This window comes from Ixodes scapularis, unplaced genomic scaffold, assembly GCF_016920785.2.
Source record: "Ixodes scapularis isolate PalLabHiFi unplaced genomic scaffold, ASM1692078v2 PGA_scaffold4__175_contigs__length_147842914, whole genome shotgun sequence".
In the NCBI taxonomy this organism is placed as follows: Eukaryota; Metazoa; Arthropoda; class Arachnida; order Ixodida; family Ixodidae; genus Ixodes; species Ixodes scapularis.
The window spans coordinates 75097172-75168927 of NW_024609879.1; the positions used below are offsets into that span (position 1 = coordinate 75097172).

General features: G+C 46.4%; 2 protein-coding genes and 1 long non-coding RNA gene across 3 annotated transcripts; 2 read left to right on the forward strand and 1 right to left on the reverse strand.

Annotated features, from left to right (window-relative positions):
• Positions 1-8398: 8398 nt before the first annotated feature.
• On the reverse strand, positions 8399-53985 carry LOC115314840. Its single transcript, XM_040210277.1, has 9 exons — positions 53771-53985; positions 45839-45939; positions 45049-45240; positions 44691-44775; positions 18539-18703; positions 18232-18447; positions 17970-18144; positions 13321-13397; positions 8399-8677 (listed from the first exon to the last, which is right to left on the reverse strand). The coding sequence occupies exons 1-9, from the start codon at positions 53915-53917 to the stop codon at positions 8399-8401; spliced, it is 1437 nt and encodes a 478-aa protein (XP_040066211.1). The 5' UTR covers positions 53918-53985.
• Positions 28349-35828, forward strand: LOC120839886. The gene is made up of 4 exons (XR_005715423.3): positions 28349-28383; positions 28664-28706; positions 28797-28954; positions 35452-35828. It is a non-coding gene; the product is annotated as an uncharacterized LOC120839886 (long non-coding RNA).
• A 1380-nt stretch (positions 53986-55365) lies between the features above and the next one.
• LOC115329352 lies at positions 55366-57486 on the forward strand. The gene has a single exon (XM_029990916.2). It carries the CDS (start codon positions 55366-55368, stop codon positions 57484-57486), a length of 2121 nt encoding a protein of 706 aa, XP_029846776.2.
• The last annotated feature ends 14270 nt before the right edge of the window (positions 57487-71756 follow it).

Below are 71756 nucleotides of genomic sequence, written 5' to 3' on the forward strand. Positions count from 1 at the left end.
CAGGATACCTGATCCGTGCCCTTCTCTTCTACGGCCTTTTTTTTTTCTCATAGCTTGGGTTGAAGGACCTTGAATGGGATTACTTCGTGCATTGAAGACCGGTGGTCTGGGTTGCGGGGATGCGGCATTGAGAATTCCGCTACTGCGAGTAACCTGAAAAACATTATGCAGGACGTTGGCCCGCATAATTCCTGTTGAGAACGTTAAGGGTGCGCCTCACACAGACGAAAGGGGTATGTACTTACACACCTTGCCTTCCACACCAACATTTCAGTTAGACGTACAGCGCCCTGCCGTTAAACCAGCGGCACCAACTTTCACAAGCGGCCTGATAGCGAAGTTGTACAACTTATTTAAGTAGGTAATGTAAAGCCTTTTTCAAAACTTCAGAGCCCACCGCGCGCGTGGCCGGAGCGGGCTCGCTCGCTTGCAGCGGCGCTCGCTGGCTGCGAGATATTTGAGAGCGAGGGGGAACTTCGCTTTCGCTGTTTTGCGCCACTTCGTTATCAAGGCGAGAGCGACGTTCCCCTCGCTCTCAAAAATCTCGCAGCCAGCGAGAGCCGACGGTGAGAGCGCCGCTGCACGGGAGCCAGCCCGCTCCGGCCACGCACGCGGTGAGCTAAAAACTTTCGAAAAAAAAAAAAAAACGTGTGACTGACTGAAAAAAAAAAAAAAATATATATATATGTATATATGTATATATATATATATATATGGGCAAAAGTGATGTGCGCAGACACAGCAGCCGTAGGATGAAAAGAATAAAATTCTAATTTAATGGCGAAAAAAGTTACGCAAGAAAAAAGGGTGAAGTGCCGAAAAAAAGTTGTATTAGTTTACGGGAATAATGAAGACTAGGCACAAGAGCGCTAATTACGCGGGAAAGAAACTTCTAAACAGGACGGAGTAAAAGTCAAAGTTAACACACAAGAACTTACAAAAATAAATTGTTAAATGAAAAATAAAATAAAGAATTGAAAATAAAAAATGTATAAAAAATAAGGAAAGGGCCTGACGTCCGTCGACGTTTCGGCAGTGGCACTGCCTTCTTCAGGACGGGAGCCCACATGGCGTGGTAGGCTAGTTTTATAAAATATCTAGGGAGAGGGTTAGTTAACGCGAAAGTTCGAAGGGATTTGTAGGGTAAGGGAAGCACGGGGGGGACGAGTCCAATTTTGTCGCGATGAGGGAGGCGGTTCTGGGTTTTTTTCACAGGTGCGCTGGTCGTATGGAGGAGGTCGTAGGGAAGGGGAACACAGAGGGCAAAGTCCAATCTTGACGCGATGAGGCATGACAATTGTAGGTTCTGTTCGCCGGTGCATTGGTAGCAGAAGGAGCTTGCCGGGAGAGGAAGCGCCAGGGGGTATGAGTCCACTTTTGTCGCGGTGAGGGATTAAGGTTGTGGATTTTGTTCGGAAACTGCCCTCCCGGGTAATTACGGTGCAGTGAGTGAGTCGTAGCGTCCTTGAGTGACCGAGTCGTCTGGGGCCCTCTTTCTCCTTGTCCCCGAGGGCTGGTACGTCCAGACCCAAGAAGGAAGAAAAAGGAGAGAAAAAAAGGAATTAAGTAGGGCGGGTATGTCGCGGCAGGTGGTCGTTTAAGCTGTGTATGGTTGACAGAGTGCCCAAATGTTTGTTAATTTTGCACTGGAATTTATGAATTAGGAATGACTCGCGAATTTCTCTATTTGTTTGACTTTTGAAGCCACTCTGTATGATGACTAATTTTGCCTCCGTTATTACATGTCCATTCTGGCTAAAGTGTTTGGATACTGGAAGGTCGGGTTTGCACCTAACGTCGGACTTATGGCCGTTGTATCTTTGACGAAACGTGGATTTGGTTTGTCCAATGTACTGCTCTTTACATTTGTGACATTCAATAAGGTAAATTACATTGTCCGAGTCACAGTCGACATCGCTGCTAATCGTTTGACGGAAGTGCGAATTGGTGCTAGATACAATGTTAGTGGAAAGCATTTGACGGCATATCTTGCAAGGAGATTTTCCGCATGGTTTACATCCCGTTGGTTTTGAATGACTTTGTTTATTTAGTTTTGCATGCACGAGATTGTCACGAATGTTTCGAGGTCGTCTAAAAACCGCTCTGGGCGCGTCGGGGAATATTTCTTTAAGTTTAGTCGATTGCTCTATCAAGTACTGATGTTTCTTTAAGATCGAGCGGATGGCAGGGAGGTTATTACTGTAGGTAAGTGTGAGGTTCACAGGATTTTTGGGGGCATTTCGCGTGGTGTCCGGAGAAAGTATTAAATTTCGATCTTTTGCACGTGCCTTGTCTATCGCGTTATCCACTAAGGCCGTTGGGTATTCACGTCCCCGGAACGCGTCCCTGAGTTGTTCCAAATTTCTGTCTAGATCGTCATCGTTTGAGCAGATTCGGCGGCATCGGAGGGCCTGGCTATAAGGGATGGCTGTTTTGGAATGTCGGGGGTGCGAGCTTTTGAACGAGAGATATTGCTGTGATTCGGTTGGTTTTCGGAAGAGTGTGGTGCTTAATACACCATCTACGAGTTTCACAGAGACATCCAAGAAGTTGATATTTGTGAGGGAATAAGAGCTTGTGAATTTTATAGTAGGATGAAACTGGTTAAAATTTTTAATGAAACAAAGTAGATCGCTAAGGCCGTGCTGCCAAATTATAAATATGTCGTCAATATATCGTTTGTACAAGAGAGGAGTTAACGCGCATTGTCCTAAGAAACTGTCCTCCAAAACTCCCATGAATACGTTCGCGTAGTTTGGCGCCATTTTTGTACCCATTGCTGTGCCATTAGTTTGGAGATAATGGTTGTCGTCAAATTCGAAATGATTAAAGTTTAGTATTAAATCCAAAAGTTTTGAGAGAGTCTCGGAGCTGACAAGCTTGTCTTTTTTGCGGTTGTATGCGGAAGCGGTGGCCTGAATGCCGTCGGCATGTGGTATGTTGGTGTAGAGTGAGGATACATCCAAGGTTACCAATAGCGCGTTTGGGGGAAAGTCGACATTAGAAATGAGATTTAGAAAGTGTGTCGTGTCTTTGATGTATGAGTTAAAAGTTTCGGGGAGATCTTTAATGAGGTAATCTACAAAATTTGATAAGTTTTCAGTCACAGTGCTATTCGACGAGACAATAGGTCGGCCTGGATTTCCTGGTTTGTGAATTTTGGGTAAAAGATAAAAGCGTCCTGGTTGCAGTCGGTGGGAGTGAGGAAGCTTAAGAGGTGGTCGTCTATTTTGTTCTCTTTGTGCAAGCGCCTTAGGACCCGGGCGATGGTAGCTGCATAGTTAGCAGTCGGATCAGAAGTTAGGGCGGTATAAAAGTTTTGGTCACTGAGTTGACGCAGGGCTTCTGTTTTATACATGGCGGAATCCATTACGACTGTGGCCCCTCCCTTGTCCGCCGGCTTGATCACAATGTCGTTCCTTTGTTGAAGGTTGTCCAGACTTTTTTTCTCGTCGGGTTTTAGGTTACTTTTTTTACCATTCGAGTCTTTGCGTCTACAATGCATTAAAACATCTTTTTGAATTCCCCTTACGTATAGGTCTAGATTCGGATCTTTGCTGGCGAATGGTGTAAAGTCGCTGGATTGTCTGAAGGGATGGATAGGGGGAGAGGAGACATTTCCATGAAAGTGCTCCCGAAGGCGGAGATTTCGAGCAAAATTATGTAGGTCGAGGTGCATTTGATATTCATTTACATGACTATTGTCTGGGCAGAAGGAAAGTCCCTTTCTTAATAGATTTATATCCGAGTGAGAGAGCTCAACTGATGATAAATTTACCACGGTGTTATCAATGATGCCGGATGCATTAAGCATACCGGCAGGTTCGCTCTGGCTTAGGGTAGGGGGCTCTGTGTCGGGTGACCGTCGTCGGATATCGGTTATCCCTTCCTCTCCGCGGGCTTGACAAGACTCTTGCAGGGTGTCTGGATCGGGTGATTCTAGATCGATATGGTCGCGGGAAAACTTTTTGGATACTCTTACATGTAATGAATGGGACTTTTTGGTGATGAAGCTAGCTAATTCATGCTTGTGCTTTTCCGAAAGTGGCATGGTTTTGGACAGTTCCTCCTCCTCTTGGCGTAAGGAGGTTATATTAGATTTACATTGGGCGATTAGGATTTTGACTAAATCATTGGAAGTCCTCGAGAGCGACGCGCTCCATTGCGATGCACGTGCGGGATCAAGTGGAAAGTTTGGAAGAGCGGATATTTTAAGGCCCCTAGGGTAACTCTCGTTCTGGGAGTATCGTGATAATGACATGAGATGGTTTTCATAACTAATGCGTTTTCCAATTATTCTGCGGAGGCGAAAGAAATGCTGATTAGGAGCGTTTAGGTTAGGTTTAGCGGGCGGAGAGTATGAAAAGGGTTCACCGGATGGCAGTCAGTTCGGCCGCTGGTTGCCGTGGGGCCGGATTCGGCGTGGCTGGGTGCGACGTGGCTGGGTGTATGAAAAGGGTTCACCGGATGGCAGTCAGTTCGGCCGCTGGTTGCCGTGGGGCCGGATTCGGCGTGGCTGGGTGCGACGTGGCTGGGTGTGAAAAGGGTTCACCGGATGGCAGTCATATATATATATATATATATATATATATATATATATATATATATATATATATATATATATATATATATATATATATATATGTGAATCCGGGTTTCCTTGGCCCTACTGCAAAACCTCAGTGTTTTTCTTTTTTCTGTAGTTTTTGATAATACTTCAGCTGTTTATTATGTTATAACGCACCGTCACCAAGCCTCTCGTAAAAGTTGGGGCCGTCAGCTCGACATCAGTGCGTTGTACGTCGAACTGTAGTTTTGGGATGTATTATATGTGACAAGGAGTGCAATGGCTACACCCTTTTTTGAGAGTGCTCACCGTCGCGCTGCCACTAGCTCGTCATGCTAGTAGGGCTTGTTCGTAGATCGTTCGACGTCATGGGTTACGGGCGAGTGCTCAATCCGGGCTTCGTGTGACGAACCGAGATTCCGCTAGCAACATAAAGCTTTACTGTGCAGCCACCGGCAATATGAGCTGGTACACTAATGATGCCATACCGGGCGCCCGCGGTACGTAAGGCTGCTAAAGGGGAGCTGGAATGAACTGCCACGTTACTTATAATTCGGCAAGAGGTTCTATGCGTAGCATTCTGGAAACACCCCATGCAGAATTTTACCTCTTTGACTAGCACTCGGCTGTCTCCGCCCATATTCTTGCCGACTTTGCGATCTAAAAAAAAAAATGACTTAATTGTCCCCTGTTTGTGAGAAACAATGTTTTTGATAATTGGCACTCCAAATCCACCTGTTTCCAAATCATGGTTTCACAATTTCTGGAATGAAAACACACGTTCACGGTGCGTGAACTCACAAGCCAACTTGTCAGCTTAGAGCGACAAGCTCGTGCCAGCGGTTCTGGTGTCCCTGCGAGTCCTCTGCAGTAAACCCGCAAATTCGGGAAGAAATATTTAGTCTTAAAAATACCTAAAATGATGCAATCCCCTGCAATCAACAGGAAATTAGCTGATTATGTGATTTTCGATGATGATGGCTAACTTTCTAATTGATGCTTTCTTTTTAATAAAAAAAGTATTTACAAAAAATAATTATTTTTAAACACACTATGTGCTTAATAGGATGACTCCTGCTCAGTGACTAATTAACAATGTATTTCATACAAATCACTTTTGTAGTGTAACATATTTTTCACAAAAAAAACGTTCGGCTGCAGCATTCGGTGAAACAAGTGTATATCAACCCTCATAACGCGCTTTACTTCTTGATTAAGGTTTCTATAAATATAAAAAAGTAGATCACCGCTGCAACGGTCGTCGCGTGTTAGAATGTCATTGTCACCCCCTAAGCGTACCCCGTAAATGCGGATTGCATTTAATTGACCTAACTTCGACAAATACGTTTTAGTCATCAAGGATAGTGTAGCATGTTGCACATGTTTTTTTTCCAGATGCATGGGATACGGTTCTTTCAATGCCACAAGTGAGAGAGAATTCACACTAAGGTCATTGTTTCGACATTTTCATGCAAAGCATGGGCATGAACAATACTGGATGTGTGGGATTCAGGGGTGCTTAAGGAAATATGCATCCTATGGAGCTCACCGTAAGCATGTCTCGAGAAAACATTCGGAAACACTTGATGAGGTCCACTCAGTGCTCGGCGCAGAGAGAAGTCAGGAGTCCATTCAAACATGCTAAGCAGTGATGAAGATCAACCGGACAGCCACGCAGATGTGCCATTTGTTATAAACGCCGACGGTGTAGGCGTTGTGCAAAACAATGCATGCAGCCCTTCAGGTGAACGGCAAGGCTTGTTCAAGCAGTTTGCTTTGTTGCTGTTCAAGTGGAAGGAGAGAAAATGACTTCCAAGGGCAATACTTCAAGAGATTTCTTCTGATGTTGTCTTGTACATACAGTCATTCGCTGAACATTCCTTGCACCTCCAGCTTCAGGTAACGACCAAGAGAAGCAGAAGTTGTTTCTTGAGCTTGACCTACAAAAGCTTGTAAATGAAAGGGAACGTGAAAAATACTGGAAAAGTTGTTTGTCATTCGTCCAGCCGGAGAACGTTTGTCTTGGCAGAGACATGGGTGGAAAGGTAGAGGCATTCACCTATGTTCCCGTCTTAAAGGTCCTAGAACATTCACTCAACAAGTTGTCTGCTGAAACGTTGTAGCTCCAGGCGTTCCGGAATGTCAGGAGAGTTTTTTGTTGATGTTTTTGATGGCACAGCCTTTCAGGAGCACGACTATTTTCAAGGAGATGCGAAAAAAATTTGCATTCAACTTTACACTGATGAGTTCGAGGTCTGTGATCCTCTTGGAAGCAAACGTGGGAGACATAAGATAATGGCAGTGTATTATACAGTTCTGAATGCTCTGGTCGACACACGTTCAAAACTTTCAACAATTTACTTAGCGGTGCTTGCAAAAGAAAAGCTTGTGATAAAACACACTGTAAGAAAAAAGGGAGCGTGACTTGTTCCCTTAGGGGAGCAAATACGCTGACACAACCATCGCTCCCCTTGGGGAGCAACTGTAGCGGGAGCAACTGTTGCACCCCGCCCGTTAGTCCCTCACACCAGCACCCCCAGGACCAACTGTTAGGCCCTTGCACTTGGACCCCTGGGACCAACTGTTAGGCCCTTGCACTTGGACCCCTGGGACTAACTGTTAGACCCTTGCACTTGGACCCCTGGGACTAACTGTTACACCCTTTCAAATGAACCCCGAGGACCAACTGTTAAGCCCTTGCACTTGGACCCCTGGGACTAACTGTTAGGCCCTTGCACTTGGACCCCTGAGACTAACTGTTGCACCATTTCAATTGAACCCCGAGGACCAACTGTTGAGCCCTTGCACTGGGACCCGTGGGAGTAAATGTTAATCCAAGACATTTGGTCCCCGGGGACTAAATTTTAATCCTTTACATATGATCCCAAGGGACCAAATGCTTAGTCTCCTGGGACTAAATGTTCCCCTAATGTTTCGAACCGTGGTTAAAAGCGCTAAAAAGACGAACACAAGAGAGAATACAAACAAAGGAGCTTCTCTCTTGTGTTAATGCTTTTAGCACTTTTAGCCATGGTTCAAAACGTTCATCACCACCTAGCACAAGTACTTTTAGTTCCCCTAGTGATAGACTCGATATTGCAGTGTTGGGAATGACATTGTGTGGTTCAAGACAAGCGTAGCTTTATTTTTGCATAAACATGTGTTCGACATTTTAAACAATTAGTACATGGCGCAGCACTTCCCTTTAAACTAAGGCGAAAAAAATTGAGTATTACTTTTCCAGGAAACTGGACTTCATATATACCTTGAATCCTCATTCCCTTCTTCTGCCACATGGCATACAGACGTTTAAAAAAAAAGTCTAATTTCACATTTGGCAAAACAATAAAAGCATAAACTTGATAAAATGAGCGTGCTCGTCGAGTTATGGGATATTGAGGAAAGCAAGAAAATGGGACAGAAACGGGACGAGATATCTTTGCTGGCTTGTCCACAACTACTGCTTAGAAAGCTTAGAGAAGCCTCCCCCTTCATCCCACCTCGAGGTTAGTTCCTTCATTCCCTTCCCTCCCCCCCTCCCCCCCTCCCCCGCACCCCGCCTATCATTACCTATCTTTCTGAAGCAGGCTGTCGCCACGGCTACCGCGGTAGCTGTGGGTCAAACATGTTCCTTCCTCCTCATCCTCCCCTCCTTTCCCCTATCTCCTTGGGTATCCGCTGCGATGGTTGTCGTAGATGGACCAGCAATAAATGTGTTTGCTGCCAGTTGGAAAGATGTCTCGTCCCATTTTTGTACCACATTTTGTTGCTTTATTCAATATCCCAGGAAAAGCATGTGGAAGGTATTCTTGAAATAAACTGAGCACCAGCTTAGCCATTGGTTATGCCAATTGCCATCAGCACAAGGGGGCTGGCCACGAGCCCAGTGTCAACTCCTATCATATGGGAGAAGAGTTGAAACGTTCTGGTCGCCTTTGGAGGAAATTCTATATTCAACGCCCAATACAGCGCAGTCATTGTGCTCACTGCAGCCAGATGAGTTGGTTCTGCGATTTGCAGCTCATCAACAGACACAAGAAGTGAGGTGGCATCATAGATGCTGCTGCCTTCGTAGCTCACAGCTGGATATGTTGGAAGTTCTGCAGGGTCCTAAAAAAAGTGTAGAAACAAGACAAAATTATGTTAAGAGGCGCTGAAGTTCATAAACCTCTTGAGATTGCAGTTTTCTTTTTAACTACAGCCCTTAGACTGATTTTATAAAATTAACACGCAGATTGCATCCCCACATGCCTTACATGAGATGGCATTCTGGCCATGACACCAAAACACAAAACATCCCACAGTGAAATGTGTGCTGTTGCATATCTTCATTACCATCCTACTACATTTAATTATTGCTCTAGAAGGTCAGCTGTCATTATAAGTCGAAAGGACGAGGATGAGAGAGAAAGAAGTACACAAAAGAAGCGCTTGTGGTCACTCTCCCTCGTTTTTGCTCTTGGCGCTTGTGTTTATAATGAATAAACATATAAGCAACTAGCCTAACAGAGAATTTTTGGGCAGGTGCCGCATACCAAGGACATCCATTTGCATCACTACAACCTTGTAGATTTCCACTTCCTCAGAACAAACATTTTTCTCCCCATGACAACATATGCTTGTTTAACAAAGATATTAAATTCCAAAAAGCAACAAATAAAGCATACAACATTACGTGAATACATTCTTAAGAGGGTGCTCCACCAATTTTTCGAGTTACCCAGACTAATAACTTATTCTAAATACCCAGGCTTTGCTCTTCCAGGCCCGCTACTCAGTTTCTTTAAACTCAGCATAGCTATTGAGAAAATGCATAATCAGTTGATGCCAAAATCAACATTCAAGGTTCTGCGTGCTTACCAGTGGCGTGACGTCACGGGCGATAAGACTTAGATTGAGCCAGCACATTAGGAAACAGGCTGTGCCGCAACTTTTTAGTGATGGCTGGAGTAAGCTTCCCTAGCCTTCATTTCACGCCATAAAAGGTCTTGTAACCAGTAAGAAACCAGTTTTACTGCCTTCCCCTCTTTTACACACACACATACACAGCATCAAGTTTTAAACTTCAATAAGAAGATTAAGCGCAAAAAGAGAAAACTATTTAAAGCTTGTGAAATCCTGCCCCACCTTTTTTACTCAAACAGTGATTGTATGCAGAGGGCGAAGTGAAGAGGTTGCTCAGAAGAGCTTTTTCAGAATATAAGGTAAACTTGACGTTGGTTCAAGTCCCAAGTGATTCAATGCACTAGAGGGGCATTCGCGGCGAGAAGTGACCAAGAAGGGTAGCCAGCGCGTCGACCGGCCTGATACTAGCTAATTCATCACAACCAAACTCAGGGGAAGCAATTTTCGAACCCTCCCTTGGCTGCAACTCCCTTGATCCCTTCCGCAAAATAATTTAGAGTTAAGCTAGAGATGTGGTGTCAGTCCATCACTTTACTAACTTTCTTATATACAAATTATTTATCAACTAGCAAGTAGTCTTTATTTTAAAAGCACGACAAGGTGCACAAGCCCTTTTAACTCTTATTTACCAGATTCTTGCCCCACAAACCCAAAGCCGGGGATGGCTTGTTGTCGTGAGAGCGCTTAGGAAACTTTGGCTTTTCTGGAGAAATGATTGGAGGATACAATCTGTTTTGACTCCACCGCACTGGTAAGTACTGTGAAACTGCTAGTAAACATTGAGGTACAAACTAAAAATCTCTGGACTCCTGTCGATCCATTTTGTTTGCTACCGCACCGGCAATATCCAGCCACGAAAGTCACCCAACAGGAGAGCCACGGAGTGCTTGGCGGCATCCGTTTTGCTGGAATCGCGAATGTAACGCAATATCCCGAGATAGCCCACTCAAAACCGAGGGCACATTAGGTGAAAATAGGGGGTGAGCTAACCTTCAGTGTGCAAAATTTAGCCCACCTTAAGAAATGGAGATTCATGTAGAAAATAAGGATGGGCTATATTTCAGGGGATGGGTCTTCTCTCGGGATATTAGGCTTCAAAGCTATGAAGGAGTATTAATGTCCTGTTCCAATTACATTGCTAATTGTTAAAAAGCAACTCCATTCCATTTTTACGATTACTGGGTTACAATTAATTTAACTAAGTCGGTGACCCCGAAACACGAGATATAATTTTTCCGGTGGTGTGTATAGTATTGTAAATATCAGATGTCAAAGTTTCGTGTGGGCGACTTGGCGAAGCCGAAACTAGCAGCGTAGCACGTTGCCAACACTTATAATGAGATGCCGTCGACGCTGTGACGCAATTGTCATCCAGCGGTCCCGCTGTACGCATGACCGGCTCAGTCGCACAAGGATTTCCAAGACAAAGAGTAAGCTGCTCATTTCTTTTTCTCTTCCTGCTCCGCTTCGTAAATGAACATCAAATGCAGTAAGTGTTAGTATGTATTTATAAAGTTTCCGCTTGTAAAGCGACTGCTATGAATAATAGGACACGTGCAGTGCAGGTGCAGCGCGGCTGTATCGGTATAATTGTGTGTTGCTCGCAAACAAAAAGAAGGAAGAATGGGAGACAGGTGCTGTTCACAAGCAGACACATGAAGGCTGGGTGCCTTCATGTGTGCTCATGAAGGCACCCTAGTGCAGGGGTGGAACTTATGAAATGTACTTGGGAGCAGCTGAAACAGCTGTTTTGGAGGAGGTTGGGGAGCAGCTAAAACTATGTTCTAGAGCAGGCTCGGAGCTACTCAGATCAGTTTTCACTGCACTTCAGCTTGTGCCTTAGACAAGCACAAGAGCAATTTCAATTGTGCTTAGCAGCATAAATGAACATGAGTAGTTAGGGACCTGGGTAAATTGGATAACAGTGTAACAGATGCGAAAACTTGAAACTTTGTGAGCCTTAATGAGAACCAAAAAGCAAGTACAATATGTTTCTGAAGATAGTGTCCTTGGTAATTTCTGAGTGGCTTTCAGCTGCTCAAAATGCAAACCAGCGCTGCTTATCGCACAACCCACAAGTGCTCTACAAAATAATTATGTGTGCGAACCACGTGACGTGCGTAAGCAACGGACGTGCAGTTGCACGGAGGAACAGGGCAACGAATTTTGAGTTTATCCTATTGTGCAACTCAATATCGAAGCAGCAGGCTACGATTAACGGAGTTATCGTATTTGAAGCGATAAGCAGGAGCAAGGTTAAAGTATGCCGAGCAGATCTACCGCTCGCGTGAGGGCTGCTGGCCCGCAAGGTTTCGGATCGGACCGCATTTCAATTCTATCAAATCATGATTTATCTTGCGGGAATGCAGGTTCCAAGTTCTAACAATGAAGTACTAAAAGGTATTGTTTGCTCATTTGTTTTCGACTGGCTGACGTCCGGATCCCGGGCCGCAGAGCCTCCGGCATTCTGACGCTCAACGACTCGACCTCACCTCGGCCGACTTGCTTAACCACTTATGGTTCAACAATAACAATCCAGTCGCAGGTTGTGTAGCGCTAAGAATGCGAGTTTTTTCACGCGCTTCCGACTCGGGATACACAGGAAGAATAAATAGTATAAAAGATTGCAAGGCCGACCAAGCTAAACACGCTCATTGTTGCCAATCGAGTCGATAAAAACCGAAACCAAGACAAAATACTATTTTTTTGGCGCATGTTTTGTGATTTACCGCATAATGGCGCAAGGTATTGGTTGTGGCACAATTTCTGCAACATGGCGCAGGATGGCGCAAACAAATGCGTCTGGCGCAAAATGGCACAAATGGCGCAGTTATGCCACCCCAGTAGTGTACGTTTGTTAGAGTTGCTGCGGCCGACAGTCGAACGGCGCTTGTTTATATCGGTGAAATTGTGCGAGTCTCACATACACACAACACTGTTAGCGCGAACACGACATCGGCACATTTTTGCATTTTACTTCGAAAGAGTATTGGCGACTACGAAATTTTATCACTTATATTATAGACCTAAATAAGCTATTTCCGTAGCAATAAAAAGTTTTGATGATATCACTTGGTTTCTAAGACAAAAACTGGAATAACCGGCGATCACTTGTTCGCGCTAACAGTGTCGTGCTCTACTTCAACTTTGTCATAATTGTTTCGGACTTACGTACTATGCATACTATGTAACTCCAAAACACCTAGGAAAATTCTTAAAGTATGTAATAAGTGTAGGACGCCTATGGAAACATCTTGAAATACGTAAAATTTGTGGCACCTAAACAGTCGCTGATTGATGGCAGGTAGCCAGCTAACCTGCTTGTGAGCAGCATCTGTCTCCTATTCTTTTTCTTTGCTGTGCGCAAGCAACTAACAAATAATAGAGCCATGCTGCACACGCTGCGCTGGCACTGAACACGTCCTATTATTCATAACAGTCGAATTCGCTCTTAGACCAGCAGGTTTATAAATACACACTAACACTTATTGTATTTGGTGCACATATACGAAGCAGAGCGGTAAAAGAAAAAAGAAATGTGCCGCTTACTTAGTCTTCAAATTTCTCGTGTGACGGAGCTAGTCAGTCGTGGGTACCACGGGATCACAATTACGTCACGGCGTAAACGCGCAGTTCATTATCAGTGATGTCAATGTGCTACGCCGCTAGTTTTGGCTTTGCCATGTCGCCGACATAAACCTTTGACATCTGATATCTTCAAAGCTATAAACACTACCGAAAAACAAATCATATCTCGTGTATCATGATCACCAACTCCATCATATCCCCAAAATTGAAAAATGAAGTAAGGTTGCTGTTGAAGGGGCAAGCAGGCCTCCAAAACTTACACTTGGCCGGAGGAATGCCACACTCCTTTCCTTGACCAGAGCTGGCAGTGCACACAGTGCGGCCTTGGTCAACATTTCTGCAATAACAAAAGCCACAAAGACAATTAGTACAAAATCAAACAAGAAATGAGGCTGCAGAAATTTCGAAAGTCGAACAGTGTAAAAACGTTCCCTTGTTAAAATCAAATTACAAAATCCTGGCTGTTTCCTGTGCACACATCAATCAAATTGAAATGTGGAAATGCAAAACTGTTCAGTCATATTAGCTTAGACACCAAAGATACTATTCGCTTCTTTGTGCGACACAATAAACCCTCATGTCAGGACATTGCATATCAAAGTTTTCACTGCAGTTACATATATATTTTTATAACAAAAAGATGAAATCGAAACCAAGGCACTCATGCAGTATGGTGGGATGTCGCACCTTTCCAAAAGATGATAACCAGAAGTGCAATCACTAGCACTCTGCAAATGTCTACACCAAAAAAAAAAAAGATTTTGTGGTTAGAACGCTGGAAGTCACGTGAATTGCTGCACTCCTCATGGTCCCATGCTCCCCACAACGACAAGTAAGCCTTTCCATGTGCCATCCTAAGAGACAAAATGTTGTTCCATTTGCTTTGCGGCACGGGAAGCTTTTTTGTGCTTTTTCGTAAAAGTTAAGATGTACTGGATGTTGTCAGTAGCTGCCGTAAGAAACCTACTTTTAAAGGCCATCAATATGACAAAAATATGTTGAATAAAAAATGTAACACGAATCACCGGAGGAAAGTGAATGCCATTTTCATAATGCTGGACGATGTGGTGGCAAGATAAATGTATTGCCAGTGTGAGAAGTGTACATGAGTGACTGCATTAAATCTGATAGTACAGCATTGATTTAGATGCTGAACTGACCAACCAAGAGCTTTCAGAACAAAGTTTTAGAATGCTCGCAGAGGTAAGATTGTAGCATGAAAAATTCAGACAGGTAGGTCGCGTAGTCGTTGCCCAGTCTCCAAACTGAAAATGTTTGCTGGCTTGCAAATCCAACAGATATGGCATATTTACAACTTGTTGATTAGGTCCGTTAAGGCGGGTGCGTTGGACTACTTGAATTGGAGCCTGGCCAGTTCGGCTGCTGCCGGGAGACGGGCAGAAAACTTAAAAGACTCGGGACGGCTGGTACCTGTCACTCGACACTTGATTTTGAATGGCTCTGCAGCACGCTCCAGAGAAATTTCAGGGAGCGGTATAAAACCAGTGTTGTTGCATTTGCATCCATCCTGTCACAATATGGCACAGACTCAAATATGACAGTGATTGAATGGTTGCATAAGCTGGCTGTAGCTTGAGGGGATTTTTATCACAAGATACGGGTGACTTAATGAAAAATCTAAGGCCAAGTAGATCGGCTTAACTGAAATTCCAATAAGAGCAGAGGCTGGATTCACAAAACGATCTCACAATGAAAAAAGTCTCTACAACGAAACTTGAGAACAAATCCGTATTCACCAAACAAAATTGTTGTAAAATTTGTGTGATGTGCGATGAAGTCCTACGACAACCTCCAAGGTGTCTTACTAACTTTTTAGTCAACATGGCTGCACGTCAATTGGATACCTTGCCGTGATCCCGTGACAACCGAAGAGTTTAAGGTACAAGCGAGGGCCATTTGTTTTGCATGTTATCGTGCGTTCCGGTTTCAAGCAGTAAGAGAAGAGAAAGGAGGATGCAAAAATACACTCTCAGGACACAGCTCAGGATTCGGCCTAGCAACCAAATTTGTCCTACAAGGCCTAGAAGGGTGAGACGGCTAGACTCACCATAGTGAATCACCGGAAGGGGCCGGCCGTATGACTCTTGAGCGGACCTGGTGGACCGTTCTCGTATGGATAGCGTGATATTCATTTGGTGATTAGAATTGTCCCCTCCATTGCTCGGTCGTGATTTTCTAAAAAGGTGGACTGCAGTGGCGTCCCGGGAAATGTGTGTTGGTAGTGGACGCATTTGCAAAGTGGTATTAGGGTCCAGCACATTGGATGCGTCGTTTCATTCGACATAGAGCTCAAATAAATGCCGTACAGATTTCTTTTGAAGCATGTAGTATGTAGAAACGGGCAGGCAGGTCGAGCATTCATCCTTGCGTTACGACTCCACAATCCATGTTATGTCTGGTGGGCAGATTTGTGAGCATTTTGCGCGACTCCCTTTTTCAAATCGTTGAATTAACAGCGCAAATACGACAGGAAGGAGAGATAAGGGAGACAGGATAGAGCGCTGAACTAACAACTGACGTTTAATAATAAGAGAAAGAGGAAGAAGAACCGAAGAATGCTTTTAAAACTTGCATAATGAAAACCCGCAAAAACATATGCTATAGCTTGAGTTGCCTGAAAATGAATTGCTAAGAATACCAAGCTTTAAGCTGGTCGCTTAAATGACGTGTTGAAATCGATTGAGTCCTGGGACGACGTGAATAGAAATTCCGGTAGAAAAAAGAAAGAGGAAGTTTACGTTTAAAATATTCACCGAATCTAAGGACCGTTAAAGGGATACTGAACCGAAATTTGGATTTCGCAAAGTAAGGCTGCAGAAGTGTTGAACGGGACGCTATGAACTCCAAAACATCACTCGTACATCGATATCTCAAACGGATGGCCGTACTTTTGGAAAACAAGGGCGCGATCAAGCGAGTTCTTTGACGTAACTGTCCTCCGGGAGAATGTGAGAATGAGGAGAAGCGGCCTCGCTTCTCTCCTCCTCGCTTCGGTTCACCAGCTTGACGGGACGTAGCGAGGAGGAGAGAGAACGGGAATCGTGACGTGCCTTGTCGCGTCGGCCTCGTCGGCCGGATTCAATCGCGCACTTCTTTTCCAAAAAATACGGCGATCCGTTAGATATATCGCCGTATGAATGATATTTCTTGGTTTTGCAGCTTCCCGCTTATCCGCCCGGCCTTGTTTTGTGAACTCGAATTTTCGGTTCAGTATCCCTTTAAAGATCGCGACTTAAAAAGTAAAGTTCTTTTTGTGACAAGGCCACGGACGGCGCGCTTACGCAGGCATCCCCACAGGACAGAATAACCTGTGCCTCTTAGAGCTCGCGAGTTCGTCGTTCCCCTAAACGTTTCAGGATTTTTGTTTCCTGAACAAGACGGAGCACTGGCAGTCCCTGACATGTATGGCAAAGTGGCCTGATGGCGACGACTTTATTGACACGGCATGTTCTCTTAGACGATCGTTGACACACCTCGCGAGTTCAACATCGACAAAGATACGTCGAATGCCAATGTGCGGTCGTTTACGAAATACCGTTTACTTGTGGGAAAGTGTATGTGGGTCAGACAGGAAGGTGTGTCAACGATCGTCTAAGAGAACATGCCGTGTCACTAAAGTCGTCGCCATCAGGCCACTTTGCCATACATGTCAGGGACTGCCAGTGCTCCGTCTTGTTCAGGAAAACAAAAATCCTGAAACGTTTAGGGGAACGACGAACTCTACGAGGCACAGGTTATTCTGTCCTGTGGGGATGCCTGCGTAAGCGCGGCGTCCGTGGCCTTGTCACAAAAAGAACTTTACTTTTTAAGTCGCGATCTTTAACGGTCCTTAGATTCGGTGAATATTTTAAACGTAAACTTCCTCTTTCTTTTTTCTACCGGAATTTCTATTCCCGTCGTCCCAGGACTCAATCGATTTCAACAAGTCATTTAAGCGACCAGCTTAAAGCTTGGTATTCTTAGCAATTCATTTTCAGGCAACTCAAGCTATAGCATATTTTTTTGCGGGTTTTCATTATGCATGTTTTAAAAGCGTTCTTCGGTTCTTCATCCTCTTTCTCTTTTTATTAAACGTCAGTTGTTAGTTCAGCGCTCTATCCTGTCTCCCTTATCTCTCCTTCCTGTCGTATTTGCGCTGTTAATTCAACAATATGATCAACCAACTAGCCCACCAGATGATCGTGATGCAGTCCCTTTTGCAATATCGCCTACGTCCTTCCAGATCCACGAGTTCTTGAAAAACTATGTGAAAATTTGTTTCCTTGCGCATGACTAAGTAAGCAAATGCGGCCCGTCTCCTTTTGCTTTAATGTCATTTGATGGCACCAGTGACAAATCTTTTCTTGGCCTCGATAAAACTGAACATTCGAGACCGTTTCCCCTTCGGTAGGTATCGGCATCATACTGCATGAGCACAGTAAACAAACAAGCATAATGAGACGAGCATGCCGCGACTGGCGCCGCCTCTGTTTTTCTCGAAATGCCTGTCTGCACCAGCACGGTGAGCCTCCTGATTGGCTGTTTGGGACGCTCAAGATGCCATCACCATAGCAACAGTCTGCTCTTGCGGTGTTCAGAGACTGGCGAGACGCCGGAAGTTATAGTTTTTCTGAACGAAAACGGCGCCTTCCTCCTCTCCCCTAAGAATGCGTCTGTGAATACCGATTTCGCCTCTTCTTACAATGATCGTAACTTACAAATTTCTTAGCTAAGATGTCGTAATATAAGACATTTTTTTGTAAATCTGGCCTCAGGTAGCAGAATTGTGTAGACCAATCAGTATTCCTCTTCTTCGTTCTTAAAACTCGCACGTAGCGACATTGAGCACTGCAGTTTCCTGCAATCCATATCCATTCTGTCCACCTTGACTACTTTGATCAATTCCTACCATCATATGGACCGTCGTCGTCCATGGCAATCCTGCGGTCCAGGTCTTCAAAAAATTCGCCGAGATGGCGTTTCCCTCTAGCAGCCTCCAGGATCCGGAGGCTGCTCCTTGCCAGGGCCGCTGTGAGGCTGTCCTGGATTGATTTTCCTGTAGCAGCAGTGAACTCCTGCTGCAGCTAGAGGACCAAAGCAAACCAAATACAGTCAACACAATGGCACTCTTCCTCTCTGGCACCCAAGTTTTCAATCTCAATAGTAGTCACGATGGTACCAAGCTGATACGCTGGGTACATAGAGAGGACAGCGGCGACAGTCGGGTGCTCCGTCGTCACCCAGAGTCGCCGTGAGGCGAACGTTCTCGCCATGGCGTCGGCCACATAAACCATGTTGGGCCTGGTTTTGCAGAGTTCTCTCTGCATTTCTAGCACATGGCCGTCCACGCTTTCTCTGTCCTCTCCATCAGCTGGGAGCATTACATTCTGCAATATAATTGATGGAAGTACAGAATTTGTGTCAAACTTCACTTGATAATATAATTTAAAATAATATTTCTCAAACAATTCTTCATACCGTGCCAGGCCTGATCACGCGTTTTGGGCAAGGAGTCCTCGGCACCCTCTGCTGCTTCGGTCGCGCTGGTGCCTCTTCCTCGCCCTCTTCCGCAGCTCGCTCCTGATCCCGGAGCTTCTTGCGCTCCCGTTTTGCTTTGAAACGCAAGGCAACGTGCCAAGAGTCCTGCGTGCCCAAGCAAAAAAAGAATCTCAAACAGCTGCAGAAATAATAGTGCTGAAAAAACAATAATAAAATAAACTTAAAATATACAGCACACATGGTTCACGCTAAAACTTGAAACCGAAACTGTATAACAGGCCTCCTTTCGTCTGCCATTTTCGCCGACTACCGCGCCCTCCATTCGGGACTCCAACTATAGACCATTCCATTTAGCACTCTCTGGGCAGCACCATTTTGTTCCACAGGAGCGCCCTCTCCATACATCCGGGAAATTCAGCAGGTTCGGCGGGGTAAAACGAGAGAGAGGGCACGTGCCCGACTCCGCTAGCAGATGACAAACCGGGAGGTTGCCATTCTCCATCTTTGGGCTGTAACAGCGCTCGTGGCTGCTGTTGTGAAGTGGTTCGCATTCTTAGAATAGTTATGGCTACTACAAAATCAGCCTATGGCTCTATGTGGTTCTATTTCGGTAAATGATCAACTAGCATATCTTTTTTCTGTCACTTAAATAGCAGTTGAGTAAGCCGGCAGTACTACTTTCAACTACTGCGTGTATTGCGGCAGGAAAGCATGTTTTTATTTATCATTTCGGACTTCCACTCATGGCCGTTAAAGGCCTACACCAGTACGAACTTTGTATAGTAAAAAAGGTACAGTAACCGGATTTACTTTTCGCCAGAGACCGGCTAATCTGACACAGTTTTCCCTTTTTTTTTTATTTGCACATAGGTAACAGCGCAGTTTGACCCTGTTAGTCTTTTTATCTAGCATAGTATTACACGATAACTGGCAAACCAAAATCTGCGCATCTGCACTTTAAATTTCCAAAATGACGCTATTTTAAACAGAGTTTGCATGCCAGCCGGATGATAGGTACAGCCCACTCGGCGGAGCAGACGTTATGCGGGGTGAGAGGGGGAGGGCATTTTCCTCTCTCTATTACCGTCTCTGCTATGACCCTAATTGAACGGTCTATAGGTGGCGCCACCGATTTCCAAAATGGTGGACGTAGGGAGGGTTGGAGATGCTAGGTGGGTGCAGTGGCCGAGATTTGCTGGTATTCTGGGTTTATTAGGCGACACAAAGTAATACCGCTTCTAGGAGGTAGAACTAGACAAACAAGGGCACATGTTCCCGTGTGGGAAAAAATCAGCGATCGGCCCTTACGTTGCTATATTTGCCTTATTGCCCACGAGCGCAGAGTGATCCTGTTGACGGCTTCTAAGATCCTATACTGCTTCTGGTATTTTGTGATCTGGATCCCTCTCTTTTTGAAACATGCGACAACACAGTGGTGCCACGTTAAGGCTCCTTGCTCAGCCAACTGATGTGGCCATGTGGTGGAGCGCGGTGGACGAGGCGAGATTCTATGCAAGGGGTGGCCAAGCTGCGGCTCTTCGCGTGTTAAAATGTGGCTCGCGGCTCCCCCCCCCCCCTGCCACTTTCCTGCCTCCCTTTCGGTCACACGAGCACTTCTCCCCAAAAAGATATTGAACGCGTTTTAAATCGAAAGACAGGTTGCAGTTTGGTAGTATTGTGCTACTCCTACCTTACGTACAGCTAGACTGCTTTTGACTCGGATAGATTGAAAGTAGTTTGAGTTTAGTTTATTGCTCTAAACAAAATATAGCCTCTCCCCTCCCCCGCGGTTCTTGGAAGTTTCGAGGTTTTGTTTGCGGCTCTTAGGCCGCCAACCTGGCCACCCCTGCTCTATGCCATCGTGTACGCAAGGAGCGAAATGGCGAAGCTTCGAATTGTTGAAAAACAAACTTTTGCACTGTTACCTGCATTATAATTGTCCGCAAGGAACAAAATTTTTCCGTTTCTCATCACGCCTATGCCTCCAAGACCACCAATACAGTCAAACCCGTGTATAACGAACAGCAGGAAACGATACGATAAGTTTGATATTGCAAGTAGTTCAATATAGCAAAAACCATTTACAACGAACTTCCACGATGCGTTCGTTATAAGGCGAGAGCTTCTCTTTCTTTCTCATCTTTTCGCTTCTGCCTTCTAACGACGCGTTGAATTTTTTCTTTTTTCTTTGCATGCGATTAGATTTTTTTTTACCTTATCTTTTCTTCTGAATCGCTTCTCTTCGTGGGCAACCGCTTTGGGCTGAAAATATTTTTTTTTTCTCTGCGTGCGTGCAGTTTTTTTTTGTTTTTTTTAGCTTTCTCCCATTCTGAATTGCTTCACTTCGCTCAACTTTGTTCGGGGCTTGAGCTTTTGGAACTTTCTTTCCTAATTTTTTTTATTTTTGTTTGGGGAGGGGGGAGGAAGAGGCTAGAAGACGATTGTTTGCGCGTTTTTGGGAGCATTCCTGGAGGGAAAAGTTTGATATAGCTAGGGTTCGGAGTTTTCAGTTTAAAACTATAAAAGTATGCCGAATCCATTTTCTAAAATTCAGTTTTAACCGGAAAAGGTCAGTCGAACCGCAGAGCCGTGGCGAGAAAAAGGAGCGACAGTGTCTATCGAAACGTGTCCAGGGGCCGCTTGCTCGAAAGAGTTGAGACACAACTTGAGACAGTCTCAGCCGAGACCGAACGTGAGCCACTTGCTCGAAACGAAACTAAGTCTGGACTTGAGACTGAAACCGAGTCTCTGACTCAAGTTGTGTCTCAAGCCGGGAGACAGCCCCGTAGCAAATTAGCTGGCGGCCGATTTAAGACCCAAACGGAGACCCAAACTGAGACAGTCTCAGAGGTTAGCCACTTGCTCGAAACGAAACTTAGTCTGGACTTGAGACCAAAACCGAGTCTCTGACTCAACTCTAGTCTCAGATCTTGAGACAGTAACCGAGGAGGCTCACTGGCGGTCTCAGAGTAAACAAAATGTCGGACGTGGCCAAACGACACCGGCTCCAAACAATCTTCGCCGCATGAATGCACTCCGCGGCACCGTCGGACCGTGTTTTCCAGGACCGATTTCGCCCCCTCGACACCTTCGACGTTTCTGAAGAGGTTTCGGTTTCGCCTTCGCCGCGACGGCAACATGCGCATCACCGGAGTCTTGGAGGTAAGAAAATAGTCTTATTTCTAACGTTCCTCTTCGACTATATGTTACATTTATTAAGCGGCCAGCTGCGAAGTAATTTTGGAGCAATCGAGACTTTTGTTTTCGTCAGTTAAAAGCCCCTTCTGCCAGTCAACATGCAGCGCCGTCATTGCGTCCTCAAAACGTTGTGTAGTGGTCCTTCCCCAAGCTCACTCTATTTTTTATTGTCTTTGGTGTGGCACGGTCTTTCGTATCACGGTGAGTTCCTCATTACGAAAACAGTTTTGAAATAACGAGTTTCACAACTTGTCAGTGGAAACAGCTGGTGGATACTTGAGTGAGTTTTGAAAAGGAGCAGACTCTTCAAAACGGTAGCGAATGACATGTATTGATCATATCTCGCGGCAAGCTTCGTTCTTTTGAGGACTATGTCGGCAATGAAAACTGCTATAGTATTCAACTGAAGGTGTAAACCATGTTTCCTCCTTCGAGTGGTCAACAGCAGCGGAACTCCCCGAACTGCAGCAGAAGTTTTACGTCATGGGCGGCTTTCCGGGCGTCGTGGGAGTCATCGACGTCACCCACGTTCGGATCCAAGGGCCGCCGTGTACGAGGAACTGTTCGTCAACAAGCACTACGGTCACTCTATCAACTTGCAGCTGATTGTGGACGCGCGCTCGAGGATCCTGAATGTGGTGCCATGTGACCCGGAAGCATCCACGATTCCTACGTGCTGTCGCAGAGCAGTGACGGGGAGAACGTCGCGACGGGCGCGTACGGCGGCCTCCTAATAGACCATTGCGGCTACCCGTGCAGGGCGTGGGTGATAGCGCCTTTCCGATCGCCGACTGCGCCAGTGGAGTGTGCGTACAACCATGCTTACGGTACAACACGGTTTGTAATCGAAAGGTAGGTGTTATGGAGAGCTGCTTTCAGAAAAACTGTGTCTGTGAGATGTCTCAGAGCTACCTTTTTCTAAAGCGCAAAGGGCACACTGCGCATTGAATAGCCAGGCTATGAACAAACTGGTTTATGTGCACAGTGTATCCTAAGATAGCCACCATGCCAGGTTGTAGATAAAATTTGATTGTAGACAGACTGCACCGAATGGCAAACAGCAGCAGTATCATGGTGCCTGGCAAAAGAACTGCTGAGTACAGTTGTATCGAGCATCACAATAAGTGGTGTGAAGGGTTCTGTTTGTTGTTGTAACCCCACAGACAATGAGCTGAAACACCCGATCCTGACTTCTCTGTGTCCATGATCCTCACAGGTCCTATTGCCTCAGTTCGCTAGATTTATAGCTTTTGGGTACATCACGCTGTTTTCTGTTCTAAAGGGTGCGGTACGTTCCGAGTATCTTAATTTTGCACCTCCGCCAATGAGCTTTCGACTTTTGCTGGTAAGAAATAATTGCAAACCTAGAAGCGTGTCCATATTAAGAGACACTCTGCGTTTCTTACGCTGTCGGACACAATAATGACGACGTTAATTTTTCTGATGCCAATGTGGGGTCAGCTTTCTGTGGAAATACAGATACAGAGCCAAAGCATACCATTTCGCTGCGTAGCTAAATATAGTTCAACCAAAATAATTTGCTGGGTGTAACTTCACCACTTTAAAAAACAACTCTTATTGTTCTTTTTAGCCTTGTTTCCGAAACGTTGCTATGATATTAGTGAGATTGTGTTAAACATCTTTTTTCTTTTTTAACACCTTTGGGTTTTCTTTGTTTGTTTGCCGCAGGTTTTCTGTAATCCATTACATCATAACTGGGTTGGGAAAAGGCGAAGGCTACGGTCTAAGAAAACCAATCAGCAGGTTGGGAAGAGACACTTGACTCACTAGGTGCGTGCAGTGCTATCAGAGACATAGACGAAAAAGAGAAGAATGCCGCTTTTGGGACAATTTTCAGTTACAGGTTAAGTTTCAGGGGAGGGAAAGCAACTTCCCAAGTTCCTCCTTCCCCACTTCTTCAACTGCTTGGGTTACGCTTTGCCTTTGTCACCGATTGGCTGGAGGGGGCCATATCACTTGCTTTTTGCCAAGTGACGGTGAGACAGTATAGTTTCCTGTTGAACAAACATGGTGTCTTTCTCTTGTGCAATGGGCAGGGGTGTGGATTGAGCTAGGAGCTTTGAGCTCAGGGTCCCTGGGTTCTGCATTGCGAGTTTTTGCTATACAATTTCCGAACTGTGGTACGCCACTGATCCTCCCTAGAGCCAACAGTAATTGAATGCGATCCAAATAGGATTTCGCTTTGCGAACAGTAATTGAATGCGATCCAAATAGGATTTCGCTTTGTGCCGTAGCTTGTCCGTGTTCCTATTTTGGTGTATTGCGCAGACACTGTGATTTTCCAGCACCAGAAGAGTTAATATATCAATAACCTCAAAACTCCAGTGCCGGTGAACTTCACGGCACGGAACTTCACGGCATTCACGGCACGACACAAATACTGAACGCATTGACGCTGCCTGCATGCCACTCGGCGGTGAAGTCTCAAAAAGCCTGTACAAATGCAATGGTGCGGAAGGCAAACATTTTTCTTGAGGTGTGGCCGTGGCAGGTGTCTTTGTGGTTATGATGTTCGCTTTTAATTGGCTGAGTGTGTAAAAGTTGTTGCAACCGTTCTATGAAGCCATCATTTCTTTAGTCTTGCATGCTGCCACACGAAATAATGAAGCGGAAGGTTTGTGCATGCTAGAAACTAAAGGTGGGGGCATTGAAGAGGACTAAGAAAAATTATTTTAATATATTTACAATCCCCCCCCCCTTTCTTTTATGGGCCTTCTTGTTGAGCAGCCTGCCCTAGCAGAGCTAAGATTTTTTTGCACTGATCTCCATAAAAAATAGCCGCAATCTGTGTCTCCCTTGTTGCTTTGTGCTCTGCTTGTGCCATTCTGAGCTCCTCGAGGGCTGTATTTAGCCAAGGAAGGACACATTTTCATTTGAGTGGCATGTTTTCCGCCTGTTGCGCAAACAGGTATTTATAATACTGCCTGTCTGCAGCCTGCAGGTGGTATGCTGGGCCTCCAAGCTGGTTCTGGACAACACGGTCCCGGTCAGCGTAGGCCTGATGGTGGTGGTCGCCCTTCCAACGGCAGCAGTGCTGCCTCAGGCTGAAGGGGCGCCTCATCCTCGTCCAGTTGCCAGTCCAAAGGCTGGTTATCTTTCGTTCCCCGGACTTCGGCATCTTGAGGAAAATGACCCCGGGGGCCACAAAGACCTTGTGGCCGAAGACCCAACCTTCCGGGCCAACCACGTTAGTTGCTGGCCGCACATTGACTGGTGCTTTGCTAACCCTGAGTACAATCCACAATAATGTTTTTAATGTCACCCCTGTATATAGTTCGAGCGCACTCTTATTTGTTTCTCAGGAAATCATTTTGTGTGCATGTGGATCAAGCTCGATCGCTCAGCTCTGAACCGTTGTGGCTCTTGGTTTTGAAAGTAGCTAGGCTTGAGTGGAACCAGTCTACGGTGTAAAAATCGAACCCGGTCGTAGCTGTTGCGGCTATTATTTCTGAAAGTAGCTGGGTTCGTGTAGAGCCAGTCTGCAGTGTGGTTGTCAAGCCCGATCGTAGCTGTTGTGGCTATTAGTTGTGAAAGTCGCTGGGCTCGAATAGAGCCAGTCTATGGTGTGCAGGTCAAGCGCAATCTTAGCTGTTGCATCTATTTTTTGTGAAAATAGCTTGCTTCAATTTGGGCCAGTGCGCAGTGTTGATGCAGGCCACCCGATTTTCTGGTTGCTTGTCCCTGTGCTTCTTTCCAGTGATAAAAAGAATACCATAGCAGGTGTGCTCAGGGTGATACCAAGTTTAGTGAGTATATGCCGGTCGGTGCTTAATAGATGGTACTAGCTTACTGCTGAATATGTGCAAGCAGAGGATGACTTCTTATTAATTGTGTTGCAAAAAAAAATGAGACGTTTACAATTCCCTGTAATGCCGAATAAGAATGCAGCTCTTGAGGGGGGTACGGAGAGGAGGGTATTGTTCGTTTACCTTAAGTGCGCAGAGTGACCGCATTTCTGGGACGTGGATCGAGTGGATTTGGGGATGAAGAAACGACATACAGCTGCCGAGCTGCCACTTTTGTTTATCAGGCGGGAAGAGAGGAGAGAAAATGCAAACAAAAGGGGAACGGCTGCACGACCTTAGCGCTGGATTTATGTCGCCATCCGATAACGGTCCATTACACTACCAACAGGTATGCCCCTCCTCCTCCCCTCCATCCTCCCTCCACCCCTTCCCTCCCCCTCCTTCCTCCCTCATGACCTTCACAAGTGACCTTTCTGACGTCACTCGTGACCCTAGTGACGTCACATGGGATGTCATTATGGGAAACGTCCCAATGTAACGCGCAGTTAGGCCAACACCGACACCACTCACTCCGGAGACGCACGCCTAAGAGCTGCACTCTAAAAGACATTCTTCTTGTGGGCAATGTGCATGTTGCAGGTGCTGTGGAAGCTTGCCGTCAGTATATGTGCTCCGCAGCTGCGAGCTCAGCTATGGCCGCCAGTGAATACTACCTGTAAAATGAGCTAGATGGGTAAAAGCACCTGCACATACATATTTGTGTAACAGACTCTCAGCTTTGTGTTTGCATTCGTTTGACTTGGCATCTCAATACAATGGACCCAAAGAAAATGGGTCCCAAAGGAAATGAGGTCCAAGTGTTGTGTTTGTCGCCTTTGGACCTATGGAGATGTAGAGTTTTCGGCATAAAACATCGAATTCATGTTACTGCTTGCCATGTTGCGGCTTTACTTCATAAGCTTCTAGCCTGTGTATTTTGTGGTGATGGTGCAATGGAAACACAATAACCTTTGTATTGTTTGCATTGCTTAACTCCTTTTTAAAATGTACCTTCTAGCACTTGAGCAGTGTACAAGATTAATTCTTCTATTGATAAGTGCAGTGTTTTTTCATTAAAAAATACCGATTTTGACTTTTAACTGAAATGACATGGCTCAAAGTTTCAGTGTTCTTGAATGTGCACAGATCCTTCTTGCTTTGGAGAGCACTTGCTGGAATGTTTCCTAGAGTGGGCCCAGTATTTAGTATTTGCACACCCAAGATACAGTTATGAAATAAATGTTAGCTTTGCTAGAACCCCCAATCATGTCAACCTCAAAAGGCTAGACTTGTTTGCATCAAATGGCACATACTGCATTCTAGTATCTTTGTAGAAACAGCAGTAACATGACAGCTCACTGGTCCTGTGCCTGTGGAAGACGGCTCTTTTTACATTTTCTTGGGTCATTGGATTTTGTCTGATTGCAGCAAGTGCATTCATTGTTTTGATTTGTTTGTAATAAAAGTTTTCAATCCAGAACTCTTGACAACTTCTATAATTTAGCCAGGAAAATTAGAAGGGATGTTCGAATCCAGAGCTCTTGACTATTACTATAATTTAACCAGGAAAATAAGAAGTAAAAAAAATTGATTGAGCACATAGAATGTGTGCTTCATTTTTATGTGCAGTAAAGACAAATGTATAACAAACTCGCCCTTGTGGAAAGCGTCAACTCTGCAGCTAAAAAATGTTACGTTCTGCAACTTTTTTTTTTTCTAACTTTTTGTCTTGTGCGTAGCATCGGTTGGTCCCGCTAGTTCAGTACGGGCAGTATGTATGATCTCTATGGAACAGATGCCGTGCTTTCTTTTTAGCAACTTTTGTAATCTTGTTAAATTTATCTCGAATTACGCGTTTTTGTTTCTGCATTTCGTACACCAATTGATACTTTTTATCTTTGCACCAAATTACATTCGTCTTTACCTTTCAAGGGACGTACAGTGTTGTTCCTTTTTCTTAGAAAATGCATCGGCACGAACAGACATTTCTGTGGACACCTTTATACGGCGTACGCACTCGACGTCGACGATGGTGGTGACAGACAACGCCCAGAATCGCGGCTTGCTGTCGCTTTTCACGTATAACCACGGTTTGCACGAAAAACACGACGCAGTAATTATGAGACTGTCGTCGTTTGTCGCTGTCCAAAACGATCGCGGCGTAGCAGACGACCCCGTGTCACATCCACGTCCGGATTCTTCGTTTTTCTCCGTTTTCCCAAGATTCCCTCTCGAGGCACCGCTCACTCGGTTGTAGGTACCGGACTCAAGTCCTGACTTGGCTGAGACGGTTCTAATTTCGTTTCGAGCAAGCGGCTCAACCGGCGTCTTACGTTGGGTCTCAGCTGAGACCCAAGATGAGACCGCCTGAGAAAACAAAATGTCGGACGTGTCTACCACCAGCCACTACGCACCGGCTACAAGTCATTTTTAATGGGTGAATGCTTTTGTTGAAGCGAGTTTAGACTGCTTCTACGCCATCAACATCTTCGACAGGGAAGCCTGCCACGACTGTTTCGTTTTCGGTTTGGTGGTTTCGCAATCGCTTGTTTTCCTGTGAGCTCGACTGGTCACCCATGTCCTGATGCAAGTGCTCAGGTAAGAAATAATATCAATAACACCACTATTTTGTTGTGCTGTTTCGTAAAGGCAAATGTGAATAAGTTTGGCATAATTATAACTTACTTTTGCGGTTCAGTTTCTGACACAAATGCAGCGCCATCCATTCAAGAATGAACGGAAAGCACCGGAAAGCAAGACGTAGTACCTAGTCTTATTATTCAGACGATTTTCAACCCGAGGATCACGGAGTTGGCCGAGGTGCAGTTCCGAGGCAATCCTTCCTTTGTAAAATTATGTGTTTCGTGTTTAAAAACAGTCGGAAAAGCAAACAGTTTCTCAAAATATCAGCGTCAACTCCCGACGGACGTCATGTTCCAAAACATTTTGGAAGATAGCGAGTAGCTTGATGCGTTATAGCAGTGTTTATGAACCTTCGCTAGGAATTGTTATGGCGTGGCTACATATATTTGAATCGAAACTGCGCTAGCATTTTTATTGTCTGTCGTGAACGAATCTCAGACATATTTTTCCACTTAAGGTGGTCACCAGCAGCGGAGCTCCTCGGAACCAACGCCGGACAAGTAGGTAGTCCTCTTGGTGGTCGGTCGGCATATGCTCACAGATCGTGAGGTGGTCGCCAAGTGGCAAGGAAGCACCACATGCTATCGCAGAGCTGTATCAGAGACAACTTCGGAGGAGGAACTTCAAACGGGCTCGTCATCGCGGATGGCGATCGGCTACGATGGCCGTGATTGATCGTGCCCTACCGCTGGGTAGACACGCCAGCGGAGTGCGCATACAACCAGGTGCACAGAAAACTGGAAAAAATGTAAGAGTTAGAGGTAAGGGTTGTTTTTGAATTAGTTGAATACAAGTACTAATCATGCTGTCTACAGATATCTCGGGGCCAACTTTTTTAAACAGTTTGATCATACTGTACACGTGCTTGAAATAATGAGGCCGTAACTAACAAAATGTTTTCAGCACTCTTCACGTATAGTCACTGTTAGATCCTGGCTGGTAGATGACGACAGGATAACATTAACTATTTATTAACTCAAGATACAAAGGCTACATGACGACGTGACAGGTTCGTTGGCTGGTGTAGGCCGTTGACTGCGTGCTTCGCATTGTTCCTGCGGTGTGGCGTGGCCTTCTAGGTTTGGCACCTGTTTCCAGATGGTACTACCACTCAATACACAACACTCCTTCCACCGCTTGGGGGGGAGCTCGAGCCCCGTCTCATCTCTTCTGCCTGGCCACATCCATATCTTGCACTGGGCCCATCATTGACATGTGCACTGCGCTGCCTGTATTCGGGTGCTCAGGTGGTTCAGGACGAGCAGCTTGCCGCTGTCCGTGGCTGATGCTGTCTGTTGCAACTCTCGATGCACCGCTCCTACACACTTGGTCGACAGAACGTCGCACGATAGTGCCCTCCTGGGTGCGCGTTTTGTAGAAAACTGGACCCGTCATTTCAACCACTGTCGCCAGTATCCATGAAGGGCCACTGCTGTAGCTGCATATGAATACTGGGTCTTCTGTTCGAAACATTCGTGACTTCGGTTGGGCTCCTTCGCTGGAATTCTCATCAGCTCCCTTCCTCATGCTCTCAGTCAGGTCTGGGTGCAGTCGGTCAAGTATCGTCTTCAACCTCCTGTTCATCAGCATATCCACTGGGCTCTTGCCTGTCATCATGCATGGTGTTACATGCTCCTGTAGCAGAAAACTGGTCAGATGCTGCCCTCGTGTTCCCTTTTACAATACGCTGTAGCGAATCTTTCGTTGTGTGCACCATGCGCTCTGCTTGTCCGTTAGTTGACGGGTGGAAGGGTGCTAACGTGATGTGTCTGATGAGACCGGCTTTCAAGAATGTGCGGAATTCTTCGGAGGTGAACTGAGCCCCATCATCCGAGACCACGGTGCTGGAGTTGCATTCCATGCGTCTACTGAGGCACGAGGAGGTGCAGGCCGTTACTCTTGGCATGCCATGCACTTGATCACATGCTCTTCTATGCTTCTGTCCATCTTGGGCCACCACACATAGCTGCGAGCCAGAGCCTTCATTTGGTCGATGCCAGGATGTCCGACATGGAGGGCCTCCAGCAACACCTTCCTGCCCTCTGGGGGAATTACGACCCTGTTCCCCCAAAGTATACATCCTTTGTGAACTTGCATCTCATGTTGTCGAATCTTGAATGGCTGGAAATTTGCCTCAAGGCCGCCTGGCAGCTAACCCTTCAGAGCCCAGTTGAGAACCCTTCAAACGGTGTTCTTTGCTGTCATTTGTGCGCCGTCCTTGGCGTGGGGCGGTGGATTGGATGTGTTCTCCAGAAACAAAACTTCTAGAGGAGGTGGCACCACAAACTCTGGAATGGTAAGTGAGAGGCAACTAAATGCATCGGCATGTTGTATGTCCTTCCGAGGTCAATGATCCAAACTGTAGTTATAAGCATTCTGTAGGATCGTCCAACGCAACATTCGTGGAGACAAGATGTATGGCATCTGCTTTGCGGGTGTGAACAGTCCCAAAGGTGGTTTGTGGTGTTATGATCTCAAAGGCAATACGTGTAGTCATGGAACTTCTTTACGCTTCCCAGCACTGCAAAGGCTTCTTTGTTGATTTGAACATAGTTTGGCTTGGTAGATGTCAATGTGCGGGAGTAAAATGCGACGGGGACCTCTTTGTCATCTTCCGGTCGACGGCCAAGTACAGCTTTAATGTATGTCTTATGGTGAGGCATCACAAGTGTGCACAAAGGGCTTTGTTTCATTATAATGGTGCAGCACACTTGCTGAGGACAGCAGCTGCTTGCGTTCGTTGAAAACTTGTTCATGAAGAGGCGTCCACTCCCACCGTGCCTCTTTGTCAAGTAGCTGACGTAGTGGCTTGGCCACTGCTGCCTTTTTCGCAGAAAGATGCAATAGAAGTTTAGCAGTCTTAGGAAAGCCTGTAGCTCCTGTTTGCTTGTTGGTACTGGTGCCTCATGAATCGCCTTCACCTTTTCTTTTGTTGGGTGCACACCCGTCTCGTCAATAAGAAATCCCAGGAACTCGGGCTGTGACACTTCAAAATGGCACTTTCCACTTTTTACCGTGAGTCCAGCATCAGCAAGACGGTGCAGGACTTCCTCGAGGTGGCCTGCCAACTCTTCTTTGGTGCTTGCAGCAATTAGAACGTTATCGAATTGTGACACAACCCCGGTGATCCCCTTCAGGAGGTCGTCCATGAAGCTCTGAAAGATCCCTAGAGCAACATTTACTCCAAACCGTAGCCGCTTTACTCGAAATGCTCCTCGATGGATTGTGATCGTTTGTGCCTCCGCCGCTTCCTCATCAACCACCAGCTGCTGGTAAGCTTCTGCCAAATCCAGTTTTTCAAACAGCCTCCCCCCCGAGAGTGATGCCAGGAGGTGCTGTACCATGGGGATCGGGTACGGGTGTTGAGCCAGTGCCTTGTTGAAAGTGCACTTGTAAGCGCCGCATATTCTAATGTTTCCAGTTGCCTTCATGGGCGTCACAATCGGGGTCTCCCACTTTGGTTGCATGACCGGCTCCAAAATGCCTTGTTCAATAAAGCAATCAAGTTCGGCGTCAATTTTAAGCGTGAGCGCAAAGGGCATTTGCTAGGGTTTCATGCGGATTGGCATCATTGTAAAGTCAAGGTGCTGCGATAGTGGGGGTCCCTCAAACTTCTCAATCTTTTACCCAAAAACGCCTTCATACTTTGCAAGCACACCTTCAGTAGACAGCCCTGTGACCTGATTTACCCCTAGCAGCCTGATTCCCAATGGTTTAAACCAGTCCATGCCAAGGAGGGTTGTCCACTGTCCCTGTGTTACTAGCAGTTTCAGGTCTCCTTCGAAACTGCTGTGCTTGACATGGACCTTATACACCCCCTTGATCTGCACCGTATTGCAATGGAAATCTGACTTGCGATTGAAATGGCTCACCCGGTGCAGCATCTTCTTCATGACCTCATTTGTTTGTTCTGGGATGATCGATAACTCTGACCCCTAGTCCACTTCCATCATTGCCGACGTCCGGTGCTTACGTGTCTGCGATGCCTGTGGCGGGGCCAGTTGGTTAGTATCGTACACATCATCAGATTGTGTTTTCAAGTTCAGAACGTTCGCCATGGTTTTGGATCCTCTTGTTCCCATGGCCCGCTCTGCGCTCATTGTTTCATGCGACACACACAGTCGATGCGGCCGATTTTTCTGCATAAGTGACTCTGGGCATCCTTAAATTGACAATACTCCCGTGCGTGAGCTCCTCTGCACCCATTGCAAGGCTTTGTTTTCCCGTGGTATACTGTTTCCTTGTCGGTTGCCTAAGCGTGTTTTCTCCTTCCTCTTAGTCCTGATGTATGGCAACGTTGGTTGCCACAGCTGGTTCTCCTCCCCTCACATCGTGGTGCTTTGAGCCGCCGCTTCAGCTGCCAGCACTTCTTCCTGAGCGATCTTGAACGAGAGTTTTTTTTTTTTTGCGAAAAGTCGAGCTTCAAGAGTTTCATCCCTCAGGTCACACACGAGTAGATCTCACAGTGTTTCCGTGAGATTTGGAAAGTTGCAGTTTTGTGACAACCGCCGTAGTTCCACAATGAATAAGGCCACAGACTTCTCGGGACCCTGATTCCGCCGGTAAAGGCATTCTGGCGTACAATCTCCGACGGTTGGCTGAAGGTCTTCGTTTTGGGAGTTGCCAACGCGAGTAGTGACTGTACTAAGTCAAAAGTGGCAGCTCCGCAAACGCTAAAAAAAATACAGCACGTTTTCTGGTTGGGTTGGTGACATCGTTTGCCTCGAGGTGGAAGTTCAATCTTGCCTCGTAGGCGTCCCACTTCTCCGGAAACGCAGGGTTGAATTCTCCTATCTGTCCCAGCGTCGTCATTTCTTGTCGAGGGTACAAGGGGGGTACCCGAACAAAGGGCGATGTTCACAAACCTTCTCCCTCACCTGCACGTTCCGATGTGGGGCCGTAGAGTGCGGCAGTCTCTATGCAATCTTATCCTCATCACCACATGATAGATCCTGGCCAGTAGGTGATGACCGGATAACATGAACTATTTATTGACTCAAGATACCAAGGCTACGTAATGAAGACATGATAGGTTCACTGGCTGGCGTTGGCCGTTGACTGCGTGCTTTGCATTTTTTCCGCGGTGTGGAGTAATCTTCTAGGATTGCGGTCCGTGTCCCGGATGGTGCCACCACTCTACACACAACAGTCACCATGAACAATCTGTTGAAACTGTGGCTATTGCCAGAAACTTTCGAATAGGACACTGAAGTAAAACTTTTTGTCAGAAAAAATGGGTGATTACAAGCACAGAGACGTCAGAACCATTCAGCAGATGGGGAGGGCGACAGTGGTGGGGGGGAAGGGCAAGTTTTCACCCCTCCCCCATATCTTTTCCATTAAATTTCTGACCTGTCGGGGGGGCAGTCTCCCCCCCTGCCCCCCTATTTCTTTTCGACGCCACTGTACAAGCAGAATGTGATTACAACCATCGTGTCTGTAGTCGACTGTATACTGGTGGTTGAGGCGACGGCCATTTGCAGCGAGAGCTATGGTAAAATGCGCCTGATTCAGCTGTAGCACTTGCTATGTATCGCGGCGATAGTTTCATTGAGTCGCCCCGCAACAGAGTAACCGTCAAAGAAAAGAAAGTCCGAGTGGCAGAGGAGGGCTGCAGCTACACAGTTGGCAGGACTCTTCGTGGCGGTGCATTGACAACACTTTTTAACATATATGTTCACACACTCTTTGCATCAGCCTTGCCTGTTCGTGATAACGATGCCCTTTGCCTTTATCTTCATGATGTAGTTTCCATGTTTTGAGCGCACCTTCGGGGCCTCCTCGCCGAGTACGGGAAGCGTGCCTCGCCGCGAGTTCGGCCAGGCAATGATCAGTCGGCAGTGGCCCCCAAATGCATGCTCGCTGAAACGCTGCCACCGAGACATCGGCCTTTGCGGTCCATGACATATGGATCCTTGCATTGTTTATCAATACTTCACTAACTCATAACTTTACTATGAGTGGCGTCTAGAGCCGCTGGTCAAATAATTGCGGGATTCCAGTTACGCCTTGAACCGCATATTTAAATTTGTTCTTCCGACACAGTAGCCTTTCGCATCAAAACTTTGTCGGTGGCATATTGGAACTTTCTGGTCGTAGCACACTTTACCAACGCCGAAATATCCCGTACGTGCTGGGTGAATGTCGTCATCGTAAGTTTGGCACAGTTTTTCAAGTTTGCATGCGAAAAACCAGGTAGTTTTGTAGAAAATATGGTGCACATCAGTGCATGTCCGGGCAATTTGTGGCATCCTATGCCTTGGTAAGTGCTTCCATGTGGTGGGAAGTCAATCACCAGCATGGTGCGGGGCCCCCGTTTGTTTGCCGTCTGATAAGCAAGTTAGTTGCTTTGTTTTATATGAACCACAGGCAGCCCAAGGAGTTGTGGCTACTTTTCGATACAGTGCAGTCAAACGCACTGAAACGAAACTGTGTGTATGGGCCTTTGCGCCGCGGCACTTCCATTTTGGACCTGCAGTTTGTACTTTCTTTCGTTGTCGTTCCTACTCGGCTTTGACGTCAGTGGATCATAGATGAAGGTTGCTCAAACATAAAAAGGGAGATGAATAGTTAGGTGTTTTGGCTGAATGTGCCTTAAGCAACTTCGACAAAAGGCAGCAAGAAGGGAGATGATTGTAAGGATTGCAAAGCAAAAAAAAGCTTTGATGCTGACTGCATGCCACGTCGGCGGTGACATCGCTCAGGCCTGTACAAATGCAATGGTGCGCAAGGCAAACATTTTTTTTGCGGGTGCGGTCTTTACGCGTGTTTATTACACTAATGACTTTCACTTTTACTTAGCTGAGTGTGTAAAAGTCGTTGCATTTTTTTATGGTGCCATCATTTCTTTAGCTTTTCATGTTGCTAAATGAAATAAATAATGCAGTGGAATTTTTTTGCATACTTGGAACCAACAAGACATTGAAGAGAACTAACCAAAAAAAACTGTTTATTGTATTTACAAAGTAAAGCTAAAACGGCAGTGCCTCTTTGCCAAACTGAAGGCCCCTCCTCCCCTTTAAGGGTCTTGTTGTAGGGCCTTCCCAAGTAACATGAAAATTTTTTCTCCCTGTTCAATATAAAAGTTTGCAGCCTTTTTCATCATTTCGGCAGCCTCGCAGGCTGCCCTTGCTGCCCTTGCCTGCTCTTCCGTCGCCTTCAGTTTGGCAAGGAGGCACTGCCGTTCTAACTTTACGTTCTCGTGTTGTTGCTCCATGATGTCCCTATAAAACTGTTTGTCTGCAGCCCGTGTGCTGGCTGCCGAGCCTGCGGGTGGTGCGCTGGGCCTCCAGACCGGTCGTGAACGAGGTGGTCCCTGCCGGCCCAGTGGTGCCGGTCGCCCTTCAGCAGCAGCTGCTGCCTCAGGCGGTCCCCCTGCCACAGGAGGAGGCCCCTCCCGACGTAGCAGCGCAGCTGCTGCACCAGGCTCCACGGGTGCCTCATCCTCGTCCATCGGCCAGTCCGGAGGCTCGTAGTCCTGTGTTTCTTCGGACTCCGGCACCTCGAGGAATGCGACCCCGGGGTCCACTTCAACTTCGTAGTTCAGGACTCTGTCCTCTCCAACCACCTCGTTAGTGGTTGGCTGCACGCTGACTGGTGCTGTGCTGGCGCTAAGGAAAATACACAAGAATGTCAGTCTTGTCACCCTTGTACATAATTTGAAAACACTCTTATTTGTATTTCATTCTTGCTTTTTGTGTGCATGTGGATCAAGCTCGACTCCTCAGTTCTCGGCCATTGCTGCTATTAGTTGTGAAAGTATGTGGGCTTTAGTAAAGCCAGCCTACAGTGTGCAGGTCAAGCCCGATCTTGGCTGTTGCAGCTATTAGTTGTGAAAGCAGCTGGCTTCATGCAGATCCAATGTGCAGTGTTGATGCCGGCCACATATTTCTGGTTGCTTGTCCCTACAATTCTGTTTTATGTCAAAAAGACTACCATGTTGAGCAGCAGAGGTGCTCAGGGTGATTCCAAATTTAGTGATAGTGTCTACTGGTCGGTTGTACACCATATTTGAACTGACTGCTGAGGATTACTTCTGATTTCTTTTATTTATCAATACTGTTCACCCTTTCAGGGTGGCTTTATTCCAGAAAAGACATTCCTCATGGTATGCAATGTGCATGTTGGAAGTGTTGCAAAAGCTTGACGTCAGCATATGCTCAGCAGCAGTGAACTCAGCTGTGACAGTGAATGCTACCTACAAATGAGCGAGATTTCAGCACACTAATCTCGCACAAATATGTTTATGTAACAGACTGTCTCAGCTTTGTGCCTTTATTCATTTCACTTGCCATCTCAATACAACGGACCTGAAGCAAATGAGGTCCAAGCTTTGTGTTTGTGACCTTTGGGTCTACGTAGCAGTAGAGTTTTCAACATAAAACAATATATTTGTTTTGCTGTTTGTCATAGTTTGGCTTGACTTCATAAAAGTCTAGCCTGTATACGGTAGTCTTGCGATAATTCAAACTCGGATATTATACTTCTGGTTAATTCAAACAAATTTCCTAAGTTTGGTTGTCTCGCTAATGTTCTTAGTGTATCCATATGCCACTTAAACCGAATGCCGTTTTCCTGTAATTCATATTTTTTGTTCTTGCAGCCCTTTTGTTGAGTGTGCTTCTTTCCGAGCACCGGTACACTGCAGAGGGAACACTTATGGAGCTGTTGCTTCTCCGCAATGCACCGGTGCTCGGTGATAAGCGCACTCAACGGGGCTCATGGGGAAATTTCTACAGCAACTTGCGCAGACGCTGTGATCTGGTAGCATGGCATACACCGAGCGCTGGCACATTGCGGAGAAGCAACAGATCCATGGGTGTTCCCTCTGCAGTGCACCGATGCTCGGAAAGAAGTGTACTAAACAAAAGGGCTGAAAGAACAAAAAATATGAATTACAGGACAACGGCATTGAATTTAAGTGGCATAGGCATAGCATGGGCAAGTCACAACGTCCTCACAAGTTGCTATGAAAACTGTGGCGTAGTGCCCGTTTTTATTGTTCCCGTGTCCCCCGTTTAATAGTTCACACTAAACAACTTCTTGACCCGATGAACAAACTGAATTTTGTTTTGAGTTGTCATGTGCTCTTTGAACAGCCCACAACAATGAACATTTTTGAGGGATAAATAAACTTTTGTCTTACATTTCACGAATGTTTCATGTGTAGCATACCTGGTTATGATCAGTAGGCCTATGTAAAGGAAAGCATGAAATATCTTCTGTGTATGTGAAGCCACTCATAAGGCAAATCATATTTTTATCTTGCATCATTATTTAGATAAATTTCTGATAAATCAAGCGAAATTCATGGCTTCCTGCAGTTTGAAATCATGAGAGTATAATGTATTTTGTAATGGTAGTGTAGTAGAAACACAATCCCCTTTGTCTTGTTCGCATTGCATGATACCTTTTTAAGATATACCTTCTACCATTTCAGCAGTGTACCAGCCTAAGTCTGCTGTCATTTTTCTTTCCCAAACTTTCAAGACTCGGCCAACGACGCTTGCAATGTTCAGAAGACTGCGTCGTCCTCCCCATGTACATGTCGGCTCATAATCACCATCATTTTAATCTTGCATCTCACAAGATTAGGTCGTGATCTTACATCATAACATAATCACCATCACAAGATGTGGCATTGCGGGCGTACCTTGCACGGGCTGCAGCCTTTCTGCAGTGCCGTGGCTCTCCTAATCCAATAATTACTATTATTATTATTGTTGTTTATATTATTTTTATGATCATCATTGATCAGCGCAGTGGTCTTTCATTGACATGCCTAGCTCGACTTTAACTTCAGGTAACATGGCTCAAAGTTTTAGAGTTCTTGGATGTGCACGGTTCTTTCTTGCTCTGGAGAGAACACACCAGAACATTTCTTTGAGTGGCCCAGTATTTAGTACTTGCGAACTTCAGATATGATTATGAATACAATATTAGCTTTGCTAGTAGAACCTCCAATCGTGTGAATCTCGAAAGGCTAGACTTCGTACAAATAGCAGTAACATGACAGCTCACTCGTCGGTGTCTACGCCTCCTTCGATACCCAGAAGGTTGGGGCTTGTGGAACCGATGACCGCCAGCACAGCCTCAGCCAGCGGTGTCAGCGTATGGTCGTTGCGCCCTGCGCCTGTGGAAGACAAGGTTCTCTCTATATTTTGTTTGAGCATTAAATTTTATCTGATTGCAGCAAGCACATTCATTGTTTTGATTTGATTGTATTAATAGCTTCATATCTTAATTTCTTCTATAATTTAGCCAAGAAAATGAGAAAGTGGATAAAAAACTTCTTTAGCACACAGAATGTGTGCTTCATTTTTATGTGTAGTAAAAACATATGTATAGTAAACTCACCGGTCGTGGAGTGTGCTTTCTTCGAGAGGGTCAGTTCCGCGCGGCTGCGAGATTTGAGGTTTTGCCACTGCTTTTTGAGTTGCGGCACAGTGCGCAGCGCCGATGGATGCCGCGAATTCATCACGGATGCGATCTCCTGCCACGCTTTTCTTTTAGCAGCTTTTGTAATATTGTTGTTAAATTTGTTCTTAATTATACGTTTTCGTTTCTCGATTTCGTAAACCAATTGAAACTTATCTTCGGACCAATTTGATTTCTTTACCTTGGGAGGCATCCGTGATGGACCGGCAACATCCATGTCTGCGTGCAGCAAACTCAGACGGTCGTCTGCTAACTTAATGATCGAAACCTAATTATCAACTTTTATTGCAAATGCTTCCGAGAAAGTACGTCCAGCGCATTTTTTTTTTCTTAAAAAATTGGGCGTTAAGGACACGCAGGCATTTATGTAGACAACTTTATTCGGCGTACGCACTGGACGTCGACGACGGTGGTGACAGACGATCGCGATACGAAGCAATATGACAGCGTTGGTGCGCACTAAACTCTACCCAAAACCGCGCATCGCTGACTCTTTTTTTTTTTTTCTTTCTTCTATTTTGCACGGAACCACGGTATGTACGAGACATGTGCCGCAGTTTTGCGACTGTCGTCATTTCTCTTTGCCCAAACCGATCGCAGCGTAGCAGAAGCAGACGATCTCTCGCTTGCCGCCTCGCGTCGCCGGCGCTTTCTTATTGGACAGGAGGTCACAACTCGTCACTTCCACGTCCGGAATCTTCGGCCGTGTTCCAAAATTTACTCGGTCTCACTCTAGGGTAAAGGTTTTGTACCTTTGCGATCGAAAACCTACCCGCGTCCGGCATTACTCGATTTTTGTTGTCACGTGACATGATCTGCCAGGGTAACTCGGATCCACTCGAGTAGATTTGGAACGCACCCTCTGTTTTCTCCGGTATTTCTTCAGTTTTCCCTAGATTCCCTCTCTAGGTACTGCTCACTCCGTTCTTGGCGGTCTGGGTGCCAGACTCAAGTCCGGACTTGAGTCAAGACCGCGCCGGAGACCGTGCTGGATCCGTCTTGGTCTCAGTCACGGTCTCAGCCGAGACCGCCAGGCGCCTGAGTCAAGACTTGAGCCAAGACTTGAGTCAAGAGTTTCTAGCAAGCGGCCCCAGATGTATGGGATACACGAATGTCATCACAATGTTTTGGTTTAATGTGCGCATCATCGATTGGAACATGAATTCCGAAATACCCCATGACTTCGCCATGCACGAACGTGTTTCCAAACTCGTTGTAAGGTAGACTGACTTGATGCTAGCTCTGCATGTTGTGTTGTGCCTCAAAACGTCGCACCGTGTCTCTTTTGAAGGTCACAATCGGTTCATTGTCCAATTTCGGCTCAGGCAGCGGTTCATCTCCTCAGCCTGCCAGTGTCAGCGTTGAGAGTGCATTCTCGAAGCTCAGGGTCATATTACCAGGAAAGAAAGAGTGCAGATCAAGGAGGAGGACCTGGGAAAGTACATGTGCGTGTACTATAATAAGATCACATAATCCTGATGTACAGAAGGTGAAGGAAGTTTCATGTTTTTTGGGCATAGGCTTCATATCTGACTTGTTTGTACTTCTGTGTTGTTTTTTTTCCTTGTTTCTTTCACAGTTGCACACATTTGCCAAATAAAGGGTCCATTTCTCTTTCAATGTATCTGTGCCGTTATTCTTTGAGTGATCACAAATATCAGAGCTACGTACAAGGATCATCTGATCCGGTGTCCGTTGGTGTTTATTTTATACTTGCCGAAAAGAAACGATAAACTTTTTGGGCATAGGTATACGCCGAAAAAAAACGAAAATTCAATTTTAAAATAAACACTAAAAAAAGTATGCCGAATTTTGAAAAAAATAGAAACAGAAAACGCGAAACCCTATATATAGCCAATCTGTTGTTTGTTATAAGAAGTACTTTTTACGTGCATTTTTATTTAAATTTTTCGTGAGCTAGATATTGACAATAACTCGCTGTACGTGGGTTCGTTCTAAACGGGCTTCACTGTAGTTTTGGATTCGCTGCGTACGTCATGCTATTGATAAACAACTCCCTATTAAACAAAAGAAAAACAATTGTGGAGGTGGTTCATCCTTAACATTGTGTTGAAATAATCTCCTGGAATTAAAAATGTCAGACTGGTGATTACAGATTGTGTGAACAATATATGAAGACAACAAGTTTAGATGGATATTTTTGAAAACTGCCTCGCACAAGTGAACGTTTGGTGAAAGTTAAATTGTATCACCACAAACCGCGAACGATTTTGCTACTGTACGACGAACTCAAAAGATTTCTGTGTCCTCTCCATCGGCTGGGAGCACCACATCCTGCAATGTAATAGATGGAGGTACAGAACTTATGAAAAACTCCACCTATTACTATAATTTAAAATAATTTTTATTCTCTGGACTGCTATCAATCTCCAGGAAATTGGGACTATCCTTATCAATACCTTGGTATTATGAATATCAAGACATTGATAATAAATCTATACCTTGCAATTTTCAAATGTGAGAAATTCCGCAATTTATTTTCAGGACTGTTTCTTTCAAACCTACACATGTTCCGCACACCACTTGATTCAACTGAAAAGAGGGATGACAACAATAGAGATAGTTTTGGAGCCCAAGAGTTGTTTTGTCGAAGGGTATGCACTTGGGCAAGTTGGTGATCCATATTTCCGAGGGGAAAAGCGCTAAAAACAATGGACACGTAAAAAAAACATTTTGTCACCACACTCACTGCTGCATGGCTTGTTTTTTTTTCCGCTTGTTGATGAACTTAATGAATATAAGTATGGCACTTTCTCTCGCATTTAGGTCGAAAGAGGATAAAAAGATTGAAAAATTCCATGTAAGCAGTATTTGTTCTATTGGCCAGAGCCCTTCATATTTGAAGAATGCATATCCTTTTGCATTCCAGTCACTAGGCACGTTTCGTTCACCTTGGAATACAGCAACCAATAATGCCATTTACATTCAGAAATGGTTCGGTGCAAGACAAGGTCCCAAACAAATACGCCTTGGTTGCGGGCGGAGCAACCGGAGGACACTTGCTAGAATGCTTCCTGTTTCCGCTGCAAGAGGGCGAGCAGTGAGCTGGAGATGTGTAAAGTTCAATGGAGTCGTGAAAAAGCTAATACATTCAAATAAAATAGTATTCATTCAACATAGTGAAAAACAGCATAAAAAAGGCGGGACACAAAGTAGAAGACAGACACAGGGCATACGCTGACTAACAACCGAAGGTTTACTGGAACTTCCACGCGAGCACAGTGACACGCGCAAGTACATGCTCTTCTTTTTCTTTCAACCCAAAAAAGCAAACAAAAAAAAATTGGAAAAATAGTGTGAGAAGACAATAAAAATCTACAGCGGAACAAGAAAATTTTTGGCCTGAATCATGCGATCGCACCACGATTCTAACCATATCGGGAGGTTGTGAAACGTGCAACAAAAAAAATTGTACAATTTTTTATTTTTTTTACAATGGCACGAGAACACAATAAGCTCATGGGCTGTGTTCACACCGCGTTCAGGACACTATAGCAAAGACCTTCACAACTGAGCAATTGTAGTTCCCTGTTTGTCAGATGCACTGACGCGACACTGATGCAGTGATCGTGATCTGGTCTACAGGCAAGTATATGTGCCGCTTCCTTGATCTCTCTCTCCAGCTTGCTCCTCTTGCATCCCACCACCCGGGTGTTGTCCAACGCAGGGGAACACGCCCATACTCCCTCCAGTATATAGGTAAATGTGAAACATGGCCACTGCCGAGCGAGCTGCGTGCACGTGCAGTCACTCGTTCAAACAACGACCAGTCTTTCCCAAGTAGACCCTACCACAGCTCAGCGGAATCTCGTAGACGACCCCCTTGATACAAGGCTCAAACTGCTTGGCATGCCTTGTATCAGAAGAACCATTCCTAGGTTTGGTCCCGCTTGACATCACGCACAGTTTGGACAGCTTGCAGGGGGCCGTGAAGACAACGTCGATGTTGAATTTCGCTCTTACATGCTTCAGATTATGCGAGATTCTGTGAACATAGGGCAGCACCTCAAACTTGTTTAGCCTTTTCCTAGTTGCCATGTCGGGATTTTTCATCTACTTAAGCGGGGATTCAGTCACTCCTCTCACCAGAAAGGAAGAAAAACCCTAAAGTTCCAGGCAAAGTAGCTGACGGTCGAAGTTCTCACGTACGGCGTGGGCACAGGACTTCTGTAAAGCCGAGCAGAGGCATAGGTTGGCGATACCCTATTTTTCTTATTTAGAGTGCCCAGAGTCAAAAGGTTAAAATCGTCTTTTTGGTTCGCGGCAAGCACATCTAACAGATGTGATCGGAACCATTGAAGGACAAACGTAAGCCCAAGAACTGCAAGAAACAATCCGCCAGCAACTCCAGCGTCAAACGTAAGTGGCTCGAGCACCGTTCAAAAACTTGTCAAACAGACCGAGCGACTGAGTCCAGGCGAGTTGTCGAGGGTATGCTAACGAATTCGACCAAGTCATCCACATATCTACAGATCTTAACAACAGGGACATCGGTCAAAGCATGTGAAACAATGCGGTCGAACTTAATAACCGGAACCAACGTCCCTGTTGTTAAGATCTGCACACATGTGGATGACTTGGTCGTATTCGTTAGCATACCCTCTACAACTCGCCTGGACTCATTCACTCAGTCTGTTTGACAAGTTTTTGCACGGTGCTCGAGCCACTTACGTCTCGCGCTAGAGTTGCCGGTGGACTGTTTCTTGCAGTTCTTGGATTTACGTTTGTTCTTCAATGGTTCTGATCACATCTGTTGGATGTGCTCGCCGCAAACCAAAAAGACCATTTTAACTTTTTAACTCGGGGCACTCTAAATTAGTAAAATTGGGTATCGCCAACCTATGCCTTCGCTCGGCTTTACAAAAGTCCTGTGCCCACGCTGCACGTGAGAGCTTCGACCGTCAGCTACTTTGCCTGGAACTTTCGGGTTTTCCTTCCTTCCTGGTGAGAGGATTGGCTGAATCCCTGCTTAAGATGATGAAAAATCCCGACACAGCAACTATTAAAAGGCTAAACAAGTTTGAAGTGCTGCCCTATGTTCACAGAATCTTGCATAATCTGAAGCACGTAAGAGCGAAATTCAACGTCAACGTTGCCTTCACGGCCTCCTGCAAGCTGTCCACTGTGCGTGATGTCAAGCAGGACCAAACCTAAGAATGGTTCTTCTGATACAAGGCATGCCAAGCAGTTTGTGCCTTGTGTCAAGGAGGTCGTCTACGAGATTCCTTTGAGCTGTGGTAGGGTCTACTTTGGAAAGACCGGTCATTGTTTGAACGAGTGACTGCACGTGCAAGCGGCCTCGCTTGGCAGTGGCCACAGTTCACATATACCTATACACGGGAGGGAGTATGGGCGTTCCCCTGCGTTGGACAACACCCGGGTGGTGGGATGCAAGAGGGGCAAGCTGGAGAGAGACATCATGGAAGCGGCACGAATGCTTGCCTGTAGACCAGAACACGATCACTGTATCAGTGTCGCGTCAGTGCAACTGACAAACAGGGAACTACAATTTTTCAATTGTGAACGTCCTTAGTATAGTGTCACACGCAATCCGTAAAGGTAAAAAATGCGTCCTGAAGGCGGTGTGAACACAGTCCATGAGCTTATTGGGTTCCGTGCCATTGTAAAAAAAAAAAAAAGTTCTACAAGTCTTTTTCTATTAATTTTAGGACCATATCGGTGTGTTTCACAACGTCCCAATATGGTCCTAACTGTGGTGCAAATGCATCATTTGGGCCTAAGGTTTTCTTGTGCCGCTGTAGATTTTTCTTCTCTTCTCACATTCTTTTTTCAAATTTTCTTCTTTCTTTATTCACATTTACCTCTGTCGAAAAAAGAATTAGAGCATGTACTTGCACGGGCCGCTGTGCTCGCGTGAAAGTTCCAGTAAACCTTCAATTGCTAGTCAGTGTATGTCCTGTGTCCATCTTCTACTTAGTGTCTAGTATTTTGTTTGCACTGTTTTTCACTATGTCATTCAACCAACCAGCCCAGCAAGCAACCCATTACAATATTTATTCACTCACGCATTTGGTTCCTGTGGTGTCCTCCAGGACGGGGAAATTTCTAATAAGCCCCTTGGCAGCCTCTGCATACAGCTTGTCTGGATACCTGTAGGAAAAAGAGCAGACGAAATTGCTGAGGAACATCAGTTATCATTCACGGAAAAAAAGTGCCAGACATTGGCACTACTGGTGCCCTTGGAACAAACCCGACGGCGCACACAATTTATTCAGGACCACTACCCCTCCCATCACCCAGTGTAACAGGCACTGTCAAGACAAGGAAATCTCGGCGCGCACCAAAACGACCAGTAGAATTCTCTCTAGTTAGTTTTGGGGGCTCTTATAGAAAGAAAGTCAATTCAGCTCAAAATTAACTTACAGATTGTACTGGCATAAATCGTGGTACAACCACTGAATTATGCAATTCCTGGATTTCAGGTTGAGTCCCTTCTTGTGCTTTGCCAATGATTGCTTGATGTCCAGCGGAACTTGGGGGAACCTGTACTCCGACAGGTCCCTCAGCGGAGCTCTCGATGGACCATGTTCTTCCTGATTGACGACATCCATGACCCTAGATATGCCACAATGATGAACATATAAGCCATATTGTCAAAATAGATACCTATACTCGGGGACAACTAAGAATGCAGGACGAGGGAAGAAAGAGAAAGCACACGGAAAGCTGAAGGCAGAGGAGAAACCTCCTCTCCCCTTTGGCCTTCATTGTGCTCTTTCTTTGTCCCCTTGCCATGCGTTCTTGAGTTGTCCCCGAGCAGAATTGGTATATGCACCAATCCAGCTCATAAAAATGCCCCTGAAAGCCTCCACTCAAACATTTTAGCATAAAGGATTAAATCTCATCTGAAATAATTATGTCTGATGGCCTGAAAATTCTAACAAGTATAATTTGTAGCAGAAGTCTATCAACCCGCTTGGAGATGTCTCACACAACCATTGAAAACCCCGACAGCTTCAGAATGTGCACGTGCTGTGCAGAGCATATGAAAACATGTGATAATGTTTCCTTCATAATCCCACCTTCCACTGCTTTTCAGGGGTCAAATATGCCTCTCTTTGGCAAGCTCTTTTAAAACTAGCCCTACCATGAGCATCATGGCTTGAGCAAACTAGACCTCATCGCTTCAGTCTTGGTGAGCATTTTCACCCACCTGAACTGTGCCTCGTCCATCCTGATCTTGATCCGTGCTCTGTTCTCCAGAACAACATCTTCGGTCATGTCGACATCAGTGTCAAAGCCAGCATGGTAAATCTTAAAAACAAATAAATAACCAGCAGCTAATTAGCATGATGGTAAATAAGTTATATTCCATTTGCACAAGTGGGCCCATGGAACTCTTCATCTCTACTCTACAGATCAGTGTTGCGGAATTGCGACTCCGGAGTTGGAGTGATTCCGGAATCATTCCGCATTTTCGCGACCCCGGAATGGAGTGGGGAATGGAATGGCGGTAACGATGAGGTGGATGGAATGGGAATGGAATTAGATGTCATTTGCCCGGAATGGAATGGGAATGGAATGGGCCCGGTTCTTTCTTTATTTTTTTTTTAGGGAAGAGGGTGGGGGGGCTACGTTCAGCTAAACGGAGCCAGTCAGCGAGTCAGTTGCTCAGAAAAGAAAAATGCGCGGGAAACTGCTAGCAATACAAAAAACACGCATCAGAGCAAAGACCAAAGGGGGAGGGGGTGGCGGTGGCGCCTTTCACGGAAGCACAGACGACGGGCTTTACGGGTGTTACACGAGAGCGAAACAAGAAATCAAGCGCCAAGCAAAAGAAACGAAGGAACCGGCAAAGAGAGAAGCCGCCATGCACGGCTCCTCATCGTGCTTCTTGTATTACTTTTTCTTTTTTTGCGACGGCATAGACTCGGAGAATGGACGCGCGCGCACAGACTGAGACCTGGGGGCGACTCATAACTCGTTGACTCGCACGCCGCCGCAGAAAGATGATCAGGTATTGTTTTCTTGTAGTTCGAGGAGCGTTGTTTAGCAGGTGGCCAACCCTGCTGCTTTCCTTTGAAGTGCGAAATCTGGGTTTGCCGAATTCACTTTTCACTTCTCCTCTCGCGCTTTGCTCCAACGCTTGTTTCTTTTTTATATATATATACTGCAATTTTACGTGTAAGTCCGCCTTTTACTTGGTCCTTGTTCCGTTGCCTATTTTCTTTGTTATATGTTTTTCATTCAAGTGGGTTTAGGTTACAAACAAGCTAGCGGATTGCCGCTCATTTCCTTTGACTTGAGCTTCTGCGTACCTTGTTTCACCTTGCGATGGACCGCTGCGGACGCTTTGAGTCACCCCAGGCAGTCCAGCACAGTGAGCTTAGTAAGATCAGAGCTTTTTTGAGGCATTTAGCATTTTTTTTTTGCAATTGTCTATGCATTTGACAATGTCAGCTTTATGCTGCTTATGCCGGAAACATTAGACAATGTAGCTATCAAATGCCAATTTTTACGTTTAGGAATTAGAGGAATGGAATGGGACGATTCAGCCATTCCAGGAGTGGGAATGGGCCCAGTGTCCTCAATCCTAGGCGTTGAAAGGAATTGAATTATCGAAAACTCTAATTCCCGGAATGGAATTGGAATGGAATGGGGGGTGCCCATTCCGCAACACTGCTACAGATGCCACATTTTTGTTGCAGCCTCCTAATCATAAGTGTCCAAAGCAGACAATAACAGCTGCCCTCCTGTTCCCCCTAATCAGCTTAGTTCATCTTCCTCGTAAGCACCATATATTCTACCTTCAATCTTCCAGACTGCAAATTGTTTTCGAATTCTATTCCAATTTATCTCTTCCCTGCACTTTAAAACCTGCCAAACCTACAAGGTTGAAAGCACAACGGTTAATGGTGCTTAAAGGGGCGGTGCAACGATTTTATGATTAAAAGAATTTGCATCTCGTCATTTTTACGTTGTTTATCGTGTCCCGGAGATTAGAGAAAACACCTCCTTCATTAAAAATGTCGCGATTCCGCTGCATAATCGCAAAACAAAAGTCGAGCTTTTTCCCCCACCTGCAGCCCCAAGTGGCAGCCGAAGGAACTACGGCGGAAAGATTACGTGACCTCGCTCGGCTCTAAGCTGCAGCATAACGCCCGCTAATGTCAGCGGAGAGGGGGAGAGGAAGCGTCCTCCGAGATAGCACACGGGAAGCTACACGGCACTCCGAATGACGTCACTGGGAGTGCGACCAGGTGTGACCCTGAAGACTGGGAGTGAGTTGAGGGGAGCCCGAAATACCAATCTTTATCTTTTTTTTACGCAACAATTAGGACACGCAGGCGAAATCGGTTTTCTGTTCTTTACTTCAGAAGTGTCAGGGGGCAACTTCCAGAAATCTTTGACCGAAGTCCGAAAATCGTTGCACCGCCCCTTTAAGCTTTGTGAAAGTCTACTAAATTGTTCTGTCCTAATTAAAACAAAATAAAGTAACAACTATGCTACTGAAGCATAACTGAATAAAAGTGGATATTGCCTACAAATTATTAGGCCACTGGAAACATTGCCAATATGTTCGTCGGCCATTTGCTTGAGAATTGCAGCCACCTTTGTGTGATTGAAAGTGTAGCTCAATGCTGCCCGAGTTTAAAGATTCCCCAGATGAGGTAATCAGCATTACACGAGGGGCGTTCAAAAAGAGTCCGACCTGAATTTATTCCGTAGAACAAAATTAAGCGCTGACAATGTCCTGTAGGGGAAAGGTGGGGGGTACATTAATGCACATGCGTGAATTTTGTCACGCCTGGAGAGAGCGTGAGTCGCTGGCAGTCAGGCTCTGAGGGAAAAATGTAGTCGGTGCTCGTCATTTCCCTGATCTCACTGATAATTGGTGGATCGCGCCCTCCCTGCTTGTTCGCTGCAGCGCAAGTGAAGCCACCGGACGGCCATCTTGCTCGGATAGGATTTGCGGTTTTGCTAGACTTTTGCTGCGGTTTGCCAACATGCTATAGACACGTTTTCTACTCGTTCGTCGTCATTCGCCGAAGAAGCTTTTAAGACTCTGCGTACCGTGGAGACTCGCCGTTGTGAACACGTGGAAAATTTTACGAAAGCGCAGTGTCGCAGGAAAAAGGCACAACTCGTCGAAAGCAAGTTTTGCCGGTCTCGCGGCAGGATTAAAGCTCCCTTGGCACGCCGAAGTGCTGCCTCTGTGTCTTCGCACGCTTGGATACTGACCAAGAACCGACGTCATGTGAATGTGTTTTGCAAGTGCAATGTGCGTGAAGCCGTATGTGCCTCTGAATCAGTGTCTCACTTTACTCTGACGACTGTATACTTGCGGCCCTTGTGGTCCAGAAACGAGATTAATCCAGCATCCACTGGCGATAGAAGAGGGGGGCCAGGTACGTCTTTTTTTTTCGTCCTTAGACGATTTACACAATACCGTGCACAACAGCTCCTCATTACTGATCAGTGCTGGCTCATTATCAACCTACTTAATTGCACTTGACGTTTGAGCATGGCTCGCCTAATTGTAATTGGTCAACAGATTGCACACGACCATATCGGCCGCACTTGAAAGATTTTCATTCTCGCCGTCTTGTACTTTTGCCTTCGAAAATCCTCCTTGCTCCACAACGTTGCCCTATTCATGCTCCCACGTAATCCATTAGAGCAGATTTGGAACACAGCCATGGTTAATAGTACATAGGAGCAATTGCAAACCCAACCCCCCCCCCCCCCCCCCTTTATTGATAGTAACTCCTGGAAGCAGCTGGACGATCCAGAACTCCATGGCTGATATATATATGATCTAAAGCAGTAGTTCTCAAATGGGGGCTCACGGACCCTTTAGGGTCCGCAAACCCCCATTTGACCCCCCTTCGCGGACCCTCGAAGGCATTCTAGGGGTTTGCATTCATCACTCAAGCCCGGCAATAAAAGTTTTTTTTCCAGGTCGAGAAGAAATGTTTCAGTTTTTGGGCGAGTTTCCTCGTGTGCATGCCAATAAGAAAGGTCTACTTTACACAAGCCCTTACTGAAATATATTGCCGCGCCCAGGGCTGAGAAAGCAACGCTCGGTCACGGACCTCCAGAAAGTTCTCGTTTATTCATGTACCGCTCGTAACTTCTATCATTTATTCCTGCTTTTGTTTTCTAGAAAGTGCGTGTTCATTCTCGCCCGATCACGCGACGCTCGAGCCGCTTTCGCCGAATCTTCGAGATAGCGACGCACTCTAGATAAGAGGCCGCCCGCGACCTTGTCGAGTCAGTCTCGCCTCAGCGTTTGATCGTGCTGCTTCGCCGCCTTCGACGCCCGCAACGCTCTGTTGTTATCTTTCTTTTGTACCCCTTTTATTTTTGGCACAAGTTCGCCACATTAAACGTTTATTTATTCCTGTTCATTTCTTGTTTATTAGTCACCACCCGTGACATTTTGGTGGAGGTGCGGGGTAATCGGCTGAAGGAGACCTGCTGGCTTTGACGGTGGTTTCTTGCGTCGCTGGCACTCATGGCACGATCGTGTGTAGAGATGGACGGTCTTCGGAAGCTTTGGCCAGTAGTACTTGTCACGAATCCGGGCAAGGGTCCTGCTGTAGCCGAGATGTCCGGCCGTTGGGTCGTCGTGGCACGCTTGAAAAATTTCTTCTCGGAGGCTGGCGGGGACAACCAGTAGCCAGGGGGTTTCGCTGGTTCCGAAATTCTTTCTGAAGAGCACGCCTCGCCGCAGGACAAAGCTCGGTAGGTCCCGAGAAAAGACCCGTGGGACAGAGCCTGCTCGACCTTCGAGGCTGTCGATCACGGAGCTAAGTTCCGCGTCGTCGCGTTGCAGTGCCCTCATGTCGGTAGCGTCAACTGCGCCAAAACGGGCGTCGTCATCGTCGTCCGCGCCGGAGATTGGAGGTTCGACTGGAGCCCTAGACAAACAGTCAGCGTCATTATGCTTGCGGCCGGACTTATGCACAATGGTTACGTCGAATTCCTGCAGTCGAAGGCTCCAGCGGGCGAGGCGTCCGGACGGATCCTTGAGGTTTGCGAGCCAGCAGAGGGCGTGGTGGTCGGTGACCACGCGGAACGGAATCCCGTACAAGTACGGGCGGAACTTGGTTATCGCCCAGACGACAGCAAGAAATTCTTTGTCGGTCGTTGAATAATTTTGTTCTGCCTTAGACAGCGCCCGGCTTGCGTAAGCGATTACTCTCTCTGCCCCTTCTTGTCGCTGAACGAGTACCGCACCGAGACCGGTATTGCTGGCGTCCGTGTGGATTTCAGTCTCCGCCGACTGGTCAAAATGTCCGAGGATAGGGGGCGACTGGAGCCTCCGCTTGAGTTCGTCGAACGCTTGCTCTTGCTCCTCTCCCCACTGGAACTGCACGTCGTCTTTCGTCAGATGCGTCAGCGGTGCAGAAATTTGCGCAAAATCACGAACGAAACGTCTGTAATAGGCGCACAGCCCAAGGAATCTTCGAACGGTCTTCTTGTCCGATGGCTTCGGGAACTCGGCGACAGCGGACGTCTTGGCGGAATCAGGGCTTACACCCTGAGCCCTCACGACGTGGCCCAAGAATTTGAGCTCACCATAGGCGAACCGACACTTGGAAGGCTTGAGGGTCAGCCCAGCAGCTTTGAAGGCCTGTAGAACGGCTCGCAGTCGTCTCAGGTGCTCGTCGAATTCGCTTGCGAAGACCACAACATCGTCGAGGTAGACGAGACAGCTTTGCCATTTCAAGCCGGCAAGGACGGTGTCCATAACGCGCTGGAAGGTCGTCCGTCGGATTGTGCGTACAACACGGCGATTCAAGAAACTACTGGCATTACACCCTTTCAGCTGGTGCACGGCAGAAAGGTGACGACGATGCTCGACGCCATGCTGCCCCACAATCCGACGGACGACGGCACTGACGACGCCCAGCTGGTCACCCAACGAGCAGAAGAAGTACGCCAACTAGCCCGTCTTCGAATAAAGGACCAGCAACGTGTGGACGCTGGCCGGTACAATCTTCGCCGCCGCGACGTGGAGTTCCAGCCCGGAGACAGGGTATGGGTGTGGACGCCGATTCGTCGTCGCGGTCTCAGCGAAAAACTCCTGAAGCGCTACTTTGGGCCCTACAAGATCATCCGACGCCTCGGCGATCTGAACTACGAAGTTCTACCCGACGGAACGCGCCCATCTGCAAGACGTCAGCCGCGACCCGAGGTGGTGCATGTCGTCCGGCTGAAGCCGTATTACGAACGATAGGACTCTCCACTCTCGTCGACGAGTGAACTGTGGACTGTGAACTCCTGCTAGCAATTCTGCTGTCCTTTTGTTTTTTGTCTTCCGTTTTTGTGCTGCATCGGGACGATGCACTTTTAAAGGGGGGGATAATGCCGCGCCCAGGGCTGAGAAAGCAACGCTCGGTCACGGACCTCCAGAAAGTTCTCGTTTATTCATGTACCGCTCGTAACTTCTATCATTTATTCCTGCTTTTGTTTTCTAGAAAGTGCGTGTTCATTCTCGCCCGATCACGCGACGCTCGAGCCGCTTTCGCCGAATCTTCGAGATAGCGACGCACTCTAGATAAGAGGCCGCCCGCGACCTTGTCGAGTCAGTCTCGCCTCAGCGTTTGATCGTGCTGCTTCGCCGCCTTCGACGCCCGCGACGCTCTGTTGTTATCTTTCTTTTGTACCCCTTTTATTTTTGGCACAAGTTCGCCACATTAAACGTTTATTTATTCCTGTTCATTTCTTGTTTATTAGTCACCACCCGTGACAATATTTATTCAATTATTATTATAGTTACCCTATACCTTCCCCCTCCCCTCACCCCGAACGGGGTCCTCCATCATCTCCGCCGATCCACAAGGGGTCCGCGAAACATCAATGGTTGAGAACCACTGATTTAAAGGCACCTACGAGCGACACACCTTCAGAACTTCGGTGCGGTGTCGATTCTTGATCGGTATCCAAGCGTGAAAACGCACAAAGATGCAGCACTCGGCGTACCAAGGAAGCTTTGCTCAATTTACTTGTGCAAAAAAGGAGACCAATGACACTTGCTTTCGACGAGTTGTGGCTTTTTCCTGCTGCACTGCGCTTCCGTAAAAGTTTCCACGTGTTCACAATGGCAAGTCTCAACGGTACACAGGGTCTTAAAAACTTCTTTGGCGAACAACGACGAACGAGTAGAAAACGTGTCTACAGCATGCTGGAAAACCACAGCGGAACGCTACCAAAACCGCAAATCGTCTCCCGGCAGGATAGCCGTCCGGTAACCTCACTTGCAGGAGCGGGAAGCGCAATCCAGCAATTGTCATTGAGACCAGTGCCCCAGCCCCCTCAACAAATCTGGAGGTACGAATAGAGGTAGATTTTATCCAATTTACGAATGCTGCATTGGATGTAATGCAGTAATAATTCATATTTCTTTTGTATTTATATCATGGTATCATATGTAAAGCGAAACCTAGGTTGCGTAGGTTACATAGGACGTAACAAATTTTATGTCAAGTTCCGTCAGACATAAATTTAATTTTCATTTTGGGTACCGTCGGATGTAACTTTAATTTTTATTTTGGGTTCCGTCAGACGTAAAGCTAGACACTGTGATTGTAAAAACGAGTTCATCCAAGCTGTGGCGTAGCTTAGTGGGAAGATGTCTGCCTCATACGCAGTGGACCGGGGTTCGATTCCCACTGTGGGCTTACTTTATTTATTTTTTTCTTGGAACATTTTGTTTTGTTTAGGCATTTGGCGATATTTACATTTAATTTTTACAATTAACACAATAAATAAAAAAATGCTGTCGACAAAATTTCGCTAAACAAAATGGTATGAGACTCCCTTTCCGCAGGTCCATGGGGGACAGCGGGACTTGGTTTGCCGGCTGGACGCCGCGAAGCGGGGCCAAGTGGGTTAATAAGTTTTGTAATTAGCGGCCGCATACTGTCGCCGCGAAGCGTCGTGAACGCAGGTGGGTTAACGGGCTTCCCAGTGATACACGCGCCGTCCGACTTTCTTTCGAAAGGCACTTCTTGGCGCGAGTGGAGTGCCGTCGGACGGCACTGTAGACACAGCCAAAATAAAAAAAAATCGAAAAGCATAATTGTACAACACACACAACACTGATCGCACAAAAAAGGAAGATCCATGTGTTTACCAGAAGGTGGCTTGTGTTAAGATCGAATACCTGAAAGAGTTCTTTTTGCGCAAGGCTACTAATTAGATCGGGTCGCTTCCGCTCTCCTCCCACATTAACCACCACCTTGTGTGCGCCGTAGACCACCAAGCACTCGATTACGTCCATTGCGCGAAGTCTTCAACATGCCAATCACGACGAAAGTGACAAACTCTGTGACTCCGCAATCCGACATCCGCAATCCGTGCAAAGGGAACTTCATCTCTCTCCCGGATTCTGGCTCCCACAATGCACACAAGTATTTGACGCGGACAGGGGCACAGAATGCTAAACGCCAGTCTTTCCATCCTTTCCACCAGCGGGTCCGATACGCGGGAACCACTCTCTCCCGACTCTGGCTCGCACAACGCGCGCATGAGTAGGCAGTAGACCCGTAGACCAGTATTACAGAGAGAGGGCGAGAGAAGGTGTTTGGAAAGAAAGAGATAGTTCTGTAGACCGGTAGACTCACTGATGGGAGTCGTGCTAACTATCTTTGGGTGAGAGGGGTGGGAGTGAAAGATCAGTAGAAAGAAGTGAGATTAGGTAGAGGTCCAGGAGTGGTCTCAGAGGTGCGGGCGGAAAGCGCCCGTGGAGGGCCGAAGACACAGGCGAGTCGCGACACAGGGTTCACGGGCACACACGGGCGGGCGCAGGCGTAACAGGGGTCCAGCGCGGGAGCACGGCGGAGGCACGTGATCACTCCGGGAGTGGGGCAGGGTCAGCCGAGTCAGTCACGGACACAGCAGAAGGCAAGGGCGGAAGGGGCACGGCGGAGGCACGTGATCACTCCGGGAGTGGGGCAGAATCAGCCGAGTCAGTCACGCAATGGGAATACGAGGCATTGGCGCCTTTAGTCTCCTTTCCACCAGCAACAGCGTGCGTAAAAATTACGAAAAAAAAAAGTGTGTGTGTGTGTGTGTGTGAGGGGGGGGGAAGGGGAAAGAAAGGGGTAGGTTTTCAGGTTTGGATTAGCCGGGATTGTTACTTGTTGCAGATAATGTTTTTTTTTATCATCTTTGCTGGTTATAGAAATTCACAGTTTCCAATATTTTTTTTATTACCATGTGTTGACAAAATAACGTGTATTTACTGTATTTACGTGTATAAACACCAAGAGACTCGCACATCAGTGCACCACATCACCGATATAATCCAAAGGCTGACAAGCCAAAACCGAAACCGAGCCGAGCTGAGCTGAACAGCCCTCCGCAGCGCGAAAGAACCTTTTTGGCAGCGCGGGTGTTTGCGGGGTGCTTTTGTTTTTCTTTCTAAATATGGCAATAAGGCATTGCCCCAGGTGTCCTTACTTTTCCGACCAATTTACTAAAGCCCTTAACCATATTGGCTTTGTGCATGGTGCTGAAAACAACTTCTCAATCTTGTGTGGAATCGACGGATGCCCGAGCAGCTACAAGCTGTTCTCGTCATACCGAACTCATATTTATCGGTGTCACAAGCAAGTGCTTCGTGAGACTGGAAGCGACTTAAGCACCGAAAAGACAGATGAGGACGCTCAGAACTTTCGAGACGACGGCAGTGAAGCCGACATCGCACAAGCTCCAGACACGGACACAATGGGTGCTTCATCGGAAAGCAACGAGGAGTTCCTGGATTTTTTAGGAGAAGCCCGAGGCGCGATCTGGAACTTTTTTTTTAATGTGACCGAGAACTGCAAGCTGCCCCACACTGTAGCAGAAAAGGTGTTCAGCGATCAGCAACTCGTCTTTGAACAGATAATGAAGGCGTTTGCTAACGAAATGGCATCCAAGCTTGATCTGTCCGCCATGTCTCCCGGTGTGCTCTCGCTGCTCAGATGTTCGTTCCTGCCGGACCTCTTCAAAGGAATCCAGAGCAGACATCTGCGGGAGCAGTATGCCAAAGCACATTCCCCCTATGTAGAACCGAGGAAGTGTGAACTCGGTTCCCATGGTGACAAATATCACTATGTGCCACTACCAAGAGTCCTTGAAAAGCTCTGCGAGGTGCCCGACATTGCCGCCCAGCTCATGACACGACAAGCGCGCTGCGACGACCATAAGGTGTACAGAGACTACACGGATGGTCTTCTGTTCCAAAGCATCAAGGACCTCATCCCCGATGGCACCCAGTACACCATCTTCATCCTGCTGTACAGTGACGAGGTTGAAATTTGCAACCCATTAGGGGCAAAGCGTGGGGTGCATAAACTGCTGGCAGTTTATTTTACCCTGCTAAACCTCCATGCGAAACACAGTTCCCAGCTGAGATTTATTCACTTGGTGCTTCTTGCCAAGTATGATGACGTCCAGACCTATGGCCTGGAGAAGGTTCTGAGCCCGTTAATTGAGGATATCAACGAACTAGGAATGTGTGGAGTGAGGTTCATTGACAGAGGAGAAGTACAGAATGCACAGGTCTTCGTGTTTTGTGTTTGCGGTGACAACCTTTCCATGAATCGACTTGGAGGATTCACGTGCTGCTTTAGTCGAGGCAGGGTGTGCCGCTTCTGTATGGCATCTTCTAAACGTCTGCCAGAGCTAACCACAGAGGACTTTTGTACTATACGTACAGCTCAAGCCCATGAGGGACACCTGCAGGCCGTCTCTCTCAACCCCAAGGCCAACAAGAAACTGTATGGCGTGAATGAACGCTCTCCCATGCTGGAAGCGCCATATTTTGATGTGACGCGACAACTTCCCCCAGACCTCATGCACGACATTTTGGAAGGAGGCATTGAGTGTGTGGTTCGGCCGGTTCTAAATGCGCTCATCGAGGATGATGTATTGTCGTACAGTGATTTGGACCGCATCACTTCGTTTCAGTATGGGGCAAACGACAGCAAAAACAAACCTGTTGCGATTAACAGGTCCTTCTTGACTCGCAAAGCAAGCCTGAAAGGCACCGCAACTGAGAAGTGGTGTCTTCTCAGGCTCATGAGCATAATCCTTGGTGACCTGGTGCCAGAAGAGAATGCTGACTGGGAATTATACCTTCAGTTCCGTGAAATCGTAGACATCTGCTTTGCAACAGTCATTCCCAGTGAATACCTTCCCTACCTGGAAACGGCTGTGCAGGCTTTTCTTGTGGCGTTCGCAGAGCGATACGGAACTGCAGCTATAATTCCCAAGCTGCATTTTCTTGTTCACTATGCAAGGTTCATCCGTGAAGTTGGACCACTGCCACAGTTCTGGTCCATGCGGTTTGAGGCTAAGCACCAATACCTCAAGAGCCTTGCCTCGCGTATCAAAAACTTCCGGAATGTGACACTGACGTTGTCGAAACGACATCAACTGCTACAAAGCCACCAGCTGAAGGATATGTCGTTGGCCGCTGAACTCGTGGCCTCGTCTGGCAAACCGGTCGAGCAGAGTGCCCTGCCGGCCTGTGCTCAGGCTGTGCTACCATTGGATGCACACCAGGTGACACATGCAGCAGTGGACCACCGCAGCTACAGGTGTGGTGACATTCTTGTCAGAGCTGCACAGAATGATGGGCCAGAATTTTGGAGAGTAGAGGCTCTGTATGTTGCCTCAGGCAGACTACTAATCTTGGTTGAGACATTGACCAATGAAAGGTTTGACAGACACAGGTTCTGCTACAATGTGGGTAGGTCTAGCCACCGAAAACTTGTGGAGGCTGAGGAGGACGACACCCTACACTGTGGTCTGGACTTGTACAACGGCAAGGAAGTTGTTGTCAAATGGGAGGTGGTTTAATATTTGTATGCTATTGTTGGTGCTAAAATTACTGTAAATATATGTGGCAGCGGTAATAAATATAAAGCATGAGCCATGGTCAATTGTCTTGTTTTTTTTCACCACAGCAGTTCGGGGCTCTACAAAATCTCATCATGAGCCAACTCGTCTTGCGTACCGTAACATCCCGAGAAATATCCCACCTCAAATTGAGAGGATATTTGCGGAAAATCAGGAGTGGGCTAACCTCCGGTGTGCAATCAAGAAAGGTTAAAACAGTTCAATTTCTAAATAATGGGTTTCCGTCAAACTGTTATCGCGGCGAGGGGCAATGAAGCAAAGATGACTGAACTTCAGCCAGCAATGTTCGCTTATATCCAGCAATACCTAACTAGAAACATTTACGCCGAGGTCATACTTGTTCCCAACAGTGAGGGGTGAGCTACATTTCGGTGCTTAAAAGAAAATTGCAAATCAAGCCAAAAATAGGTGTGGGTTACCTCTTGGGCGTGCGGTATGTCTCGGGATTTTCAGGTAAACTGGTCAAATAAGGCAACTCGTCGGAGTCTACCTTGTATGTAGGGAGGTCATTATGGTGGGAAACGGTGCTAGCCCATTCAGCCAACATTTGTTTCCTCACTGCATACACCTTTGAGCCACAACTTGAGTTGTTATTGATACATTTCCAAACTGATAAAAACAATGTGTGATGGAATCCCTGCAGTGCCTAGAGAATATGTTAGGTACAACACCTCATTGGGTTTTGTTCAATTTAGGACTTGGTGCTGGTGAGTGACATTTTCAGAACATGCCCCTTTCCAGGGTTGCTAGAACGGAACGGCAAGCACACCAGCAATTTGGAGCTTTAGGGTTCATGTTTCTTGCATTCGGTGGCATATGTGAAGAGATCTGCAGTGCCCCTCAATCAAATAAAAACAGAAAGAGTAAGCATAGGGACGGACAGAACAGCACCTCTTTCGACGTTCAACAGAAATAGCTTTATTAGGCACTGGCACCCAGCCCAAGAGACCCAAATGTTGGTGCCGGTGCCTAATAAAGCTATTTGAGTTGAAAGTCGAAAGAGGTGCTGTTCTGTCCGTCCCTATGTTTACTCTTTCTGTTTTTATTTAACTTCACAAACGCGCTCACGTCGAACTAACCCTCAATTAAATTGCTCAAGCTGCACTTTTTGTGGCATTCAGATATTAGGAAGCAGGAATGATAACACAACTTAAGTGAACCCCAGCAATCAATTCGGTAGCACTTGCCTGCAAAACTCACAAAAGTTTTAGAAGCACTCCAGAAGCTGTCTACAGTCACACACATCTCTGCTCCTTCTTAAACTAGAGATTGATAGCAAGAAGCTTTGCATCCACTTAAGTCTATCAGGATGCCAGGAGATCCAGCCAAGTCGTTGAGGAACAACTCGTCAAAGAACAATTGCTCGAATGGGCCAATTTGTACAGGGCAACCTGTCGAAGGGCGATTCGTCGAAAGGGCTAACCTGTTGAAATGAGATTTGTCGAATTGTCCAGTACATGGTACAAGGTAAAGCTTGTTTCTTGCTACATTTGCCCCAAGTTTCATTTCCTTTCATTGCAAAGAGAATATCCTGATCAGGGGGACTATGTTCGACAAATGTTTTGTTTCTCCTAAAAAGAAACGGAAGCGACGATATCGCGTCTGATTGGCTAGAACAGGGGTGACCAAGCTGCGGCTCGTGAGCCGCATGCAGCTCTTCGCGTGTTAAAGTGCGGCTTGCAGCTCCACCCCCCTACCCCCCCCCCCTCCATACACACACACACACTCCCCGCCCTCCCTCCCGATCAGATGAGCACTTCCCCAAAAAGAGAAATGGAACGCATTTTAAATCAAAAGACAGGTTGCAGTTTGGTAGTCGTGTGCTACTGGTACCTTACGTACACATGGACTGCTTTTGACTTGGATAGATTTATCTTTTATTGTTCTGGACAAGATTCCCCCCCATCCCCTCCCCCCTGCGGCTCTTGGAAGTTTCGTGGTTTTGTTTGCAACTCTTAGGCCGGGTCAGCCTGGCCACCCCTGGGCTAGAAGCTCAAATGACGAAAGACGGAACTTCCGTCATTTGGGCCTCTAACCAATCAGACGCAATATCGTCACTTCTGTCACTTCCCTTTCTTTTTAGGAGAAACGAAACATTTGTCGAACATAGCCCCCAAGGTTACCGAGTTGAAAGGGAACTCACAAGAGAGTGAAGACAGGACGAGACGATGAGACAAGTAGAGACCTGTGTCATCCCACCATTATATATTCTCCTTGTTACTTTCAACTTATTTTTGTTTAGTTGGATGCCTGTGGGAAGGAGATGTTTTTGTTGTTTCTCTTTCCTTCTGTTGTAATTGCGTGAGCTTTCTTCTTTTCTGTCGATTGTTGTTGAAATTTATATAATTTTACTTGTTATATAGATTTCTGCATAGTTTGGGGACAATGTGCATTCTCCAGTTTCTGTCCTCCTTCGGGTTTTGTTTATTATGAACAGTTTTGAGCTGCAGTCTTTTGAATTGTAGCTGGTTATGGGATGGTACGCCGCACCTGATAAGGGTCACCATCTAGCTCCTTCTACACTATTTGAGACAATCAAAGTTCGAGTTTGGTCTTATCTTGTTTGCTGGTGATGGAGTTTCTGCACATAAAATTTCTAACATGTGCCTGTGTTCTGAGATAGGAGCTAAATGCAATGCAGCGACTGAATGGCCCTTTAGACGAGTGGTGACAAGTTGGACTTTTCGACAAATTGCCCCTCAACGAGCACCCTACTTCGAATAGCCCGATTCAACCAATTGCTCTCGACGAATTGGTTTTCGACGATTTGGCCTAGACCCCAGTGTCAGTGCAGGCCCACACCTCGATTTTTGCTTCCTATCGTCGTCACAAAGGAACAACCTTTATGTCAGGCTCGTGACCCTCACTATCTGCCTAGTCTTGTAGGCATGGGAATACCTTCAACTAGCACAGTGTATTGAAATTGTCTGAGAAGTAACTCCAACACCATCATCATTACATCGATCTGCATGATGCCTCCAAAAAACTGTTTGTTTCCACTCAATGCAGCGACGTCTTGAGGATAAACCCAGGATGTAAAATAGAATGAGGCAAATCGTCTTCAGTGCATCCAGTGATTGAGCCCTTGACCCGGCGCTTTGGAATCCAAAACAGAGCCTCAGTGCCACAAAGGCTGCCAGTCAAACAAAAAAGAAACAGTATTTGCTGCGTTGGATTCTAGTAAGTTGTTTTGTGGAAAAATTTTAATAGCTAGTTTAGGGAAAAAAAGATTTTAAAATCATTTCATTAAGCTACATCAGTGATGTTTGACATTCAGATACTCGTTTCCATAATACAACTAAAACATCCAAGAAGAAGATGTGGGGGTCCCATTTGAAATGTCTCCTTAATTGGTTGACAAACCTTCCATGACAAAAGCGATGATGCAAAGTCTATCCGTGAGAAAGATGTAGTTCAACCTGAGACATCAACTCCAGAAAAAACTAAGGAATGAATGCTTCACCGAATATGAAAAGGTGGTGCATGTTTACATCATGCTGTGTATCAGATCAAAAAAAGTTTATTTATAAAGGTGAGATGGGATGATTACGGATGAATGGAGAGGGAGAGGGTGTGGTTAGATGAGGTGTGTGAAGTTCACTGCGTTAAGGTAGGTGGGTGAAGAGTCCAGGATCTCGATCCTGCGTGGGCCCCCCCGTCTTTGCTTGGAGTTACCCAGTCCTGATACATTTGAAGTCGTGCATTTTGCGGAATGATGAGGAGTGCGTCGTGCCTTTGTGGCTTGTTTACCTTGCATTCATAGACTAGATGTTTACATGTAGCCGGGGTTTCGCATGTCGTGCAGTTAAGGTTGAGACCAGGGTCGTCTTCGTCGTGCAATCTGTAAATATTCCTTTACTGCAAAGGTGTTAGGCCTGTGTTGGTGGCAATGCATCACAGGCATACCTTCCCCCACTTTGAGTAATGGGATTAAAGAGGAAAACCTCCGCATAACTTTGATCGCCGATAGATAGAGATGTCGTTTCGGGGCCAATACACCATAGGAGAACAGTGTAACCCACCTCACTGGGGGTGAAAACTGGTGGCACTCAGTTCATTGAATGACGTTTCCCCGACAGTTAATTTCCCTGACACGCGATGTTTCATCGACAGCTTCTTTTTTGCGACATAGCCTTGGAAATATACTATTCGGTGGCATTCATACCGCGAGCATGTGAAGAGGGCTTCGGGGGCCTCATTTAACGAAACGGCGGCACACTCCCTCATTATTAAACCCAGTTTGCTTAACGATTGGCGGTTCAGACTAGGTGCGGTGCGCTAACTCGAGCATGAGATTAAATTGAAACTCCCCGAGCCAGTGGCATCACCAGGAGGGGTAGAGGGAGGGGGGGGGGGGGGGGGGCGACAGTTCCGGGTGCTGTGCTCGGGGGAGCTAGGGGGGGGGGGGGTATGCAGCTGGGCAGTGAAGAGGGGGGGTGGTGCAATGACAAAGAATTATGCACCGGGTGCCACTGACCTCAGCAACGCCACTGAACCGAGCGTAGTGAAGCTAAGCAAGGGGTCACCGTGCGAAATAGCGGTCTGTTTGGTAGTCTACCTTACCGCTACGACCCCGAAGGGCGCCCTACTACGGCGCCGGTATCCGAGAGTATGCTATCGCACTCTAAAAAAAAAAGGTGTCAAGGGAGAGTAAGTGCCCTAACTTACTCTCCTTTAACTCTATCTGCATGGAAGTTACTCTTTCCCGACCGCTTCTTTCGATGATACTCTCCCTTAACCCTCCCTCGACCTCGAGAGTAACTGTAACGAGAGTTAGTTTCTCCTCGCGATATCACGGGCTGTCGATAGATGGCGCCGCTATGGGTTCGGTGCAAGTTCGACGCTGTTCGGCGCAGGTATTTTTTTCGTTTTCTCGGGGAAACCTTTTTTTCCTATCCGCTTTTCTTTTTGCTTTTTTTTTTCTTCTTCTTTTTGCTTTTTTTTTTTGGGGGGGGGGGGGGGGGAGATGGGCAAGGATGTTTTAATAAATGAGTTGGTACAGCCTGCCTTGACGGGTTTATATTTCAGTATTTATTAACTTAATTATTACCTGCGGCAGGAAGATCATTTGAGCGGGGGACACTCCTTTATCCAAGCAATAGGCAATTAATGTTTTTGCTACACAGATATATTAAACAATAAACATATAGATCAGTGTGTAAACGGGTGTATGAGCGGATGCTGATGCGCGTGTGCGATTATGTTTCGTTACATAAGTGCCTAGGGTTGTTATGTAGCCCAGGGATGTTTTTGGGGCATTGTTATATTTTTGGGGGGTCGTTTCAAGTTACTGCTGAGCCCGACCTCACTGATCGTAGGAACAGGTATATGTATAAAAAAAGTATTTTTTCCACATTCGCATTAAAAGCAAGCAAAGAGGAAAACCTCCCTCCGTGACAGAAGAGGTCGGCTTCGCGCGGTCTATTGCATACGCCACGTGACGACCATTTCATAAAGCGTCGCCCTAAAGACGGCATTCGTTTCGAAGCCATGTGTAGGTTCAAAAAACCTATACATGGCGGCAAGCCAGGTTTATGGTACGTGACACTAGGGGCTCCCTTATTTTCACCGCCGTGGAGAAAATGAACGACGGAGCCAGAGCGTTTGGAAAAGTTGTTAGCGATGATTTCCAAACTTGTTATGCGGTCTTTGTTTTGAGTCATTAAATAAACTTGGCTTGACTACTACTTTTTTTTTTAATATTTACATTTTACTTTCCGAAGCGAGGGAGTCGATTAGTCTTCTGCTCCGTTCAAGAAAAGCTCTGGGGGGTTAAACCTTTAACTCTGCACAGTTTGCTACATCCTTTAACTGTTTTAACCTCACTCTCCGAAGCTCCCTTGACAGGAAGGTTTTCGATATAAGAGAACATTCAAGATCGCTGCTCTTTTCCGCTGTTCATCAAACAGTTCGTAATGTACAGCGGAAGCACCGTGTAGCATTCCGGATATCGATATTTGTGGTACGGATCTCACTGGCTTTAAATATAGATACATTAGTGTGTATTACAGAAGTCTTATTTCGCTGTCCAACAGAGCCACATTTAAACTGCCATTGACGGGTTCACCTTACGTTCAGTTGATTCTACACCCCAAGCGATAGCTCAATTATTTGGGGGAGAGCGTAGACTGCTCTATGTCGCCCTACGATATGTTAAAAAGTATGCTAAGCTTCTTATGTTCAATGTCCCCGAGGTACGAAACACGGACGACAGAAGCTCAGTTAAAATGAATGAGCGAAAATGTCTATATTTTCTGTAACTAGCGGTAGCTTCCTCCATCTAGCATGGCCTTTGAAAAAGCCTGTGTCTAGAGTGCCGTGGTACTCTTGCCAAGCGTTCAAGTGCCCACGTCCGATGGCACTCTAAGCACGCATTGGAGTGCCGTCCGAATGCCCTAAATGGGCTGTACAGAAGACGTGGGTCAGCGCGTCCCGAGAAGCAGAGCCTGCCGCATCCGTGAGCTAAAGAAATCCGATTCACAAAAAATTGTTCACCATCGAAGTGCTTCGGAAGTGAGGGAAGTGTCGCAAGCGGAAATTTAGAGGACCCAGAGGAAATTAGAGAGTAAATAAATTTAGAGGAATTTAGTAGATAAATAAATCTGTCTTTTAGAGACAGCCAAATTTACTTATAAGGTTGGTCTTGGTACCAATCCAGCCAGCTGAAAGTCATGATGTGGAAAGATTGTGAACTTTAATTTGGTCCTTTGTGTTTGTTAGTTACCGAATCGACAACAAACCAGCACCGACCAACCAGCTCTTTTACGACGCAAATATTTTCACGAAAAAACTTCAAAAAAAAAAAAAGCTTCGAAAAAGCAAATAAATAAACACAAAAAAGATAGTGTGGAATGGGCATGCTGCGGACACTAAAGTTCGTTAATATTTTTCTCTTATTTTTTTTTTTTTTTTTGTATGGAGCATTAGTGCAAGCTGGGTGCAAAGTGCGCAAGGAACGAGCGAGGCGCCCGTTGAGTCCGGATTCCCTGGATTACCGCCTTCGGAAGCACACGCTGTCCTCAGTTGCCACACAAAGCCTTTAGTCATGGATCGAGGACTTTATCCCCCGTAAGCTGACAGCGCGGTGGAAACTACGTGCCTGTTAGACCGTTTGACTGTCAGTCTCGCACCACGTGATCACCCCTTCTCCGCATACACACGCGAGGCGAGCGAAATCAAGCGATAGGAGTCAGGCCACTGAATGGTTGGCTAACGCTTAGCTTCACCGCATTGTCAACTTAGAGATGAACGAAATAAGAGCTCACCTCTACAATCAATTTCCGGCCTGTTATCGCCTGACATCACTTTCTGCGCGCGAAACCTCCAACCTTGAAAGCTGAAAGCAACAAGATCGTTTTGCCCACGAGCAAGCTTCCCGGAACTTTAGAACGGATGCCTTGCGAACGATGGGGCCTAGGAAGAGTAGCGCTGCCATATTTTTTTTTTTTTTTTTAATTCTGTTTTTGATTTTACGAACGGTTTCGTTTTTGGCATCTCCACAGAACTAAGATTTAGTGACACTATGAATGTGTCATTGATAGTAGGTATTCCATGCGCAATTATGCATAAATATATAGGACAACGATAATTTATTTGTTATGTTTGTGAACACGGAAAATACATAAATGAATTAATTAATATATTTATAAAAGTGTCTGTTTCACATTTTTTCTCAAGAAGGTCTTTCTCGCGCGCTTCATGGGTAACAACACAATCATTTAAATACTGACGTGTGCACTTATATGGCAGATTTTTTTTTTATACGAAAGAACTGTACGTTAATTTACCTTAATTACTTTTCTCGATTAATATTTCCCTATAATAAGGGACGTGCTTAAATGCATATATGCTTGTGTGCAACCCTGCTGTCATTGCTGCCAAAAAAAGCAGACATCTTTTTGATAGGACAGGTCAGGAGTGCTTATATTATAAATTTGAAATAAACGGGCCCGTGCCAAAATCACCGGTGCATTTCCAATCAGAGGGGCCGCCATCCCGTGCTCGCCTGGTGTATAAACGATCAGTGACTCGTCATTCGTAATCTATAGATAGTATTTCGGATGAAAACATTATTTCAAAGCAAATGAGGGCGAAATTAGAGTCGATTTGCCATAGTGAATCGTTAATTAAACAAGAGTCCCACCTACATCAAATCTACGACGTCGCGCTTAGGCGGTGGTGCAGCCTGTTGAACAGAGCATGGCCGAACGCTTCACACTTCGGAAAATGGGTACATGCAGCGCGTCGTGCGCGGAGCTCTTGTGTGCAAACGCGTGCTTGTTTACACGCAATGAGTTGGTGTACACTCGATTCAAAGGTCAAACTGTTCGTGAGAGATTATTCGGCGTGAGGTCGGTCTGCCTTTCAAGATTTGCGACACTGGTTCACGCTGTACATGAGACACGCGTAGCTATACTCTGTTTCATACTTAGCGTGCAACACTGTGAAAGCTGCTGGCGCGAGCGCGTGGCTTCATCTATGGTTTTGTTTGAGCGAGAACGCGTGCAAATGATCAACGAGATCAAGCCCCACGCTCGCGCCAGTAGCTCTGACAGCGTTGCACGCTAAGTATGAAACAGAGTATAGTGCAGCACGACCGCTAACCTGAGGTCGTTAACGTGCATCACGCGCTATACTTAGTTTCACCTCCGAATGAACCGCAGATGCTGTTTCAGTGCTTGTGCACCCGCGAGCGCTCGTGTGCCCGCCGAGGCGTCATCCAAAACAATTAGCTCGCGCTTTTAGCACGTGTGACCAACAATGGTCCGTGCTGAGTTGAGACGAAGTATTCCTGGTGTTCATAGCACGTTCTACAGAATGAGCTTGCGCTCCTCGTGCTCCTAGCTCCAATCAGTCAGCGACACGCGCGGGCTAGCGCGTAAACCTCCCTTTGAAACAAAAAATTTCTAGCGCAAGCGGTCATTCCGCGAAAACACCTCTGAAGGTTGCACTTTCGTGCCGGTAGCCTTCGCTGTTTAAGGACAAGCCTCGGGCACGTGCAGCATTCGCGCAGAAATATATGTTGACGGTGTTGTAGTATTTTGAAGTGCAGGAGAAAAGCTGGAAGCCACCCGCATCTATTTCACAAGCAGAGTGCTCGCGAAAGTAGCGTAAGTGCTTTTAACGTAAGCTACCACTTTTAGAAACAGATTGTAATTGTATGAATAATCTTCATTCTTTTTTTCCCAAAAAATTGATTTGTGATAGGAGTGATCTCCGAGAAGGGTCACCAGTGATACCTGTATAGTGCCATATTGGCGTGATATTTGAGTGCTGTGCTCTTGATGGATCGTGCTCCTTCTTTTTATTCCTGTTTTTTTTTTTTTCTTTTTTTCTTTTTGCAATTTGAGAACTGGACTTTTATGTAGTCGGACGCTGTGTTTCTCTACCTGTGATAATTTGATAGTTTATGTACGAAATTAATCCCTAAAATAATGCCCTCTGCACACCGTAGGTATTTTATAAATAAATAGAACAAATAAATATCCGCGGGAAGGGTGCGCTAATAACTGATTGAATAATTTTCGATTAGTCTTTCATAGGTTGGCACTTTACGACAGTTAATCATTCAAATATTAAGCTGAGATCTGTTTTTGTAGTGAAGGCAACGGGGAAACCGTTCGCAAGTTTTAGAGATTCGAAGAGCTATCGCTGTAAAACGCCAAACACTATCCAATGTACTTTTTTTTTTTTTTTCGGACATGTTGGTTTGAATAGATTTACTGCGGCGGATGCTTTCAACGCGTGATCTCTTCTTTAGGGGGGGCATTCCTTCAGTAGTGCACGCGCTCTCTCTTGCCTCGGAATTACGCAAATCATATGATTAATAACCCCTCCAACTAGCAATCCGGAAAATGGGTTTTATCGACGTGTTTTATCCGCTATGGCAATCAGTTTGTTGGAGGGTGCTTCATCGACAAAATCGTCTCGTCGGCACCCTGTGCTGTCCCATCGACGGTTTCATCAAAACGAGATTTGTATCGTTTCATAACATAGCTTGCTTTGTGGTAGCATTTATGGGCGAGCCCTGCGCACTTCACGCGTCCGTAACGGTCCGCCGGTCGGTCGTTTGTAACCATACAACAGATTGGAGCCACCACGTAACCACAGTGGAAATAGCGCTCCATATAATAGTCACAAGGTCACGTGACTATAATCCATGCGGGCGATGTAAATATCCTCACTCATGAATCCATGAATGCCGAACAAGAGCTCTGCCGGACAAAAGCTTTTATGACCCGTACTAAACCTCAGCCCATTTTTTCCAGAGACCCGGATAAAAGTACATCATTTTACGACTACACATGAGCAAAGGGTGCATGAAGAATTTTTTTTATTTCATTGCCGATCTTGATATGAGGACCGTATGTTTGTTTCTGGGGGCCGAAAACTGCGATCAGAAATGTCTCGATATGGGCTCATCGGGGCCGCCAAATGGGGCTGCCGATGTCCGCGTCACTGCCTCGCAGTTCTGTCGCGGCCAAATGCATGGGACCTTTCGCTCCAGATTTTTATGTTGACTCTATGACCTCGAGAGAAAAGCTTCGTACTCTAACTACGGGTTTATGGACTCCATTTCGTGTCCAGTGAAGAACCCCGGTGCGATTGACAGGACAAGAACATATTCTGAAACGTGGTTATACAAGGACAGCTCTATGACTTTACGGCCTGCTGCCACAATAACACGCCGAATGCCTCCAACATGGCACCAAGGCACTGATAGCAGACGATAACGTTGTTTTGGATTCAGAGTTTAGCCGGAAATAACGACAACTGCAAAACGCAAAAAAAAAAGAAGAAAACCGAGCACAAAGAAGTATGAGTGCACACTCGGAGCGCTACTGGCTACTGAATTTTATTTGGAAAACACGAACATATATACACACATTATTATACCTCACCCCAAATGAATCTGATTTTCTTGTTTGATGAAACGAGTGACGACGCACTGATGCAACCGTCATCCTTCGTTACACTGATTTTGAATGCCTCAAAAATTTTACCCTCTGTTTTCGGTACCTACTTGCCCGGAATAGGTATTTTATCTAGCAAAAAATCATACGAACGCTTATCACAGTGGACTGCCAAGTTCTACAAGGGAGACCGCTTTACAGAAAGTTCATGCCCTGTGTACGATCTGGTGGTGCACGAAAGCACCCAATGTCAAAAGCCCGTGCCAAATGCCCCACGACTGACACCTCACCCTTTAGCCCGGCCTTTAAAAGGCTAGCTTGATCAGAAGCCCATGACGCGAATCCCGAGATCACATGGCCGGGTCCTCACCGTGACGGCGGAGCATTCTGCTTTTAATTAAGAGACAGTAAGTGTGCACGCGAGCGTGTGTAACGTAATCATGCCGTCATTTGTAGACCCTCAACGTATTAGCTTGAGACATGGAACAATGCTGGTTGAAGCTCGCACAGGGATTCTGCACGTGAGGCTATAATGCTACACCCGTACGATCGCCCACATGTGGTTGGTATTTTAGACTACCGATCTGGCGCAATCCTCATGTTTGCGTGCATATTTTTTTTTTTTTGTGTGCGCATGTTTTGCTGTTTTGTTTATTTTTGAGCTTCGCTGGTGCTCCAAGGCAACGCGAAAGTGGCTGACGATTTTCTTGAAAATCATATTGCCTCTTTTTTATTCGTTGGGAGACATTTGATTTATCATTCTCCTTTTAATGTTGACATTAGGCTTCAGGCTGAGTTCGGAGCGTCGTGTCTGCCAGACTCCTTTTGTCTTCTTGCTAGAGCTGTCATGTCTAAGCAATCTCTACCACATTGGTTTTTTGGATATCCGGCAAGCAGATACCAGCAGAGACAAACGAAAGAATTCGAGCGCCCTTCCCCCGCACGGCGAGGGAGAATTCGAGCGCCCTTCCCCCGCACGGCGAGGGGGGGGGGGGGGGGGTGAAGGAAGGCGCACGCACCGACGGCCTCGAAATCGGAATGCTTACAAGGTCGCTCGGCCTGGTGCAAGACCTCTATCTTTCCCTGGGAAAGGGCGAGAGAGGGTGATGAGAGGACAGTTCCCCACCCGTTTTCCCCACACTGCCCTACACCATCACCAATATCTCCAAATCTCTTTGTAAGCGGACTCGGCGTCCTTGAGGCGGAACTCCCTTCATTCCTATAAGCTGATAGTGCCGGGCGAGCTAAGCGCCCACCGGACCAGTTACCACCTGCCCCGCTCTCTGCGCGTAGTTACAGGAGGGAGCGTGATCACGTGATTATGGACAGACGTGCGATTAGTTCACCGGGCACCCCTTAGCTTCCTCTAGACTTTCAGCTTAGGAGTGACGGAGCCCAACCCGCAAAACACACACGCTGTAAAAAAAAAAAAAAAAAAAAAAAAAAAAAAAAAAAAGAAGAGAAGAAGGCGTTGACGCGGCGCGCAGCAAAACGCCGTCGAGGCGAGATCTCTTTGCTCTGGCGGCATTTCGCCATCGGAGCGGCGGTGGGAGACGAAAGCCGGTGCACTCAGCTCGCGGACGAACACGTCCGTCACGTGATGTTTACTGGCCGGACCATCGACAGCGCTGCGTGCGCTCGCTCGCGCGGGAACCACCACAGGCGGTCCGGATGACAGCTCTTCCATGACTTCGCTGTTGCCGCTATAACCTGTCACCATTCAACTGCACTTAAAAGGTAAGTAGATCATTTTCGCATGCGCCTTTTAGAGGTAATCGAAGTGCAGAAGGAATGAAAGACGCGTAACTTAACGCGATAGCGCGTGTTGTGTCAGGAAACGCGCTCAACCTTGTTGCTTCCGCTTTCCCCACTCAGTCGCACGAGGTCAACGCTTCCTCGCATCAGACTCGACTCGATTGACGTGTGCAGGACAAGGGCTCATTGCCATGGGAGTTTGGTTTGTTCTGGTTTCTTCCGAACACTTCCTGTTCGTACCTTTTCGCTTTCCGGCGCCGTAAGAAGAACAGAAGAAATCAAAAACACTGAACCGCGCTCGTTGAATAATTATAATGGGCGCTCTCGCGTGCTGAAATTTAAGAGAGCATGTCATCTTTTCTTTAGTCTATATATATATATATATATGTGTATTAAAAAAAAAAAAAGTTCTTGTCTTAGGCAGTGGTGTGTTCGTTTCACATCGCGCATCCCCGCTCCGCGAGTGCGGCCACCGGACGGCCATGTTACATGTCGAAAAATTGCCTATTTGGAGCGTTGCGGATGCTGGCGGCAGAGTGCTGAAGATACGTGTTCTACTCGTTCGTCGGTATTCGCCGAAGAAGTTATTTAAAACCCCGTGTAAGCCGTGAGACTTGCCGTTGAGAACACGTGAAAAGTTTTACGGAAGCGCAGTGCCGAAGGGAAAAGACGCAACTCGTCGAGATCAAGTTTACCGCGGCGTGATCAAAGCTTCCTTGGCACGCCGAAGCGCTGCGTCTCTCTGCCTTCGCGCGCTTGGATACCGATCAAGAATCGGCGCCGCGGCAAAGTTTTGAAGGTGTGTCGCGCGTATATGTCATTGCATCATATATCGGGCACGGAGTTCTGGGTCGTCCAGCTGTTCCGGCGAGTTGCTATGAATAAAGGGGGAAAACAATATGGGGACGGTTGCTCTTATGCACTATTAACCATGGCTATTAACCAAGTTCCATATCTGTTCTAATGAATCACATGGCAGCACAAATAGAGCAACGGTGCGGAGCAAGTTTGGTTTTTGAAGGCAAACCTACAAGACAGCGAGAATTAAAATTTTTGAAGCGCGACCCATACGGTTGTGTGGGTCGCGCCCTTGGCCAATCCCAATTAGGCGAGTCGCGCTCAAACGTCAAGTGCAATAAAGTAGGTTTATAATGAGTCAGCACTGATCATTATAAACCTACTGAGGAGCTGTTGTGCACAATACTCTGTAAACCGTCCAACGACGAAAAAAAGACGTGATGAGTGCGACACAATTTGTGCGAACAAGTGATCACTGGTTTTTCCAGTTTTTCTCTTTGAAACCAAGGGATGTCATCCAAGTTATTATTGCTACGGAAAGAGCTCATATAATGCAAGCAGAACCATTTTGTGTTCGCTAATACTATTTGGAAGTAAAATGTGCCGATGTCGTGTTCGCGCTAACAATGTCGTGATGTGTACCTTCCTCTCCTCGTTCGTTGCCACTGGGCCCTGGATCAAGCTCTTTCTGGACTGCTAGTGCCGGAAGTTACAAATACAGCCGTCAGAGTAAAGTAAAACGCT

Coding starts and splice junctions, on each gene's coding strand:
- LOC115329352 (XM_029990916.2), top strand. CDS start 55,366: ATGGGTGCTTCATCGGAAAGCAACGAGGAGTTCCTGGATTTTTTAGGA.
- LOC115314840 (XM_040210277.1), bottom strand. CDS start 53,917: ATGGACGTAATCGAGTGCTTGGTGGTCTACGGCGCACACAAGGTGGTG. Junction 45,241..45,838: donor ATGGACGAGGCACAGTTCAG/GTGGGTGAAAAT, acceptor TGGCATATCTAG/GGTCATGGATGTCGTCAATC. Junction 18,448..18,538: donor GCGTGATCAGGCCTGGCACG/GTATGAAGAATT, acceptor ATTATATTGCAG/AATGTAATGCTCCCAGCTGA.